The sequence below is a fragment of the Mercenaria mercenaria genome, chromosome 12 (assembly GCF_021730395.1).
Source record: "Mercenaria mercenaria strain notata chromosome 12, MADL_Memer_1, whole genome shotgun sequence".
NCBI lineage: Eukaryota > Metazoa > Mollusca > Bivalvia > Venerida > Veneridae > Mercenaria > Mercenaria mercenaria.
In genome coordinates this window covers 47,514,862-47,586,950 of record NC_069372.1, presented here as the reverse complement: position 1 = coordinate 47,586,950, position 72,089 = coordinate 47,514,862, and the positions used below count along the sequence as shown (strand labels likewise).

The following is a 72,089-nucleotide window of genomic DNA, read 5'->3' as shown; positions in this document are numbered from 1 at the left end:
TCCCACGTGATATTCAAGCTTATACGTGCGTTATTAAGAACGTGCAGGTCGAATTGAACTGTCCTGGGTCATTTTAGAACTCCAAATGTTTTACCCGAAATCCTTGTTCATGGACATATTTTATTTCAGAAAATTATTACATTTCTCGTTTTTATTACAAAAGTGGTTGCATAGGTTCAACCACATTTGTAATAACCAGATTTGTAATAAAATCGCAAACTTTTCTTTTCGGGAGATGTGTTTTCCCACGTGATATTCAAGCTTATGCATGCGTTATTAAGCACGTGCAGGTTGAATTGAACTCTCTTGGGTCATTTAAGTACTCCAAATGTATTACCTGAAATCTCTGTATAAATATTTGTCCTAAGACACTGAACTGGCATTTTTAAAGGTTCTAGCTTGATGGAAGATGTCGGAAAATAGTTATGAATCTGGTCCAGAAATTCTGATGTATATTTATCTTTTCAAACAAATTTTACATGCCAAAAGGCCTGTAAACAAAAGCCATTTTATATCAGCAGGTTTTAGGGGATTCTTTATGTAAGCTAATTCGTACCTATATATCACACATGCGCAAAATAATTTCTGTAGGTACTAATTCCTAAAAATTTCATAAATATCATCTACTTTTAATTCTTAATGACCCTAATCCCGTTGTAAACAGTTGTCGTCTTGGGGTATTCAAGATCATCTTTAGTGAAAGGTCGTTTTTGCATTAAGCCTATACTCTTACAGCTTACCTGACACATGGACATAGACACTAACACCAATGGCAAATATTGGACTTCAGCAGAATCATTTGATATAGGAAATAATCAAAAAACAAGCTTATTAAGATTTAACTAAATTTATTAGGTCTATATCCTTTAGACCCTTTAAAGACACATGCTCACAAATAAATCAAAATTACACAACAAGTATCGTATTATCGTAAGCAGGCATGAAATAAGGCACAATGCTACAAAATCAGGGTTCCAACATAGCCTTTAGTATTAATCATGTCAGTGTCTTTGACTTTAATGACCCCAACACCAAACGTCTTCCACGATTCACATGCTGAGTCAAAGCAGGCGACAGATGCAAATAGTTACAGACACACACACACACACGAACATTTACACACACGCATACGAACGCGCACACGCACACGCACAACATGGCTGGTAGAAATCTCCTAACAGAGTTGTGGGGGAAATCATTACTAGTGTAAAGTGTTATAGTAGAGATCCAATTTCAGTTTCCAGTCAATACCTTTGAAAGTTACTGATAAATTGAATTTTATATAAAACTGTACCATAAAGGTGGTCGATGCAAACGAAGCATAACTCTCTCTTCTATTAGGGGTTATGGAGATTGTTCTACTAGTGTAATCTTTGATATTAAAGAAGTATTTTAAGTTTCAAATCAATAGCTTTCAAAGTAACAGAGATGCCATAAACAATAACTTTAATCTAAAAATTCTAAGTATAACACTTTACACTAGTAATGATTTCCCCCACAACTCTGTTATGAGATTTTTTTTCTTTTTATATATTTATTTCTGCCAGGTTGTGCGTGTGCGTGTGTGCGTTCGTGTGCGTGTGTGTAAATGTTCGTGTGTATGTGTGTCTGTAACTATTTGCATCTGTCGCCTGATTTGACTCAGCACGTGAATCGTGGAAGACGTTAGGTGTTGGGGTCATTAGAGTCAAAGACACTGACTTGACTGATACTAAAAGCTATGTTGTAACCCTGATTTTGTAGCATTGTCCCTTACTTCATGCCTGCTTACGATACTACGATACTTGTTGTGTAATTTTGCGTTATTTGTGAGCATGTGTCTTTAAAGGGTCTAAAGGATATAGACCTAATAAATTTAGTTAAATCTTAATAAGCTTGTTTTTTGATTATTTCCTATATCAAATGATTGTGCTGAAGTCCAATATTTGCCATTGGTGTTAGTGTCTATGTCCATGTGTCAGGTAAGCTGTAAGAGTATAGGCTTAATTCAAAAACGACCTTTCACTAAAGATGATCTTGAATACCCCAAGACGACAACTGTTTACAACGGGATTAGGGTCATTAAGAATTAACAGTAGATGGTATTTATGAAATTTTGAGGAATTAGTACCTACAGAAATTATTTTGCGCATGTGTGATATATAAGTACGAATTAGCTTACATAAAGAATCTCCTAAAACCTGCTGATATGAAATGGCTTTTGTTTACAGGCCTTTTGGCATGTAAAATTTGTTTGAAAAGATAAATATACATCAGAATTTCTGGACCAGATTCATAACTATTTTCCGACATCTTCCTTCAAGCTAGAACCTTTAAAAATGCCAGTTCAGTGTCTTAGGACAAATATTTATACAGAGATTTCAGGTAATACATTTGGAGTACTTAAATGACCCAAGAGAGTTCAATTCAACCTGCACGTGCTTAATAACGCATGCATAAGCTTGAATATCACGTGGGAAAACACATCTCCCGAAAAGAAAAGTTTGCGATTTTATTACAAATCTGGTTATTACAAATTTGGTTGAACCTTTGCAACCACCTTTGTAATAAAAACGAGAAATGTAATAATTTTCTAAAGTAAAATATGTCCATGAACAAGGATTTCAGGTAAAACATTTGGAGCCTTAAATGACCCAGGACAGTTCAATTCGACCTGCACGTGCTTAATAACGCATGCATAAGCTTGAATATCACATGGGAAAACACATCTCCGGAAAAAAAAAGTTTGCGATTTTTATTACAAATCTGGTTATTACAAATGTGGTTGAACCTTTGCAACCACTTTTGTAATAAAAACGAGAAATGTAATAATTTTCTGAAATAAAATATGTCCATGAACAAGGATTTCAGGTAAAACATTTGGAGTCTTAAATGACCCATGACAGTTTAGTTCGACCTGCACGTGCTTAATAACGCATGCATAGCTAGAATATCACGTGGGAAAACACATCTCCCGAAAAGAAAAGTTTGCGTTTTTCATTACAAATCTGGTTATTACAACTGTGGTTGAACCTTTGCAAGCAATTTTGTAATAAAAATGAGAAATGTAATAATTTTCTGAAATAAAATATGTCCATGAACAAGGATTTCGGGTAAAACATTTGGAGTCTTATATGACCCAGGACAGTTTAATTCGACCTGCACGTGCTTCATAACGTATGCATAAGCTTGAATATCACGTGGGAAAACACATCTCTCGAAAAGAAAAAGTTTGCGTTTTTTATTACAAATCTGGTTATGAACCTTTGCAACCACTTTTGTAATAACAACGAGAAATGTAATAATTTTTTAAAGTAAAATATGTCCCTGAACAAGGATTTCAGGTAAAACATTTGGAGTCTTAAATGACCCAGGAGAGTTTAATTCGACCAGCACGTGCTTAATAACGCATGCATAAGCTTGAATATCCCGTGGGAAAACACATCTCCGGAAAAGAAAAGTTTGCGATTTTTATTACAAATCTGGTTATTATAAATGTGGTTGAACCTTTGCAACCACTTTTGTAATAAAAACGAGGAATGTAATAATTTTCTGAAATAAAATATGTCCATGAACAAGGATTTCGGGTAAAACATTTGGAGTCTTAAATGACCCAGGACAGTTTAGTTCGACCTGCACGTGCTTAATAACGCATGCATAAGCTTGAATATCACGTGGGAAAACACACCTCCCGAAAAAAAAGTTTGCGATTTTATTACAAATCTGGTTATTACAAATGTGGTTGAACCTTTGCAACCACTTTTGTAATAAAAACGAGAAATGTAATAATTTTCTGAAATAAAATATGTCCATGAACAAGGATTTCAGGTAAAACATTTAGAGTCTTAAATGACCCATGACAGTTTAGTTCGACCTGCACGTGCTTAATAACGCATGCATAGGCTTGAATATTACGTGGGAAAACACATCTCTCGAAAAAAAGTGTCTGCGATTTTTATTACAAATCTGGATATTACAAAGGTGGTTGAACCTTTGCAACCACTTTTGTAATATAAACGAGAAATGTAATAATTTTTTAAAGTAAAATATGTCCATGAACAGGGATTTCAGGAAAAACTTTTGGAGTCTTAAATGACTCAGGACAGTTTAATTCGACCTGCTCGTGCTTAATAACGCATGCATAAGCTTGAATATCCCGTGGGAAAACACATCTCCGGAAAAGAAAAGTTTGCGACTTTTATTACATATCTGGTTATTACAAATGTGGTTGAACCTTTGCAACCACTTTTGTAATAAAAACGAGAAATGTAATAATTTTTTAAAGTAAAATAGGTCCAGGAACAAGGATTTCAGGTAAAACATTTGGAGTCTTAAATGACCCATGACAGTTTAATTCGACCTGCACGTGCTTAATAACGCATGCATAGGCTTGAATATCACGTGGGAAAACACACCTCCGAAAAAAAAGTGTCTGCGATTTTTATTACAAATCTGGTTATTACAAATGTGGTTGAACCTTTGCAACCACTTTTGTAATAAAAACGAGAAATGTAATAATTTTCTGAAATAAAATATGTCCATGAACAAGGAATTCAGGTAAAACATTTGGAGTCTTAAATGACCCAGGACAGTTCAATTCGACCTGCACGTGCTTAATAACGCTTGCATAAGCTTGAATATCACGTGGGAAAACACATCTCTCGAAAAAAAGTGTTTGCGATTTTTATTACAAATCTGGTTATTACAAATGTGGTTGAACCTTTGCAACCACTTTTGTAATAAAAACAAGAAATGTTATAATTATTACAAATCTGGTTTTTATTACAAATGTGGCCCTAGCAGTAAATTCTTACGTGGAATTCATTTCAATGTGAAAATATTACTAAGATGTCATTCACAGGCTCGTCATTTGATTTTTTTCTGCACTGAACCAGTTACTGACACAAAGAAGAACACGTGCTCGGAGCATAATAATTTTAATAATAATAATAATAATAATAATAATAATAATAATAATAAATATGAGACATAATTATATGAAACAGGTCAGACATGTCATTTTTAATAAAATTTGCTCTATGACAGTCTGTTTAAACAAAGACTTCATAAAAAAATATAGAGTTAACAAAAGAATAGTAAACATACAGTATATCCCAATTTTAAACATTTTTTAAAATTATTTTAGACAGTTAAAAGTCGTGTATCAATATCAAATTATTTTATCATTTTATTTGATTTCTCCCATAGATGACTGACATGTGAGGTAATAAATTGTGAACTGCGACTCGCACACACTTTTTTATTAACTCCTATCAAAATCTGAAATCTCATAATTCTGCCTAGAAACATTTATTTTATCTGACGAACTTCCAATATTGGATTTGTAATGAATCTTGTTTTGTTTCTAATTCATATTACAAACGACATTTATTAATCGAAATCTGTCAATTTTATAGACATCGGCTTCAATAAATCGTAAGCTGGTCAATTCAAGGCGGTGTTGTGATATGATTGCATTTCGGCTATTTCCCTTAGGACTATGATATACTGCGACCCATTAGACCGTTCTGCGGTCCTCTGAATATTAGTCTGATACGGTGTGAGGGATTACAAGTCGAAGATCATTTTGTTGCAAATTATGGCAGAATTACAGATATGAATGTCTCTAAAATATTTGTCACACTGTCTTGTCGCAAGGCATTTTAAAACTTGAAGTTAAGCCTACGTATTGTTGACACTTTATTTCGACAAACAGATGCATAATCTAACGAAATGAATGGAAGTGTTTGGACAACGATTGAAAATAGTGCGATATTTTAATGAATAACACAGTCATTGCCATTTATATACCAGGTTGTCTACATGCAGAACATGTATATCATTCGAAACCTTTAAAATGCATCGGTATAGCCAATTTATCAAGATTCCCTTAAATGTCTCAGAGTTTATTAAAAACTTAATTGAAAATGTAATTGGAAAAGCGTTTTTCTTCCATGTTAATGCATGAAATTATATACTCCTAATATCTGAAAGTAGCAGAAGGTCATAAATTATATACGTACAAAACCCCCGGGAACAAAATGTGCAAAGTAAATTTCTGTCATATAATTGGTAAATTTTATTACCGCTTTTGATGTACAAGTAGGAAGAAGTTGGTGTAATTTAAAATACAAAATTACTGAACTATCCTTGGTCTGAAAGACTTATTTGGAACCCCTCTACTCCCAAGGGCCATTCTCAGTCAATAATCCTCATTTCATGTTATTTTCGTGTTCGTTAAACACAGTAATGAAGCTGTCGGTTATATCAAAGAGACAAATATGAAAACGAGTACTTTTCGTTTCGGTAAATCTCCCGGGGGATTATCTTTAACCAGAGCCTGACACTAATCCTCGCTTTATGTTCGATAAATGACAATATTAAGAGGGGTTCTATTCGAGATGATGTCCCAACACAATTATCTTGCTCTCATAATCTGTAATCACTGAGTTTGCGCCGCTTTCAGAGAGTTCGCCGCGAAGCTTTGATAGGTTATTTTGGATCAAGTTTGTATTGAATGAACGCATCGATCTCCTTTCATGTTGCGATGAGGCAGGTGCAATTTGATGTAAGATGGTAATTAAACAATTATGAACAGATTTTGGCCGTCATTGAAGCTGAAAGAAACTCTACATTGTCATATTTGGGGTGTCAGCTTCTATTAGTTTTAATAGATTATAACGGGATACAAAGGGCACTATAAAGTAAATGTAAAACAAGAGTGAAATGAAACAGATTCTATGAATATGAATTACCAGTACATGAATTTCCTTAGTTATAATCGAAACCATGGTAACATAGAATGCAACTAAGCAATGTAATGACAGACCCGTTGTGATAAGTCCTGCTCATGAGAGGTTGTACAACATCCCTCAAGCCCCCTAGCGCCTGCCTAACTAGAACTCTTATCATCAAATAATATTGAAAAAAAGTCAATGAACTAAACAAAACAACAGAAATAACAGTTACACAGCGTCCGTGTACGGGCAGACTTTCAAAGACAGTGTGTACGCGCCTTGGTGGAGAAAACAGCAATAATGCCAGCGTGAAGAAAGTGGGCGTTTCTATCACCTGTATTATGCAGATGCGCAATGGTTTTATCATCATTTAGCTACCTCACTGTATCATCATGTAGATACGCCCCGGTAATACCATCGTGTAGATACCTCACGGTATTGTCATGCAGATGCGAACCGGTTTTATCATCATTTAGATACCTCACTGTATCGTCATGTAGATACGCCCAGGTATTACCATCGTGTAGATACCTCACGGTATTGTCGTGCAGATGCACACCAGTTTTATCTCGACACCTTATTCCTGATGGAATTCATCGTCACGAGGGTATAAAAGAAGAGAAGCCTGTTTTTCTTTTAATGCTGAGCACCAAGCAAGAGAGCTACTGGTACCATTTTTCACGTCTTTGGTATGACGCGGCCGGGGATCGAACCCACGACCTCCCGCACTCAACGCGGACGCTCTACCACCAGGCTATCAAGGCGGTTAAACATATATGCTTGGCATACGGTATGAAAATTGCTGATCGTAAACAAAATTAAATGTAGTTAATATATATCTTTTTATCATTTGAAAACAATTAGCTAAAGTAACCAGTGTCCGTAATCATTGATGGTGGATGATGCGCAAACGAACAAAGTCGTATACACATGTCACGTCGATTCATAAATATGTGTCAGACTTTTCTTTTAGCTTTATTCTGTTCTGCTTGCTGCAGAAATAAAATTTTATTTCGCATATATTTCGTTCATCTTAAACGGCAACAATAATAAATCCATTGTGGTAGATTTCGTCTAGATTTATCAGCAAACACTTGACACCGAAATAGTATAACATTCTCCTCTGTCACAGATACCAGAACAAAATAACACCTAAATTTTCAATAGTTTAACAAGTCCTTTGTGTATTTTTACAGGGATTTTACGCCTACAAAAATTTATTCTACCCGTACCCTTCTCATTAGGTGAAATATTAGCCCACACCGAACAATAGGCGGTGCGTCATTTTGCAATATAAGTGACAACCGGTACTTTATGGCTTTGTTTTATGTCCCTATCTTGTAAAAATATGTATAAGTATGCAGTTACGGTACGAATACCCGCTGATTTAACCCTATTGTTAAACTAATTCTGACAATCGTAATGAGTGGGGGCCACCCGTGTTTTTGTCACAAAATACGGCCTAATACGCGTAAATTTCTCTCAATATTACGGACGTTAGCCGTAAACCACGAGCACAGTCTAAGTTTGACAATTTCACGCTGTCATCACCGTTCCGATTTCGGTATCGTTTCGATGGATAAGTTACCAACTATTTTTTGCAAACAAGATATGTTTATGCATCTGACTGTTTTAGTACAGGATGTGTGGCGATGTTGAGTTTAGGCAGCGAGAAACATAAACTGTATGTACAAAATTTGTGCCGGGCCAGATTATTTTCCTCAAAAAGAGTTTATCATTTTTATGTCACATTTCCTATCTGAAATGTGAATAATTTGGATAGTTCGGATCAACGAGAAAAGTTTGAACTAACGGCAGTTATCAATTCAAACAGAGGTGCAAAGAAATGCGCATTACAGCTACGTGTAAAAAAGAAACAGACAAAAACGTAACCAAAAGCTACCTATTCATAATATTGACAAGTTAAAAACTGATCGTCCGGCCTTATATTGGTCATAACCATCTGGATGGTTGCAATGTAGACGCACAAAAATATTTTTGGTATAATATAAGGGTGTAATAGACGCTTGCATGTTCACAAACGTTTATGGTAAGTGACCAACAATTCTTTTATATACTTCCATAATATTCTGACACGCTGTCCCAACGCATAGCGCATAGATTGACCCCCCCTCCCCCCTCCCCCCACTCCCTCTGATCCGTCATCACTCGTCAGGTACTCATAGGGACAGTAAAGTTTGTTTGTTTTTTTTTTTTTTTTTTTCCTTTTTTTTTTATAAAAAGAGTGTTCTGTTTCTCTTAAGTACCTCCTGGTAGCGCATAGTTTCATATTAAAAATACCCAATGCCCATCTTTCATGAAAATATTTCATCTTTAGGTACTTAATTCGAATGTAGAATATCCTCATCGAATAATTTAACTTTACTTAATATATAAATTGTGTACATAGAGTAACTTCATATTTAAATGCCATGCAGTAGCTTTCATTTGTTTAAAAATCCGATTTCCTTTTGTGGGATACAGATTTATACCGTGTTTAGCTATATACATGTTAAGTTTTTTCATTCATTTTATTGGCAAATCGGTAAAATACATTACCTTTGGCCATTTATTAATTATTTGACAAATATGGCCAAGATAATTAACATAAGTGTGTACTATTTCATACCGGTAATACAGAAAAACTTGCTAATTTCATGTTACTATAAACTATATGTTGTAACTATTCATATTTCAAATATGAATTTTGGATCTAGTGTACCTCTTAAATGCAAGTGTAAATCTTACATCCTTCTGGAAGAGAAAAACACACGGACATTGAAAGATACATGTATTTATTATACAGCTGAGAGATACACTGCCAAAAAGAATAATAACAGGTAACAGAATTTGTCTAACATAATTTACACAGTTTTCGTGCCAATTTAAGAAGTTTTAGTTTATGATGTGAAAGAAACAACCCCTAGAACCAACTTTGCGCAAAAAATACGATATAACTATCATTTAAATTACCAAAGTTAGTTACCTCGGAACTGTTTCCATGAAAAATTCCATTACATGCAGACGACAAAATCTAAGGACGGCATCTCCCCCTCATGTCTCCGAAGATGTCCGCAGCATTCCGTGTGAAGCGTTCTCGTAGACTGATCGTGACACCCAATCTAAAAGTTATTAACGAAATATAATGAAGTGGGCCTTTTTGATCAATAAGAGCGCCTGAGTTGGGCAGATAACGGAATGAGATGCCACAAGCAGGAACTATAGTTGACAGATCGGAACAAGTTTGTTAGTTTCGCGAATCTAAATCATTCTACGATATCAAAAGGTTTCCCCAATCTGAGAAATAGCGCTGCCAAAAACAAAACAAAAATACAATAGCCAGTTAGTTAATTTACTTTTTTGTACGTCTTGGATATATTGTAAAAAGTGATGTAATGAATGAGTCATTGATACTTTGGCGTAGAACATGAAATATATTTCTTACTCAGTTTCCATTTTTTGTCACTTGATAAGTATTTGTTTTAAAAAAAAATGTGGTTAAAAAAGTGCACAAGGGCCATGTTGACCTACTGGTCCGATTTAACCAATGATCAATTAATCTTGATGTCTAAATTTGATTATTAGCAACGGTGAAGATATATACGGAAACAAAACAGGATCACATTACTGACTAAGATATTGCTTCGTTTCTGTTCCTGTCAGAAATTGCCGCAGTATTTGATTTCATAAAATAATATTTCGTGTTCTGTTAACTTGCTTTTGGAAATTGTAATTTCATACATCAATTTATGTTGCGAACTATTCATTTGGCTTACACTTTAGATACCTATTGACTGTTCAAGACAGACTTCTTAGGAAACATCTTTTTATTTTCATATTTAGAAATAATTTTTTTCAATATATTTTCAATGCCAAATATAAACAAGACATCAAGATTTCAAACAATTGCAAACATTGTAGACTCAAAGTGAAAATAGAAATGTCAAAAATCACAAGATACATATATATTTCAAATTGAATATTCTTTTTGATACTATTAAACTACATATAGGACGCACAACGTAAAACATGTTTTGTGAAAAAAGATTCGCTGTCTACTAGAATTTATGACACGAAAGACTGTTTTTTTAATTGATAGGAATATAGCGCTAGCAATATTTTGGCTGGATATATATATTTCTCAATCATACATGTTTGTTAGAGCATGTTACATGCATGCTGGTACTGAAATTTCTTAGTTATTTGAAGACACTGCATTTGAAACCTCGACTTTTATGAGGATATTGCTACACACTTCTTTTGAAATGCTTCAGTTATTTTGGTAAGACTGTAAAACGTTTACTTAAAAGAGGGTTTTAAGCCACGCCAAATCTTTGGTGTTCAGTTCTTTTTTCAGTTTGACGCTACGGTTTCCAATTGTGTTTGACGACTCCATGAAAGGCAGTTTTAATTAAAAGCCAGCTGAGCTCACTGCCATGACATTTGTCGTCTGGTCTGTTCCGTCGGGTCATTAATGGCGTGTCTCTTGTTGCTCTGCTCCATGCAAAAGCAACGAGTACATGCGTAGATAATTCTTTAGGTTTTCTTTTTATATAGTTCTACACATGCATGTTTACGGATTGTGTCTTTTTACTGTTCGAGGGGTTTACATGACGGACTATCTTTTGTTTACACTGTCCTGTAACTCTGGAACATGGTGTGGGTTCAGATTGAGAAGTTACATGCAATAAGCAGGTTTAAACTTTCACTACAGACCGTTCCATGGCGGTGCCCAGCTGTGTTCCTATATGTGTTTGTTTTGTCCTTTTTGTCTATTTGATCTATTTTGTTTCTGTATTTTTGTATAAATGTATACTTTTTATACGTACATACAACGTACATACACTACTGAATGGTTTCATTTTAGGGAGGCTGAGTTCTTGCAATCTAACTATTCTGGATATTTATATGTGTTTTTAAAACGCAGCAACACCCCTAGAAATCAACTTCTGAGCAGTTTTCCATACACATGTATGGTATTCAGAGCAATAGTAATGAAACTATAATTACAGTGGCTGTTTGTTTTGTTTCATGGTTTAACGTCGTTTTTTCAACAGTGACGGCGTCCAGTATTCACTTGTTTTCTGCACGTGACAATCAGAGGTGGAAGACGAATGACTTCAGTCACACTGGCTACTGCCAAATAGTTATGGAGAAAATAGGCCACGTCCTTCCGATTCATAGTCATGTGCTCTACATGCCGAACTTATCGGGTGGGGTTAAGAGCTGCTTGTACAACGCACATATCCCTATGACTTGCCTGAGATAATTTTGTAAAAGATTTTTGATATCAATAACACGGTGCCCTTACACTATGACCAAATTATCCAAAAGATAAAGTTTTCTATCAGTCATGGAGAACCATCATAATGATGTTTGTGTTCAGTAATCTCTCTTTCATGGTTACTCTGTGACCTTTGACATGGTGACTCCATAGCAACTACTTTTACTAACTACATGCTGCCATCTATGATGTTTGAAGGCCGTTTAGACCCACTTTTTTCCAGTTCAATCTGAAGATCATTGTCACATTGACCTTTGACTTACTGACATAATTTTTGGAAACTACCATATAAAACATAAAGGTCGAGGACGCAATTATTCTCTAGTGACTGGTCGGAAACCAATTCAGCCGCAAGCGCAAATTCACTAGCTATGACATAGAGACTTTAGACATGATGTCCCCTAAACAATACCAAATACTCACCTTATAATGCTTGGTGGCCATTGTTCTAAGTCTTCTAGAGCAAATAACTGAAAACCAAATAGTCTCTCAACGAACCTACACAATATACCTCTGCGTATGAAACTTCACAGAAGGTAGGAAACAAAACACCTTCCATAAACCAGTAAGTACGTCGTGTCGATGTGGGTATGATTTTCAATAATCTGCCAATAAATTCCTATTGCTTGCAACCAATCATCGATGCCGTTTCTCCGCTAAAGACAAGTTTATTGAAGACAGTATGTTTGAAGTCAGTTGCCATGTGCGCATGTCTATTACTTATGGAGAATAAGACAGTACTCTACGTTTCACGAATAATGTTGAAATTGACGTTAAACCAATGTTTCTATTTAAAAAAGACCTTTTAACAGTTGCAGGCGGCAGCTGAAATAACGTTAACAATGGTGTTTAACCTATGATAAAGTAGGTTCACAGTTAAGTCTTAAATAATGTTATTTGAAAATGACATGAAGCCTAATATGGACCTGCTATTTGTTGTGTAATAAGTAACTCATATTCATTAAAAAGACATAGAGTTGCATATTTTGTCAAATGTCTACAATAAATAAAAACGATGTGCTTCCCGACTGGCCCGGTGAGGGAACCCTGAGGTCGAGATTCAGATGTTCGATCCTTGAGCTTGTTCTGCTCGCCTCTTTAGTTAATACTTATTTATTTTAGCTTTTTTTGAATCACTTTTGGAAAACCAGTACTGGTTTCATATTAGGCATGGCCGTAACCCCAGTTAGGTTCGAACCCACGACCTCAGTATCTGACAGGTGACTATAAATGAAGTCGCTCGCCTCCCACCTTTAATTCCCGAGGGAAAGTTTGCAGTGTACATGCAGAGCACTAGTTAGTAATGATACGGAATCCAGGAAATTGAACTGAATTATCTTTGCTAAATGGTGTTTGCCCCGCAGTTACGTAACTGAAATGCTGTTGAAAAACAGTGCTAAACCCAAATTCAAACAACATGTTGTTCCAGTACCAAAAAAGTACATGTGTTCTTGGAAATGGCTGTTCCTGTTGGATACATATCCTTCATTCTACAATACAGTGTGGTTTTCGCGGTTTCTGTAATGATACTAAAGGTGTAGTAGTGCTGGAACAGAATCCAGAAACGCAGGATAGGTAAACTTGTCATTTTTACTGAAGTACTGTTGAAAGAGGGAGTAAAGCCAGTCAACAAATATAGATTAGTCTGAAAGCCATATAAATGAACCAATCAGTGACAGAATTCCTGGATAATCGTGCATCTCTTCATCAAGGTTTTCATGCCCTGCTCGGGTCGACATGTAAGGAGAACATGCAACTGGCTTGCGAAAGGATGGTGGTTCTAATCAGGCGCTCTCTCATGTCTTATTCTGTACTAGGTAGGCCTCAAATACAGCATTTAGCCACAACTGTGTTTGCGTAAGGATTTTTGTAAATAAATGTAATACATATTTGTTTCAAATTTTATTCTCCTTTCTTCACCATATCAACAAAAACATCAAGGTTAACGTGCACAATCAACCAATCGGAAAAACAAAACATTCATAAAGAAGTAAATTTACAAAATCATTTTTGAACAACTGTTCCGTAGTTAACAGAATCAAACCATCTTTCATGAGTACATATATCTTTCATTTGATGTCGATAAAAATATGTCATTAATTTAGTTCTTAGAAAGTTGTGTTGTAAAACAAACAAAAAATTACATCAATAATTTATATTTTGTGAAAGAAAATTACAGGGTTGTTTTCTTGATCTTTGCTAAAGAAAAATGCATGAAAACTACCCTTTTGTTTTAACCGAAAGTTTGAATAATAAAAGAATCTGTGCAATTTAAAAAAACTGAACTCAAACAAAAACTAATACTAGCCCGATATGTGAGATCTTGTATATTATAAGTTTTGCAAAAGTATTTGTCACCTTTTGAATATATGAGCCGTGCCATGGGAAAACCAACATAGTGGGTTTGCGACCAGCATGGATCCAGACCAGCCTGCGCATTCGCGCAGTCTGATCAGGATCCATGCTGTTCGCTTTCAAAACCTATTGGAATTAGAGAAAATGTTAGCGAACAGCATGGATCCTGACCAGACTGCGCGTATGCGCAGCTGGTCTGGATCCATGCTGGTCGCAAACCCCCTATGTTGGTTTTCCCATGGCACGGCTCATATGACATTTATTTGAATATTTTCCAAAGATGCACAGATATTTAGTCACTGCGTTTAGGAAGTGTGTCATTTAAATTGTTACAATTATATTTTAACAACATCTTTCACATTTAAATACATTAGTACCAAACTCTAAGTGCCAAAATGGTTTTTAAGTTCCTAACTGTTAATATGACACGATAGGTTTGTGACCAAAATATCTGGTAGCAACACACAAAGTATTTATTTTTTACAGTATATTATCATGTTTTGACTTATTACAATGTGTGCTAAGACTGGCAAATACTTTTGCAAATTTGTGTGGGTGCATAAAGATATAAACAATAAAAAGATAAACAATTAAATTTCTTTGCATTAAAAATGTTGACCGAATTCATAGTGCTATTATTGAGTTAGCTACATTTATTCATTGCGTAAGCAATTTGTCTCCTTTAATTGTACATTATGTACATCTTGTACATATATCTTAGCACATTTTCAGTTTCATTCGCTACACAACATTCAGTTTGTCCATCAATACACATATAAATAACAGCAAAAAATACAAACATCTAAACATAAATATCTGGATATCCCTGATTCATTTTGTACGTGTGGAATGGACTCACATAACGAGTATTGGCAGTGGCACAAAGTTACATTATTACATCATTTTTGATTCACTTCCAGTTCAACACATTACGTCAACATATATAAATAAAGTGAGACATTTGCATTGAAATTGTCATATCGTATAACACACCACTATTTTTAACCATGACGGAAGCTGAAATCGGCAAATTACACATCTTATGGCCAGTATTTTTAAACATAGTCCTAAATCATATGCAAATTAAAATAGTTATGTGAATTAAAAATGACGTCATACTCAAGATGTGACGTCAATCATATTTTGTTGTTTTTTTCCGCCATTAAATTTTTTTGTGGCGACAGATGAATGGGCACCAAAAGAAACGAACTCCTTGGTCAACGTTAAACAAATAGTACATATAGAATAGGTATTACACGAACAACAAACCTTATTTTCTCGTTAAATCATCAAGTTTGATAAATCGTCACGTTAAAAGAACCATATTGACAATATTTTAAAGATTTCAAGCTTTTGTTGATTAGTGCAACTTAGTATTTTGAGCTAAAGTGCATATAAATTGTGTTTACTTGAAAGTCTGATTACACACAAAAATATGTAACCGTTTGAGTTCTGTGAACTGTGACGTCATAGTATATATCCTTATATGGCTATATTCAAATGTGACAGCTATGGTGATGCAAGTTTTAATAATGTATTAGGTGTTTATAATTTTACATATGCAGTAATGTGTAAATTATGATTTAAAAATTTACTTTATTAAATTTTATGTAAATGTATGAAAACTGCAGTATTGTTTTTGTCAATATGTATACCACCGTTTTACAAAATGGTTCATTTTAACGTGATGTCATTAATTACATCATATTGCCAATATCCCGATTTACCAGAATCTCTGACGTGTAAATAACAACAACCTATTTACAAATAAATAAACATAATATATACACAACGAACATTTTGCAAAATTGTACAAGCTGAAATTCATTCGGAAAATAAGACAGAGAAAAATCTTAAACATTAACAATGCAAATTGTAAATATATTAAATGTTTTAGCTGTAAAGAATAGGAGCCTACTGAAATTACATTTGCAACTGTTTATAGAGAATTTACTATACTGCATTGTTAATATATCTTTCGCATTGTTTTTTATTTGTTGTAATAAAATGCGAATTTTCTGGCAATCCAACAAATCTTGCACAAGACGAATATGTGCCGAGAATAGTTTATCATGAGATCAAATAAGATTTAAAGAATGATGTTTAAGATTTATATATTCAATGATAAAAATGATTTATAGACATAAAATCTAAAGTTATCCCCAATTTTCACCCGCATGCGGTTGAAATTGAGGTGCCAATGATCTGGGCGGAAGTGACGTCATTAAATACTGTTCATCTGGGTGCATGAGAGGCTCGGGAGAAGAAGATGGCGGCATCATATCTTGTGGTGAGAGGTACTGCCCTTCGTGCCCCATGGGACCTGAAAAAGGAGGGTTAATCAGTTGAGTTATATCTTTTCAGTTAAAGGCGTACGCTAGAATTCCCTGTATATGAGATGGGCCAAAATTTTCCCAATAACAGAATTTCTTCAAACTTTGGATATTGAAGGAGAATCATCTAAGAAACAAAAAAATGCAATAAAAATCATAGGTCACCAGATTCGAAAAAGAGTTATCAGCCCTTGAAAACGTCATTTTTGGGGGAAATGCTGTTTTCAAGGGCAGATAACTCTTTTTCGAATCTGGTGACCTATGATTTTTATTGCATTTTTTTTGTTTCTTAGATGATTCTCCTTCAATATCCAAAGTTTGAAGAAATTCTGTTATTGGGAAAATTTTCGCACCAAATTCTAGCATACGTCCTTAAGAAATGTATTTATTTCATATCCGAAAGAATATTTTATATCAGGATTCATATAAATTCCCAGGCACTAAAATAACTTTAGATTAAAAAATAAATCCTTATATTTCATTATGCATAACATGTGGGTTTAACTTTTAAGTGCACATGCACTAGATTCAACAATATATTTCATTTAGTCGATTTGATATGAATGGCTGATTATCTCCCAGATTATTTTTAAGAAATTGGACTAAAACATATTTTTTCAAGTTTTCCTTCATTTGAAATGAAGTATTATCCGAATGAAAATCAAGTAGCAAAAATTATCTCTCGACAAAATATGTTGGTTTTAATAATAAACCGAGAAAATAAATGTATGCAAAGCTATATATGTACCATTCAAAATGGAAGCAAACAATCTTAAAGTCTATAGATTAGCATTTGAAAACGTAACATAAACTAATTATATGTACCTCCAGGATGCATCTGATGTTCCATACCGAGGGGCGGTGTCCCACGGCCCTGCGGAGGCAAAAGTGTCATACCAGGTGGCATCTCGGGACCCTGGCCAGGGAAGAAGTCACCAAAACCCGGACCTGGGTAGCCGGGGTAGAAATCTTGGCCATTTTCTGAAACAATGAAAAAAATGTCACTGTCTTATTTTGCCAAATTATAAAATTTCTTGCCAAAGATGTGACTGATATTGTCTTTTCAAGTCAATTTTCAAAATCATTATATAGTCAACATTGCAAACTACAAACTGAAGAGCAGCAAAATGTATAATATAGAATATTTGAATCTACTTCACAATCTTTTACGTTAACGGTTAATTAGTGTAATGTGACGTAACGTTGAAATGCAACACGTTTGTGTGATATTTTTCAACAATAAAAACAAGAGATCACAGAGTGATCTTGGCGCCCACCAATGTGCCATTTTTGAGTGTTCCAAATTTCAAGACTTACTGACTAGCTCAAGGTCAAATTTCATTTCCGTACACAACACTGTGCATGTGGTCCAAATTCGAAAGCTGTAGCTAGAGAAATGTGAAAGTAGGTCACTAGATCAATCTTAAGGTCAAAGTTTAATTCGGTACACAAAACTATGCAAGTGGTCCAAATCTGAAGGCTGTAGCTTGAGAAATGTGAAAGTAGGTCACTAAGTCAAAATCAAGGTCAAATTTCACTTCAGAAACAAATCTATGCATGTAGTCCAAAATTGAAGCCTGTACCTTCAAAAATGTGAAAGTAGGTCACTAGGTCAATGTCAAGGTCAAAGTTTGTTTCGGTACACAATCCTATTCATGTGGTCTAAATTTGAAGCCTGTAGCTACAGAAATGTGAAAGTAGGTCACTAGGTCAATCTTAAGGTCAAAGTTCATTTCGGTACACAAAACTACGCAAGTGGTCCAAATTTGAAGGCTGTAGCTTGAGAAATGTGAAAGTAGGTCACTAGGTCAAAATCAAGGTCAAATTTTATTTTGGAATACAGAACTATGCATGTGGTCCAAATTTGAAGCATGTACCTTCAAAAATGTGAAAGAAGGTCACTAGGTCAATGTAAAGGTTAAAGTTTGTTTCGGTACATAAAACCATGCATGTGGTCCAAATTTGAAGGCTGTAGCTTGAGAAATGTGAAAGTAGGTCACTAAGTCAAAATCAAGGTCAAATTTCGTTTCGGAACACGAAATTATGCATGTGGTCCAAATTTGAAGCCTGTACCTTCAAAAATGTGAAAGTAGGTCACTAGGTCAATGTCAAGGTCAAAGTTTAATTCAGTGCACAAAACTATGCATGTGGTCCAAAATTTGAAGGTTGTAGCTACAGAAATGTGAAAGTAGGTCACTAGGTCAAAATCAAGGTCAACTTATGTCAAGGTTCATCTTGCCACTCAAAACCATACATGTAGTCCAAATTTGAATGTTGTAGGTTATTGACAAGAAGTTTTTAAAAGCTTTTCCCTATATAAGTCTATATGAACCATGTGACCCCAGGGCGGGGCCATATTTGACCCTAGGGGGATAATTTTAACTAACTTGGTAGAGAACCACCAGGCGATGCTACATTACAATATCAAAGCCCTAGGCTTTGTGGTTTGGACAAGAAGATTTTCAAAGTTTTTCCCTATATAAGTCTATGTAAACCATGTGACCCCCGGGGCGGGGCCATATTTGACCCTAGGGGGATAATTTGAACAATCTTAGTAGAAGACCACTAGATGATGTCACTTACAAAATATCAAAGCCCTATGCCCTGTGGTTTTGGACAAGAGGTTTTTCAAAGTTTTTCCCTATATAAGTCTATATAAACCATGTGACCCCCGGGGCGGGGCCATATTAGACCCCAGGGAAATAATTTCAACCATCTTGGAAGAGGACCACTAGATGATGCTTCATACCAAATATCAAAGCCCTAGGCTCTGTGGTTTTGGGCAAGAAGATTTTCAAAGTTTTTCCCTATATAAATCTATGTAAATTATAGAAATAAACAAAGGGCCATAACTTACTAAAAATTTGTTGAACCAGTCTGATTTTCAGGGGGACACAACTAGGGTACCAATACATCATTCTGACAAAGTTTGGTCAAAATCCCCCTGGTAGTTTCTGAGGAGATGCGATAACGAGAAATTGTTAACGGAAGGACGGACGGACGGACGGACGGACGGAAGGACGCCGGACCACGGACGCAGAGTGATTTGAATAGCCCACCATCTGATGATGGTGGGCTAATAACACATCTCTGAATGTTTAGTAGCTCTAAAGGTAAGATTCGTTCAGTTATGGAATTTGAAAATAATAATAGTTTTATCAATTTTCTCACACCACAGTCTGTAAAACGCATTCTCAGTTAAGAGTATATCAAAATTCAGTATGTCAAAAGTAGCTTTAGCCCAAGTTTGAGTTAAAGCCATTACATAATTTTGGTATCAAACTAATGTAATTCAACAGTTTACGTTACGTCGTTTCAAGTACAGAAGACGTTAGTCGAATTAACTTAGTATATAGAAAATAAAGAAAGAATGAATTTTGATGTTTCAGCAAGAAAAGCTAAGATTTGATAAATTTGAGCCGTGCCATGAGAAAACCAACATAGTGGGTATGCGACCAGCATGGATCCAGACCAGCCTGCGCATCCGAGCAGTCTGGTCAGGATCCATGCTGTTCGCTTTTAAAGCCTATTGGAATTGGAGAAACTGTTAGCGAACAGCATGGAGCCTGACCAGACTGCGCGGATGCGCAGGCTGGTCTGGATCCATGCTGGTCGCAAACCCACTATGTTGATTTTCTCATGGCACGGCTCATCTGCGTCTTTCCACAATGAATTTATTGAACTCGTTGAACAAAAATTAAAAAATGTTCGCATTTTATGCAACTTGCATAAAATTCAGTATGATAAGACATCCATGTAATATCCATGTAAGTATTTTTACAATACTCATATATTTGCACACCAGCTTCGCTAAACTTATGCCCAATAGAGAATATATCATTGCTCAATTATAAACGTGCTGTTCCAGTCATATAAAACCAGACAATTTCTTCATCAATCTTTTGATAGATTTCGCTGTTTACACCTTCATGTGCAAGGGAAGAACGTTCTGGAAGGGGTCGGCAAAAACCTAACTAATTTTTTTTTGTTTCTTTGGCATTAATACCCATATGGAAAAAAAGTTAGTTGTAACTTTGGCTTATTTCAACTACATTGTCCTACATTCACCTATTTAAACATATTTATTTATATATACATATATCCATTTGTTCAGGACTATAGATCTACATAAAACAGTTATTATCGAAATGATAAAAAGCAACACACAATTTTAAGAATATATTAAATGGTCTTAGCATTTCCAGGAAAAGCACCCTGTCACAACTGTGTCTAGGCTTTAAAGCAGGTTTCCAAAGCTTTTTATGCACATATGACTGTTTGATTTATGCTCCTTTTTTCAATTATTTTCAATTTCAGTAAAATGTCTGAAATGTTCGCTTGTGAAAAGAACAGTCCCCCATATTGAAATGGAATCATAAATTCTTTTCTTTGGAAATAATGTATTATTTTTTTGTAAGTTAACATCCTTTCCGCTACCGTAACGTAGTAAAACGTATTAGCGTCTGATGGCCCTTTCACGCTTCCGTTGAATCAACATTTATTACACGAAATTTATTTTGGAAAATACTTCTGAAATGTCTACGTCTGCAGCTCTCAAATACGGAAATATTTTACATCCGAGGCCAATAATGACACTTTCAAACAACATCAAAAAGGACTTTTCGAACGATTTGACGAAGTCTTTGCTATTACAGACCCCTGTGGGATTTGTGTTTTTCCGAGTTCAAATAGTTTTTCGTAGAAGAAAAGCTGACATGTCGTGCTAAAGAATCGTTAAAAAGTGCTGAAAATTAATTCCCCATTAAAAAAGAAGTCCACGCGCATACATTTAAACGGGATGACCCCTGCGCCTGATCCCTGACTATAGACCAATGCAAATGCGAGTTCAAGTATAGCCTGTTTACTTTCATTTACTTTACTTCCGGAAAAAGCTGAAGGTCGTCTGACGTCATTTTCTGTGTTCAAAACACATGCCTGGCGAGATTGCATAAAAGCTGTATAATTAGATATATATTTTCCAAAGAAATACACGTCTTGCGATTAGGTACATTTAAACGTAAAAAGGATGTAAAATAAAACCAAAATATCTAGCTTCAAATTCCAACGAAATGCCTCCTGTAAATGTTTGTGAAGAAATCGCCTACGGTGAAAATATGTTCCAAGTCTATCCCGCAGACGGGCCTCAAATTTCAATTATTTTCTGGAAATTGAAAACGCCAGAGTATTTCGCAGAAGATCGTGAGTTATTTCTCTAGATAATTACGGCTAGCCATTCCGGCCCTTGGCTAACTGTAACATAGCACGCTAATCTCTGAGGGTTTACTTAATTTCCTGACTTAAATAGTGAGAAAAGAATAGAGTTTCAAAAAAGCATTCTTAGAAAGTAATTAAAACAGGTTTTTCTATTTATTTGTAAGAAATGTCGACTGAAACGAAGATGTGTATACAAGAACAGACATAGATATGAACAGGTACAGGTTTTTGGTCAGATATATTTACAAATCTCAATTAATGGAGGGATAGAAATAAGAAATCACGACGTTTAAAAAAGGGAATTATTTCGAGTTGAAAATAGAAAATCAACTCCTATATTGTAAGCATGAGACGGCTAAATTTGCTCATTTTCAAGTAAAGTTTATTTAAATGACTTCAGTTTGAATTTTAATTGGATGCAAATATGTTTCAAACGTGTATGGTATATACCTTCGTTATTGTTAGCATTGATATTTTAAGAAACAGGTTGAGGCAAAAAATTAACAGACGAGTCTTTCTCACACAGAAAGAAAAAGAGTAAAAAAGAACAAATATGCTAATGAAGCTCGTTTCAATCATTGAAAACAAAGATCAAAGCGATAAGACAATGATGTTTGCATCAAAAGAAATTTTGACAGGCGCGCAGTATGAAAAATGATATGAGTCGATATAGGTTTGATAATTCAAATCTACGTTAAAGACTGCTTTAATGTATTTTAAATGATGTTTTCTACAATTCAATGGTTAACTAGGCATTTGATAAGAATTTACACTGCATTTCTTTTTGAAGTAGAGATTCGTTTGTGTGGTCTACAGTAGAAGCCTCGGTTTCGCCTGCCTTTGGTGTCGTCTGCTGTAATATTGTTTGATCATATGCAAATTTTTGAATGCAGTATTATAACAGTGTATGGATTTCAAAGTGACTTTTTGATTCGTTTTTATTTCGTATTGTTACGAATGATAAATGTTTCTTCCCAATTCAGGTCACTGACTTTTCAGTACCTGGTAAATAAGCCATAACGAAACTTGTAATAACTGTTAACATTTTTCAAACTTCTTTTCCAAACTTTCTTTCTTAAAACTGTAAATTGGTACAATACTGATTCCAAAACTCTATACTATAAACTGTGTATCTGTGTTTCTCAATACCCGCCATAGGTTATCCACAAGGGCGACTCTTTAAAGAATGTGAGTCTACAAGATGTTTAGTACATGTATTTGTCTTTGCTATATAACTTTCCTTTGTAGTTTCTTTTATTATGTTGCACATAGTATATATGTTGTTAATAGTTGGTTAAAAGGCTCGCATGCGATTATGTTGTATTATTTCATCTCTTATTGACTAAGTCTTACCGTCTTCAGTAACTAACTGACGGACGGACGGACGGACGGACTTCACTTACTTACTTCGTTTCTTATTTACGAACGATGCCCCATTTCAATAGGCTTTCTCTTGTTCTTTCATATACACTGACATGGCGCCTCAATATATGAAATGACCCATCAGAAAGCCAAGTAGAAATTAAAGATGGTTGGGTGTGAAAATGAACTAATGAACCGTGAGTTTGTAGTCCAGAGACTTACCACTGGTCAAGTGCTTCCTTCTCTGCTAAAACAATATTTCACGTGGAACTACTCACCATTAAAGTACCCGTATCCTTGCCCCATCATTTCAACGTCATCTACGTCACCTCGGAGACCACGCATACGCCGTGGATTTCTGAAAAAATGTCGTCTAGCACCGAGCGCGCTCAGCTGTTTCATTCGGCGTTCTTTGGACCGCCTGTTTTGGAACCAAACCTGAAAATATTAAAATATAAAATAATAGATATGAAAAAATAAGGAGCAATCATTCAAAACTTCCCTTACAAATGAATTTTAAATTGACATTTAAAATTTCCGAGATCGTAATCTCGTCTCAAAGGAGTAAGAAATCACATTTTCATACCCCGTCTGCTGCAAACGCAAAAACTATTGCGTAAGAATTGTCATCAAATAATTGCAGCAATTAAACCCCGGTGTATTATAAACAGAAAATAATTTGAAATATTATTTTCAGCTTACAATGTCTTCTAAAAGGATGTTTTATAATTGATGTTTCCATTTATGCAAATTTAATTGCTTCATCAGTTTCTTTCTCAGTGTTTTTTAATAGCTTGAGATCACATCTATGTATATCAGACGATTTACGTAACGCAGTGAAAATCTAATGAGACATTATAAATTGATTAATAAGATAATACTGTAATAAAATAATTAATTCAATCCCCAAATGCAAAATAAATGCGGTTGACAAATGGTGTGTATTACGTGGAAGCATGAAAAGTAGACAATTTGACTCTGATTTTCTGTTTCTTCTAATATACGAACGACTTGCAAACAATCGCCTGGAGTAAAGTTCACTTTCTGTATATATTTGTTTCAAAGTTAGCAATTTAATTGTTTCTATAAAAATAAAATTGTCTAAAATTGCACTTAATACGTTACTACGGCGAGGCAATCAGTCAAAATTTACACCAAAAGACATTTATTGGGAAATGGACGCTGCCGAGATTAGCCGAATTAGCAGACGCTATTACCGTCTGCTTCGTTTCTGACATTTGTGGTATATAAATAGCGCTGCACATACGGTGTTTATTATATATAATTTGTCCCATTTTGCTGATTAATATACGTTATAGTTTCTTACAAGATAACATGATCTTCAAAAGTCCATAAACGTCGTTAATAAAGTTTTCAAACGAAATATGGGTGGCATAGTTTTTTTTTTTTTTTTTTTGGTTTCGCACTAGAATTTATGACTGATAATCTTTTAAGTCTGTAATCTTTAGAGACTATCTTTGTAAAACAATCAGATTGCGTTATATACCGATTATCGCCGTTTTTTAAAATATAAAAATATTTGTGCTTGCATGCGTTCGTGCGTGCGTGGGTGCGTGCGTGGAGATGGGAAGGGGTAGAGGTTTCTTTGTGGAAGCTACTGAAAGGTCGGAAAAATATTCAAACAATATATTATACAAATATATCAAGACTCATCATTATTTCATTCGCTCTGTGACATGTGTGTCTTCTTTATAATACATTCAACTATTCAATATCATATACATGAAAATGCTGAATTTGAGATTGAAGGCCTTCAGCACTTTCTATATACAACTTCTGCATCGACTCATATACAACCATTATAGAAGGAAATGAATTGAAAAGCTTGTATACGAAATATATTTGATCAAATTTCATAGTTTCTAGGTTTGTTTCAGTATTGCACACACCCTGGGCACACCGTTTTATTAACATCTGGTAGTTCATGTCAAGACCAATTATTTTTACGGGCACTTTGACCGAGTCTGACACCCTAGCGCCTTGAAACACGCATTTTGCGCACGCTTTACGGGCATTTCAATCAGAACCAGTCTACAGTTGGTTGCATTGATCTGTAATGAGCGCCTGATTGAATGTCAGGTATGATTAGAGAAAGAACAATCAGAAACCCCGTCAAGGAAATATGCGGGTATTCTCTGTACAGACTTTCCACAGCGCGTGACCACGGATATTGGTTCCACGTGCACTGCAAATACACTGTCTTATTTTGTTTTCTTCAAAAAACGCATGCAGATCGAAGAACATTAATCGTTTATCTATAAGACAACTTTCTGAATTTAGGAGATGTAATCGGCAATCATGAAAATCATTAAAAGATAAAAACGCGTAACGATTTGAAAAAAAAGTTTTTTCTGTAAAAATTCTTGAATTATTTTCCATAACATCTCATTCATCGCTACTATTTAGACTGTAAAGGACTTTATTACATACTCGTTTCTATTCCCCGTTAAGTTACACTGTTACCAGAAATGTAAATATTTTTCCATACACTGACGCCTGAATTTCATATCGGGTGCATGATGTAATTCAGTGTGTGTTGTTGCGCTATTTTTTTTTTCTATTTAGTTCAGTATTGTCAATCTTATTTAGACTATTGAACAAATTCATGATATTTACATTATATCTATACGTGTAGATGCGTATGTAATATAAAGGTTATTATCTTTGCATCGGGAAATATGCACTCGTTCTTCAGCGGAAGAATATTGCGCTCCTAAAGTCGCGCAATATTTCCGCTGAAGAACTCGTGCATTTTTCCCGATACAAAGCTAATATGTAATAACCTAATATGAATTAAGGCACCGCCTAGAATGGGGATTTATCTTTTATATATCCACTTGCAACGAAATATTCAACAATCAAAAGAACTTGAGTGAAATTTCGCTCTAACAGTTTACATTTAGTGTCATCATACCTCTTTCAGCGAATATCATTCTTTGCAAAATTTACGGGAAGCCGTGACGATGACGTCATTCACCGCGTTCTCGCACTGACTTTAGGATTTTTTGTTTGTTTTTGCACTCCAAGCAGAAACTTGACGGCCTTTGACACTTCCTTACTGTTTTAAAAGTGTTTTTTTTTCAGTTGCATATACAGTTTTCATTACGAAAATGAAGTAAAAGAACCATGTTGGCGCGGTTTACGAATTTCTGTGACTAATTCGGGGTGCTCGGATGTTCATGCAGACAACCAGTCTGCGACGTGTACGTAAACCGGAACCGGAAAACATCGAAAAAACTTACCTCAGTATATGCAAACAACAAAGACGAATAATTATATACGGACATTACCGTCTCGGGGATTTTCATCCCCTATAAATATTTGAACTCTAGATCTCCCATCTTCAAGAATGAATGTCTCTTACTGTTTCGCATCCGTATCCCATATCTAAGACCTGACATTAATTTATAAGCATTCATTTGACTCAAAATATTTTTCTCACAGAATAATTACCAAAAAACTTTAGTGTTTCCATTGCCGAGTGGTTAAGCCTTCAAATTGCATGACCCTTACCGCCATGAGTTCGAAATGGACCTGCTTTGATCGTCATTTGAGGAAGCCATCAGAATGACGGTGACTCAACGCATGTGTCCTTCCGCAATGCTCAAAGGCTCACACAAAGTCTTCATCCAGCATTAAAAGTAGGAAACCCGTCACATGACCTTGACTGTGTCGGTATGACTTTTAGAGAGAAAAAAATCTCACAAAGCATTCAGATAATTACTGCAGTTTATTTACTAATTGTATGTACAGCAAATGCTTTCAAATGAATTCTGACTGGCCCGTCACAAGCCGTCACATACCGTACAATTACGGTATTGTTTGGTCATGCATTTATAAAAGAAAACTGCAATGCGACCCTAATAAATCTGTCAACTGGAATTTTCTTTCGCATAAGGCTGAAATCTGAACTTGCTGAGAAAATAGGGTGTGGGTTACTTTTTGATAGCAGATCAAACCCAGGATCAAAGGTTTTATCAAAGTGTCTGTAATTTTGTCGTAATTACTTATTGTCCGTTCAATTTATGTCTTCTTTTGTTTTTCGTGCCATAAATAACAACAGAACACTATGACAAATTTGTTTTTAGATGTTTTTTTTCAGTGAATGTCAATTATGGATTGAGAAACTGAAAATAAATCTCTACATTAAAAAGGGTTTAGACTAACAAATAGTCAAATATATCTTTTGTAGTCATCAAATGAAATATGACAAGTTGAAAGTCCGCAACGAATTCAGTATAAAGGTCTTGAGGTACATCTAAGATTGGTCTTCATGTTACAACATAACAAACCGCGACCGCGACATCTCGGAGTGACTTCTAACCCCACAGGGACTTGTTACATAAACACTTATATTGAAAAATACACCATATAAAGACGTCCACAGTACAATACAGTAAAAATTTTGTTATTTTCACCTGTACGCAAAAATAATAAAATTTCGGTTTATATACAGATGTTACGAAGAAACGTTCATTTTAATGTCTCTAAATTCGTTTATGAGGTCTAAGCTGCGACATAATGTTGTTTTATTAAACGCTTTAAAAGTTCAAAACTTGGGGCAATATATTTTGACCACAATGATATCCATAGTCAATGCCAAAAGATTCCGACACTCGCAGATATTAAAAATGCCTCTGATTTCTAATGCCTCTATTCAGTATTTGAATATCTTAATTTTAAGACATTCACAAACAATTTTTTTATTGGCTACGCATGTCAATTATATGCGAGAGGTTAAAAATTAAAGATTAAAAATTTTCTTCCGCTATTCAATCTGTGTACTGTACAGTATCCCCTTATGACAATAAGTCACTCAAAAAAAAATCCAAACCATAATTTTCTGAGTCGCTCTAAGTTGTAAGACACCAATGATTTTGATATTTTATATACGCTTTAAATATTGACAAACGGACAACAAGTCATTTAGATAATTTTAGACTTTAATTTTCTGAGACGTTCTTGATTTTAAGACACTGATTTAAGTTTTTTTTATTGTTTTGAGGTGTTCTAACAGTTCCTGTTTTTAAGATTTTCACGAGCGTGAAATGCTCATGGCTATAGAGCGCGTACGACGATAAATAGGTCTAACCAAGAATTTCGAACTTGCTGGCCGTGCTTACTTGCTTTAAACAACGCCGAAAACAATGACAAGAACTGGCAGTGCCGAAAACTAATAACGGCAAAAAAGCACTGACGAAAACCAGGAGCCATACAAACTAGACGCTACAAGATTATTTGACTAAAACTTCTTATCCTCCAGGAAATCATCAAAAGACACTTCAATATACATGATTTAGCTTTCAGCGAGATAGTATAAAATACAGGTATAAAAGCAGCCTTATGTAATGTACACCAGTTTCGACAATTATGAAAATATAAAAAAAACATTTCATGCCGGATCACCATAAACCACTCATAAAAGATTATCTACCTGAAAACAACGCTGGCGGTCTGTAGCTTCAAAATTTCATAGTTTAAGGTGGTATGTAACTTTTGAAAGTAAATATACGATAACCATTTATTAAGGTATAAAAGACCAAATAACACAAATACAACTAGTTGATATTGTGCTTTCACAACTCAAAACAGCAGCTACGCAATTTGGTACCAAACTTTCGATTGAATAATGCGGAAACAGTTCTAATTACATTTTTGAACTTAAACTATTAAACATTTTACAATGATAAAAGTATCATACAGCATTAAGAAAATTGTCTCCCTTGTCTGAACGCTTGATATTTGTCATATGTTTTCACGAATGTACACACTGCTGTAAAATAAGGTTCATAACATAACTTTATCACATGAAATAACTTATTAATTAACAAGGCAGTCTGAAAGACAGCTAAATCCCCCGCCACTGCTATGGATAGTGAAAGGGTAAAACCTTTGATTTTAGCTGTGACCTTGACCTTGAACTGACATGGCTGACTCATGAATTCTGCACAACGTCTTGATGAGGTGATCATTTGACCAAAGTTTCATGAAAATCCTTCAAGGGGTTTAGGAGATACAGAGCTGAAACCTTTGACCTTCAGTTGTGACCTTGACCTTGAGTTGACATGGCTGACTCATGAGTTGTTGATGAGGTGATCATTTGACCCAAGTTTGATGAAAATCCTTCAAGGGGTTAAGGAGATACAGAGTGGACACCAAATGGAAGACTCAAACCTTCGACCCTTAGTTGTGACCTTGACCTTGAGCTGGCATGGTTGACTCATAATTTCTGCACATCGTTCTGATGAGGTAATCATTTGACCCAAGTTTTATAAAATTCCTTCAAGGGGTTTAGGGGATATAGAGCGGACACGAAATGGAAGGCTCAAACCTTTGACCTTCAGTTGTGACCTTGACCTTGAGCCGACATGGCTGACTCATAAGTTCTGCATATCGCCTTGATGAGGAGATCGTTTGACCCAAGTTTGATGAAAATCCTTCAATGGGTTTAGGAGATATAGAGCGGACACAAAATGGAAGGTTCAAACCTTTGACCCTATGTTGTGACCTTGACCTTGAGCCGGCATGACTGACTCATGGGTTCTGCACATTGTCTTGATGAGATGATCATTTGACCTAAGTTTTATAAAATTCCTTCAAGGGGTTTAAGAGATATAGAGCGGACACAAAATGGCAGACTCAAACCTTTGACCTCGAGTTGTGACCTTGACCTTGAACCGACAAGGCTGACTCATGGGTTCTGCACATCGTCTTGATGAGGTGATTATTTGACCCAAGTTTCATGAAAATCCTTCGAGGGGTGTAGGAGATAAGGACCGGACACGATTTTGTTTCGGGCGGAAGGACGGACGGAAAGACGGACGGAAGGACAGACGTTCTAACGAAACGGTATTTATGTGACACCCCCCTATTGTTCTAACAGTCACATAAAAAGATAAAGGTCACATAAACAGAAGGGAATGAATGACATCAAAGAGAAAGTACCGTTATGAGGTCACTTAACCATCATTTCGCGGGCACGGACGGACGGAAGGACGGACGCAGACCATTCCTATAATCCCTCCGCCACGGCGGGGGATTAACAAGACAAAACAGAGCAAAACTAAGAAAGGCAGTGTGCAAATATTTCATGTAAAAGGCACCTTTATTGTCCAAATACGTCGTGAAAATAGTTCTGTTTTTCTCTTCCATTCTGAAACGAACTTCAAACTTGTATCAAGATGTCGCACATATGGTGGCTGATTTCTGCCATCTCGTTCTGGCGTGTTGGCGTGTTTGCAGGGCGCCAGAACGCCAGGACGCCAGGACGACAACTATAAGCGCCAAGACGACAAACAAGGCATTTGTCGTTCTGGCGGGGGCGCCAACACGCTAAATTGGGAAGTTGTCGTCCTGGCGTTCTGGCGTCTTAGCGCGTTTGCAGGGCGCCAAGACGCCAACACGCCAGGACGACAATTATACGCGCCAAGACGATAAAATCCATATTTGTCGTTTTGGCGCGTTCATATGTCGTCTTGGCGTGTTGGCGCGTCGGCGTTTGCAGGGCGCCAACACGCCAGGACGACAATAATATGCGCCAAGACGACAAAATCCGTATTTGTCGTTTTGGCGCGTTCATTTGTCGTCTTGGCGTGTTGGCGCGTTGGCGGGGGCGCCAAGACGCCAACACGCCAAGACGACAAATGATGGCACCAAGACGACAAAATCCATATTTGTCGTTTTGGCGCGTTCATTTGTCGTCTTGGCGTGTTGGCGCGTTGGCGGGGGCGGGGGCGCCAAGACGCCAACACGCCAAGACGACAAATGAACGCGCCAAAACGACAAATATGAATTTTGTCGTCTTGGCGCGTATAATTGTCGTCCTGGCGTGTTGGCTCTTGGCGCCCCGCAAACGCCAACGCGCCAACACGCCAAGACGACATATGAACGCGCCAAAACGACAAATATGGATTTTGTCGTCTTGGCGCGTATAATTGTCGTCCTGGCGTGTTGGCGTCTTGGCGCTCTGCAAACGCGCCAACACGCCAGAACGAGATGGCAGAAATCAGCCACCATACGCACACACGCGTTATCTTTTTTATAATCATATGAAAGTAAGGCGGAACCTATTATTAAAACCAATGATTATTTAAATCAACGTGTTAGAATATAAAATTAAACTGCTTCTGACATGCACTTGTCCACTGCAAGGCATTGTACCATATATCGTACACTCATCTGCCACTCGTATAAGAAAATGAAAAAAAGAACACCATTTTCAGCATATTTCATTTTTAATTGAGAATTATTGATTTCATGCTAATTTTGACACGAACTATCAAGAATAAACAATCATAATGATAAATGAAGCGGTTGTAACATATTGCTGTAACTTGATATGACAGTGAATTAATATGAAGAACATTATTTCGACATTGAAAGTAAAAATAAATAAGTTAGCTGAGAAACAAGAACAAAGAACACATTTATAAAATGCAGCCTCTCCGAAAAGAACCAATTCAGTGTATGGAAGGATGAGTAAATGAATGAAATTGAGACAAAAAAGTAAAACATTAAGACAAAAGGAACATAACAAAAAATAAAGGAACGCAGTGGAGCATCGGCTCAAAATGCTCACTAATGTATCATAGTAATTCAGTACCAAGTGGTGCTTCGTACATGCCCTGTAGAAAGCACCACTTGGTAATGGATCTCTATGATACACTAGTACACAGAATAACATGATATCACTTTTATATCTAAATACATATGCATTTTATTTCACAATATTATACATAATATGTTTATGTACGACTGTATGAAGTTTCATGAAAATCGACATTGCACTAAAATTTCTATTCGCGAAAATGTTATCAAAACTGTGACTATCCCATAGAATCCAATAATGAAAGCTTGTGTGATGACAAACGTTTTCAAATCAGTCTAGCACACGACACTGCCAAATTTTCTTAGTAAATCCTGAAGTTTCAAACGTCGGGATATAATCAAATTCTACAGTGTAGACATTTTTTTATCCGAACGTGCAGAACTACCTTAAGCTACATAAAACGCCGATTTTCCCATCAAGAAAACGAAATCACGTGGGAATTACCAAATATCATTATGGGTCCACTACCTTAAAAGGTAATTTGTAAAATGAAGTTTGAAATAGAATCAATTTAGTTATTAATAAGCTAAAATCATAGTCTTCAATGTAATATATCTATGTAACATATTATAATGTTCTTCAAGGGTAAGTCTATATCATTTCTTATAAAGAAAACAATTGCTGCTATTGAACACTGCTATAATTATCGCATTGTCGCGTGTTAGCAGGGCGAGACTTTAATGTGGCATGAGCAGGATTCCGTAATCACTTCATTTATAATTATGTCTAAGTTTCAAACATTTCCTTTACGGTAATGGCAGAAAAATTAAAGACCGTAAAAATTAAAAAATACAGAATACAACATCAGTCCAGTGACAACCAAGCTTTAAACTTCACCTTCAATCGAAACAATTGCAGTGCATTTTTTGTTCTCCTGTGCCTGGTTTTTAAACAAATATTTGATTGTGTTCAACACATTAAAATGATAGAAAATAAACCAAGCTCCCCAAAATCTTATTCAGCGGCACACGCCATTATTTGCTAGTAAAACAGATCTGCTGGAAAACCGATCAGAAGTCCTGAAATTCTGAGGTAATGACAATTTGATGTTGATTATGTCAAGCCTGAAATATGTTAGTTTGATATCAGTTATCTCCATCCGAAGTCCCAAAAGGATCGTGGGTTCAATCTGATATGACCAAAATTATTCCGCGATGAATCAAAAACTTTTGTTCTCTGGTGATCCTTCGAGATTTTGCGAGATCCTCATTTGCATATCGCGACGCTACACGTCTGAGAGACTTAGCTTCTTCTTGATTTTTTTGTGAGTTTAAGACCCTGTATCTTGCCAGCGGGATAAATTTATGCGACAATCATTGCGATGGTGAAGAATTTTCTCCAATTTAGGACGTTTGTATCCGTACGGTTTACACGTTCTGTGGTATCATTTCCAAATGGATGTAACATTTCTTTTAACTCCTAAAGTTTATTTATAACTAATTAAAATACTCATTTAAGCGAAAATCATGGCAATGATGTGTTTTGAAGAATAATGTCATTTAGTTTAGGTATTAATATGTCTGTTTCTTATTGCGTGTAACTGCTTCTTACTTCAAATTGCTAATTTATTTAAGATTTTCTTGGTATATTCAAATCTCTTCTTTTACACGCCAATGTGTTCAATTTGTTACAGACATATTTATTATGTGTTTTTAAAGATTGAGTATTTTGCTACACCGTGATCGTATAAACTTCAAACTGTATTACTTATTCAGATCAGTTAAAAAAAACCTGATACAAATTAGGTAATGTGCTTCAATTAATTTGAATAGCTGAAAAGCCTATTTTATAGGATATCGAACAGTTGATTTGTATTTTCACTTGCTGGTGGTGAAACTGTGACGTTAAATTATTTTGGTGACTGCATGATTTTAATACGAAATTTTGAATTAACATTTAAACATCTACAACGTTTTCGAATGGAGTCGGAAAACAAAATAATCGCCTTATCTTAAGATACTGTAAAGAACACATGTAATGTACACATTTGTAGCAAAAACAACAACAAAATATGTCTGGATAATATTAGATTAAAATAAACTTCATCTAGATCATTATACTAAGTGCAATAGAAAAATATAGGAGCGCTTGGTTATTCCGGCATTCAGCTTATGTATGGTATTTGATGGTATGTACACAGAAAAAAAATTACAATGACTTGGTGATCCCGGAATACAGCTTATTTATGGTATCACACAAAAGATGAAACATGTTTCAGCATAGAAAATATTGTGGCCTCGGTCCGCCTGTTGCAGTGTAACAAACGGACATCTCAGACCGATGTGGATTAGGTAAATAAAAGGCACACCCGGAACCATGCTAGTACGGACGATACAAATAAAGACGATCGCAAAAGCGCATCCATGTTTGATTTGCTACGATAATTGAGTTTTTGATACTGGTTATTGGTTGTCGTAAAAGGTGGAACGGAGTCAGCTTGCGTGTATTTTCGAACTATTATATTCCGCTGTATAGAAGTTAATAGATTTGGCCCCAGATGCACATCGCAATATTTTTTTTAAACATTTACCGACGTCTATGAAATCAAAAGCATTCAAATAGTATTTGCTAAAACGAAATGTAAAGCAGTTGTACTTTAGATGACATTGTCATGAGTTACATCTCCTACATATTTTTATGAATACCATGTTGATGTATGAATAAATATGATATAGAACTCAATGTGCCACTTTGTTTACTTTATTTTTACGATAACTAGAAATAGAAATGTGTTCATTTCGTAAAAAAGAAAGTAGATCTGTTAAATTCATTCTTCTGATTTCCACATTTAATTCTGTATTTTAACAGTACCAGACATTCGTGTTGACCATCTCCTAAAAAAAGTCTTTAAATAGGTTGTCTGACAGGTAGGATGAATCATAATCATTTCTGCATTTGTGATAAATTCAAAATCTCGATTGCTTATTTCCCTTTATTTCAAAGTTATATCAAACTTTGTACTATTGGCTTATATGCAGGTACCCGTAGATTTAAGACAGTCATTTGGGTACTCCGATACATTTCGACCATTGTGCCGATCGATTTAGAAATCCTGGGAAAAAGCTACTGCAATGAAAAGGGCAGTCTGTTTTGATCTGTAGAAAAACTGTCCTCTATGAACTTGTGTCACAAACAGTGCAAACATGTAATTTTGCTGCCTGTCAAACGTGCAATCAATACATATGTTCTCGACCCGTGTTTTCAAAGAAAATCAGAAAAAAAGATTGTTCCGCGACTGTATGTATTTTCTGCGGCTCGGTGCCACCCAAATAGAGGCGCTTGTTTTCTGGGAATGCGAATAATTTCATAAATAGCAGTTTAATCATTGCGGTAATTCATCTAGATAGCATGAACATGGGTTTAATCTTTAAATCCCAGGTTATTCCATGTAAAAGGAAGGACCAGTTTTTATAGCGCCCCCTGTAGAGAGAACATCGCTTTATCACGGGAACGCCGTGCTTGAGTGCAGTATGATGTCTTTGAATAGATTGTAGAGAAATGAATAAAATGCATTAGATTTTATGTTATCGATTGATATCAGAGGATCATAAACTGTTTGTCTTAGACGTAAAATTGTTTTACGATTTTTAACAAAGTAAGTTTTTTGAGAACTGAAATTTTATTTTTGTTTTAGAGTCTACTTTTACCAGACAAATAAAGATATTATTGTTTATCCTATGAAACTCATTTCCGAGTGTTTTTTTTTTCAAAACTTTTGTAAAATTTGTGTTACAAGAACTCTTTTAAATGTCTACTATACATTCAGTTTCTTCAAAAACTGCTACGTTTTACTTTTTGCTAATGAAGTAAACCCATCCATGTGTAAGTCACCCAAGGGTTATGATATTTTAGGACACACCTGTATATTATCGCTGATGGAAAGTAATCAGTATACTAGTTTTGGATATGACAAAGTATTTTAAAACTATTTTTTTACTGTTTTTAGTCAAAATATATATATTTTTTTAAATATTTTGAACTAGAGTCATTTTCGTTTAGTGGCTGGTTTATATTAAAGAGTTTTGTATTTATAGAATCTGCCTTGTTTAACAGAATAAAATGATTTATCGACAAAATTATACATGAAAAGAAAAAATACTTGAACACATATGGTGATATATGACATTGAAATTGGGACAGCGGCAGATGTAGCAAGTTATACACATGTATCTTGACTGAACTTTACCGTTTAGATAATTATACTTTTAAGTATTTCCATTATTTTTATCGCAGTTTTTTAAGTATAAGTCTTAAAAGCTTATTTTTATCATTGTTGTGTTTTGTTGTTTTTATTTTTTCGGGATGGGGGATGAAGGGGACAGGAGGGGAGATATAAAGGTTTTTTTTCTGAAGTATTTAGGTCGTGGCAGTCAATTAACCTGCCCGGTGTTACTAGTATTAACCATCGGTTCTCTTCAAGTAGCTGACAACTTCCTCCCACTCACAAAAAAACTGACATCCTCTCATGAGAAACTGACAACTTCCTCCCATGAATCAGACTCTTTCGTCACGGTGAACATACACCTTGAACACATATTAAAAACACGACCGCCTCACTGGAAGTCATGTGCTTTACCTACTGAACTTAATCACCAGTACAGGTTAAATGTCTTCTAGAACGCTGATGCACACAAACTATACAAGCATGTGTCAATATGAAATGTGCATAATTTCTTTTAAAATTTCACCTCTAACTGCAACTAAAATGTTCAGTAAGTATTTAGTTTACTGTTCGTGAATTTTAATGAGATAAATGTGCGAACACGCTTTTAAAATGGGGTATTTTTTAATAACAAAATGTACTTTCCATTAGTGTTTTCTGTGCATCAATTAATTGTAAATTTATGCGTACACTATGCGGTTGTGCAAATGCATACGACAATCTTGTGCCTGGGTAACTGTTGTGATAAAGTGTGTTTAGTTAAGTTTATACTAATTTATTTCAGACGACTGTAAAAAAATGAAGTTATACGAATGGCTTCTGTGTTTGCTTTCTGGAGAGACCTGACTCCGAGATTAGAAAAAAACTTGAGTATGGAGACCAGTCTCGAAATGATGTCCTCTCATTGGTCAATTTCATGTTTGAGCTCAGAATCAACCAATTTTGAGACTGATCTCTTAAACTCAGTTTTATAACCTTGAACTCAGAATTCGTGCCATATTCATGAGCAGGCGCCTCCGTTGCCTCTTGAGAGGTATGAACCCGCGACTTTTGAGTTGAGCGGTCGGCACTAGACTGGCCCCCGTCTCTATGTTTGTTCTGTCAAATTTCTCATATATATAAGTTTCTTCATTACAGTGAAAGTAACTCATACTCAAGCAGGTTCTTTCTATATTGACATTTTTATTGCCCCTGTCTCGGAACATTTAGCCATCAGATAAAATGTGCTATTTTAGAGGCTTAAAATTTACTTATAAAAGGTTTGTAGTATTCAAAAAATAGCCATGCAGCCAGGGAGCCAGGCTAGGCCGGCACATTATCCCATAAGTCGTAGACCCCTTAAACGAATTAAGACACTTATATAATAACAACAGAAAATAAATTTCATTTGATTGCTCATCTTCTACTTAAATCATATACATTATCATACGGGTCATTTATATTAAACTGTTTATTATAATCCAAGATCGAGTATTTTCAAGTGTCTTGCATATCAATGAAAAAGATAGCGATGATGATAATGATGATGACTTCAAAACTGATAAAGATTTATTACTTCATTAGACCAGGCCGCAATAAAAAAAAAGTGAAAAAAAATAACAGTTTTAGGAAGCCTTAAAAGTTAACATAAATTTAAAGCAGAGTTTTAAGATAAATAGCTTTTTAACAATGCCAAGAGAAACTCTCAGCATGGCAGAACAATCTATCAAGTTTGAAACGCACAGGAAAAGCCGCACAATCCCGAATCCTGCGGGTCAACTGATCCATTTTGATTGATCAGAATATTTGCGCATGCGCCACAGGGTCCAAAAGAACAGCTATTTGTAAAACTTGCTCTTTGAAAAATGATCCTGCTTTGAAAATTTGTATAAAATAAGCCATTGCTCATTTCTCAAATGATCATGGGGGCCGTATAAACGGTGACAATGACCGTCGAATATATACGGGATGGGTCGAAAATGTATGAATTATTGTAATAACGTTGCGGGACACCACAGGTATATGACCGTACCGTTCGACGTTATATTGTTAAACTATCTTTGAAATAGAAATCGAAAGCGTTTTCTTTTTCCTTTTTGTTGAATAGATGAATGCAAAGATATCAATAAATTTTTATTTTAAAAAGATTACCGTTACAAATGTCCGATACTGTTATATTGTAACATATTTTAAAGAATGTATTCTTTTCTTTCAATAAAAGTTATAAAATAAATTGACCATCTAGATAAACCTTTTATTGTATTAAAAAGCCTATGTCGCTTTCTATCTCATAACTTTGCACAGTTCGTTGGTGTTCCGCAGTAAATTTTTACTTTTGCCATAAATATATACTTAATATCTTATCGCGCTTGTTTGGGTGTCAAGACACCGAAATTTATTGTCATTCGTACAAAGCAAGTGATTTTATTTCCAGATTTACATTTTTAACACGTCATAGAAAATTCTACAGGTCATTAATTGTAAAAATAAATCAAGAATTAACCATATACAGTTACGCACAATTTTACTTTTATTGATATGATACCAAAATGATACCCCAGTTTTATGACTGTCTAAGCAAAGTTAATATTTATTTGCTTTAAGAATATTTTACTACTATGTATATAAAAAATAGGCAAAACAAAAACTTCCCTTTAAACACATTCGTAGAATGATATAAATATAGCCAGACCTTTACTGAAAGCTTTGGGGAAAAAAACAATATATATAAATAGTCTTAACATTTACAGGAAATCATTTTGTAACTAAGCTTTTGTTAATATCATACTCATTAAAAAAAGATCGCTCTAAATTTTCGTAGGAAGGTATATACTAAATATATAAAGGCAAGAGACCACTGTCAATATTCCTGATTAGAAAAGTTTATTTAAAATAATATGTGGTTATAATATCACAATTTTACATTTTCCACTCAAGATTAATAAAATTATGTCTAAATGGCAATTTTCATCAACTACTTTTTCATCTTTTCAAATAAAATAGGTAATTCTTCTTCTTCTCCTCCTCTTTCTTTTTCTACTTCTCATTAATATAATTATCATCATCATCATCATCATCATTATCATTATTATTATTAGTTAAAAGAAAATGGATATTATTAATAATAATCGAATCCAGAAAATATGGATTATTGTCAAATACCATGTTTTCTCTAAATCCCCTGTATTTACTTATGTAGCTTGTTTTCGATAACTATACAATGTTTAATGCGTATACACATGATTTTTTTTTTTACTTTTGTATCAGCCACGTGGTGCTTGTCCGTGATATTTTACCTTTTTTTAGCATCTACCACTTTTAAAGTATTCAACGTCAAATATTTTACATTGATTTCTTTCAACCTTATCAAAGTTTCCTTGATCCCTCTAATTACTTGGAATATTTTCCCCTTTAATCTCCAAATTTATGTATCACCGGACTAATTCGTGTTAAAATTCCGTAAACATCTAAGTGATACGAACAGCCGGGATTTTTTTCACATTCAACCTAGCGGGTAATTCAATCCACGTAACTGTACAGTTTTTCTCATTCGTTTGTTCAGCTGTCCGTCCGTCCGGCCGCCCACAAACTTGCTCATCTTGTCTACCCATCATTTATCTTTACACTAGCCGGACCATTCACTACTTAACATGTGTTTTTGAAATCGTACGAACAAAAAGCATACATATATCTGTCATAGGTGATCTACGCATCCATTGGTTTGATATTGCCTATCTATTAAATCAAAATGGTATAGATGGAAAATGGCAATAATACCGAAACAACTGATTAATGTGTGTTTAAACCAATAACTGGATTATCAGAGATGACAGATCTAAGGTACAAACTCAGCCATGCCTTCCCATAATACACTTGTACTGGTTTTACCACAACACCGGCTAACGACCTCCTTAACTGTCTAAAGGAGTCTAGAATATTAAGAATTTCATTCTATTAACGCATGATTTAGATAAGGTTACTTTAAAGAAGCAAAAGCGTGTCAATACCACGATTAAGTTTGTTTTCTTTTGATCTACCACCAGACAGACATTTAATCATACAGTGACATGATGCCAGTTGTATCACTTAAGGAGGATTATTAATCGTTCCGCATATTCTGTTGTAAAAGTTCCATCTGAATATGAGCAAAAGCGTGCCAACCGTCGGACCTCAAAGCGGTGCTATTAAAGTGTAATGATTCTTAGAAAGGAGACCTGTCGCGTATATGTGAATATGCGCGTATCTTTGTGTTGTTTAATCTTTTAAAGAGAACAATCACTTCAAGAAAGTGTAGAATTTCATTACAGAAATGATAAGAATTATGTAGAAACAGTCCGTATGCTGAATCAGAAGAGCTTAAGAACTGTATTTCGAGGCCACCGGTTCGGGTATCGACCTTATGATGTCCAGCCTTGGGCCTTGATTGTATAAACTCTGATATCTTGTTTAACTTGCCGAATTTCAATAAAGCAAAGGAAGGCGGAAAATAACTGGGGGTTAAGCGACCCGGTAGCTCAGTCAGTTGAGTAAACGGCACACCGAGGCCCTGAACTCTAGTCCCAGTCTGGCTACATGATTTTTTATTATCTAGTGACAAGTTTAACTTATAACTGTAATACATCTTTGCAATTCCATGCAAATCGGACTTCCCTTCGATCGGCAGAAACGTTGTGGGGGCACTGGCACATATTTTAGCGACGTTAATCGGTATTTTTAAATCTCTTAACTGGATTTTCTACACTTCATTCAATTATTCAAAGCGGGTCTGGATTTCATACGTTATCAGCCATTCTGTTTTCATAGCATTTACCGACGAACGCAATGTACGGAATATACATTTCCTACATAAATAAACTTCAGTGTATACAAAATTTGATAACGTTTCAGCACTCGCATGATTTACAAAGTAGAGTTTGATTTTAACCAGTAGCGCAACATCCTGGCACTCTCCAGGAAGTCTTGAAATCCAGAACTACTTTTTTGGGAACTACTTTTTGAAGTCCAAGAGTCTCGTGAAAGGGCACTTGTGTTTGATTAGTCTATGATTAAGTGGATAAATTTAAATGTCGGAAAACATAATCTGATTAAGTACTTTGTCTTAAGTGTAATATGTTTCGTTGTGTATAGTAACATGCACTTCTCTAGTTAATACCGTTTTCACATTCCCCAGATCACGATTACACGTACTGTATAGGAACCACTGTCTAGGTAGTTGTCTAGGCAAGTAAAGTCTGGGTCTTTCTGGGCGTACAAATTTTTCAAGACTTACAAAAAATGACAAACAGGACTTTCAAAGCTTACACACTATACTTGTTCGTGCTTACAAGTGTTTAAGGGTTTGCAAAGTTCTTAAATTCTACAAACAAACATCATACATCAAATATGTCTCCGGTTAAGAAAATTAGGCTATAGGTTTATAAAGTGCGTTCAGTCTTTTTTGTATAAGCAAACATTTTCAAAAAAGCAGGTAAATATACACAAAATCAGATGATAATATGCATAATAGTGGATGTGAATAGCTCTAAATTGTTGGCGATGGACATGTAATAGCAGTCGACAATTTCCGTAAGGTTACGTATTTTCGTTTACAATTTCGGCATTCTTCGGCCGTGGCTCATACAAGGGACGTCTGCGGAGATTTTCGACCGGAAATGTTGCCAGTTGTCATTATGACTGTGATCTGACTGCCCATTCTCAAAATAAATGCTCATCATAGGAAGTTAGGCCATTAACCTAACTCGAATTCTCCTACTTTAGAAAATAAAACCAAGTGCCTGTGTTACTTCCATACTTTCTTTCATGCAACGTGCTTTTCTGTTCTTATATTCTTCATTTATTTTACACATATCCCTTCTTAGAAAAAAGTGAAAAAAATTAACTTATTTTAGGAGTGAACCTATGCTCTTAAGAATGTGCGTTTATGAAGAATGAAAATTACCAGATATTTTCTGTTTACTTTTATTCAAAATGCATTACAATTATTACTGTAAAGAAGAGAAAGTTCCCTTATATATAAAATTGCAATTGCAAATTGCAGTGTCGTCCTTAACAAAAGTTAGGGCTCATTCATGCAAAATGACTGGCAAAACTTTTATCTTCAAATAATCTGTAAAGATGAAAAAATGCTTTACATCACAATGACATGTTTAAAGTACAAAATAACTCGAACTTTACAACATCATCCCAGTGGTTTTTGAAAAAAAAAGCGGATCAAATTTTAATCTCTATTCATAAGACGTTTGATACTTTTTCATAACTTTATGAAAAGAAAGCTACGGGTGGCTCTCATGAGCTTTGTCGTTTAAGATACGGGGCACCAATAGGGTACTTTATTTATGCAGTACATATCGACTTCAACTATATAGTATCAAGTTACTTTAGCAATTCTGTTCGAAATATTTTCCTGGGGTCGGATAGGCGGTACCTGTTTAATAGCAAAAGAAATGAGCAACAGCAATTAATTTTCAGAAGAACAATTCACAATAAAATAGTTCCCAATAATATAGTTCCCATATTTCTTTTAACAGTATAACCTCAGTTTATGACACTGTCGAAGACAGATACCTCTCTACAAGGGCATGCAATTCCTTTCCAATGTCATAAAATTTTCAGTAAATGCATTTCTCCAGATCAAAATTCTCTATGAAATAGTCTTCCTACGCGTACACATGTTCGCCCTAGAAATGTTACTCTGTATATAGTTCACAACTGGTTGGTGTGTGTGCTTTTAACGTATCAAGTTTCAACGTTTAATCATGTTACAAAATACGCAAAGAATAGTCATTATACTATCTCAAGACTTCTTTAAGCGTCTTATTTTCTCTTGTCAGACAAATTAAAGGGAGGTAATAAAGTAATAGTAATATTGAAAAGGGAGGTAATTATCAATACTAAAATCTAATTGAAATAACTATTCTGATGTTAAGATATTTAAACTATTTCTGCTGTCTTTTTCCTTAATATTTAATGTTTGAGGCACATTAGAATTTTTTCTTTAGGAATAGTTGAAAATCACCATACTACTTCACAAATGTGCATGTATACATTGAATGATTTTACGTATGGGTGTAATCCTTTATCAGTGATAAGACATACAGAAATGGTGCAGTTTATTTTCCTATACTCATTTTTAAATCTTGATTTGATTTGGTTCCAACATGCTTTCTTCTAACAAAGCTTAGCCTACGCATTTTTCTGATATTTAATATAATACTGGGTAACTAAATACCTAGGCTAGTTTCTCATTCAATGTAATATTTCACATCCTAGTTTAGAATTCATTGTTGTTTCGTTTACTTAAACAGCTAATTATCAAATTTATTATTGGTTGATATGTTTTGCCTTTCTTTTATATGGACTGCATATGATTACTGTCGTTGAATGTCCTATTACAAATCACTGTCTTCTACCAAATGGATTAAGGTTTCTGTTCGCAATAGTCTTTTCCCCCATTTTATTCAACGTTTCTGTGCATGGCAGCAGTGTGTTATACCCAGTATACAAACTGTTTACTTGCTTTTGTACTTAAAAGTCCGATCTAATGTTTTAATGCTAAATAATCATTAGATAATAGTGTTCTTCAAGTATGGAATGTGCTTAATTAAATGGTCAGTAAAACATTTTGTTAAATAGTACAAGACTTACATAGAAATAGTCATAAAGGGAGATAACCAGAATCAGTATAATCAGCGATCCTGTCCATTTTTTTTATCAAATATTCAGCAATCCTTGAATGTGTAGGCTGTTTGAATATTTCAATGCTTGAATTCAATTCTAAAACATAAAATCTTGTGCATACCTAAAGCTCAAAACATTTTATATCATGAAAAAATAGAACAAGAAAGATATATACTTGTATGTATCACACAGACTTAACATAAAATAAACGCTGAACATGCGAAAACATTAAAACAGATTATAAAAGAAAAAAATGTTATTTCACAAAAATAATATTATATAGAGGATTTTTTTGTTTGTTTATTTTTAAAAAATAAAAAAGTAACCGTTTCCCCCAGATTACGCCTTTAGACTGTTGTTGTGCTATAATATAATAAAACTAGCGGGTGGGCGCACAAATTTTCTCGCAATGCAGATCTCTTCCGCTCACGTTTTGAGATGGTATAAAAGAAATCATGTCAACTAAAAGAGCTAACGTGCATATAAATGAGCACACTGGTACGGTCGAAATCCCCGTATGAAAAGAGAATTATTATTTCGGTATGTACGCGATTCTTTTTATTGTTCGACCACTTGGACGAAAAAATTTCTATTCAGAACGGGGCAGAGTCTGCTTAAATTATTAACTGTCGAAGTCATTGAAACGAAGTCTGAATAGTTTATGAACTGCCATTCAAGCGGAGTTGTTTTTGTGTTAAGGTCACGAGGGTGAAATGGCGAAATCTTGAAGGTGGACCTCGGACATATTGACCGTGAAAATAAACAAGGTATTCCGAGTGCCGGATGTCGCCGTGTCGTCTGCTTCATGTGGCCGGTTTTTGCCAGGAGATTATGTTTCATTGGTATTTTTACATTTTATTTTTTGTTTAGATAACTGGAAAAATATACTGTACATAATATATAACTGAAAACATTTTTTTTTAATTAAGCTATTTTCAAATCTGCATATTTTACACACCAAAACACATTTAAGTTTGAACAGATATTTACTCAAATTATATCATATCAAGCGAAACGTTTTTATCCTCGAAAATCCCTCTGGAATCGTAGACGCATTCATTTCATTTCATTTTTTCATTTATTTATTTATTTAGTCAGCAAGCTGAATGTACTTTCTACCTTCAAAGCCCTGGCCTTTTCAACATACTAAGTGCTACAACATAATCCTTTCTGCATGGTCTACCCTCGAAAGCATAAAACTCAAACCAAAGGTATTAGATGTGAACTTTATAGCAAGAAAGATTAATAATTAAAACAAAGTTCAATAAAATACTGGAAGGGAATGTCACATACACAAGATGTTCCCAGGGAATATGTCCAACTTGCGATCTTTAAATGTTATTGTTAATCAATATTGTCATTATTTCTTGTTGACATGCTTTCCTATATTTTGCTCTATATTATTAAGGTGGATGAAAATTTTAATCTGAATCTTAACCCTTACCCCGCTAAATTTCTATAATGAACTTGACCATCTTTCAATTTGGGCAGTACCATTAACTGTGTCAAAAGGTGTGCTTACCAAAACTACTGACTGCATGGATGGCGAACAGTGAACATCTTGATCAGACTGCATGGATGTACAGGCTGGTCATGATCTACATTGGTCGCAAAGGCAGAATCAATAGTGTCCGGCATGATAAGGGTTAAATTCGTAAAGAAATTATCTTCATTTGAATTGCCAAAGGTTGACCAAGTTTGGCTGCAATACAACTTGCTCGAATGATTTGATTTGAAAGCCATAAACAAATTTTGATATTAAGATTTTTATGTATTCCTTCTTACCCACGTTGCTTTTATTTCTCTTGTACCATTATCCGTACTATCAGAGAGCCCGGTGAATATAAAAGTAAAACAAGACCTCCTGTATTTCACTTGTGATGAGAATATATGTGAAGCAGTATGTGCATTCGTTAATAAATTAAAAGTCTGAATTCTTACCTGAATCACGCGCATGTTCAGTCCCGTTTCCGCTGCAAGTTGCTCCCGGATATGACGTGTTGGTTTTGGCGTCGCGTTGAATGACGCTTTCAAAACCTCTAACTGTTTGGCTTTGATAGTTGTTCTAGGGCCTCTCCGTTTATTCCCAGACTTGGTTTTGTCGTCGCCATCTTTATTGTTATTAGTGTCATTATTTTCTTGACTAGAACAGTTGCTTCCCGGATTCTGGTCTGGTATTTGAGAGTCCTGTCCAGCGGGACTCAAACACGAATCAGATAACTGGTCTCTGTGGTCATCTCTGAGTCCCATATTATCCGAAATGAGGTGACAATCCGATAAGCTGTTAGTATCTGACTTAGAATCTGTAGACATTTTTGAAATTGAAAGATTTAATCCTATATTAGAACCTACAAAATGACTCGATTGTTCTGAGGTTTGTATATTAAGAGATTGACTAATATCATTAATTTGTCCATTCAAAGTACCACGCTCGGAATTTGGGAGGTATAGGTCTTGTTCATTCGATTGTTGTTCGTCTTGTGTTCCATACTCACTATCATGAACGGACTGGTCTAAAACATTTTCAAAATCGCCATCATCTTCTACATCTGAACCTTTGAAAATAAGAAAACGAGATTTTAGGCAGTTTGAATGTTGTTTTTCTTTTACTTCTGCTGTAAGAAGAATAAAAACAGATACGATCGTAAAACAAAGAAAAAAGGCATAAAACTATTACAGGTTGAGGTGCAAGAAATCTATCTTAGGATATCTGATTTATACTCTTAATTGATGTCCAATTTCTCTTAACGAAAAGCTCTGGAATCAAGAAAGGAAAAATAAAAAAGATGCAGTGATTTAGACTAGTTGACCACATTAACAGGATTTTATTTCCATTTTAAAATAAAGCAGCTGTCCAAATAGAAAATATGCATAATGGCATGATTAGAAAATCACTACTTGTAATATTGCACATGACCTTGTACTATGCAGTGCCATAAAGGGAGGTAATCAAAAACAAAGGGATATCAATAGCGCTTCCGTCTCACGGAACGAAATATTCAAACCTTTGACAAATATATAGAAAACAACTATTGGAAGTAATTTCTAACAAAATACAATGCAATATTTTTTCGCACCACAAGGATGTGGCAGCCACATAATATAAACAAAGTCATTATGGGCCTTTAAGACATTACAGTAGGTACCGAGGACCTCATGTATCGTATGGCGTAATATTTTTGCCATTTGGACTCCTAGCACTTTCTATATATTTGATATGGACTGAACCCATTAAGATACGATTTATCAATATTTGGTCTTAATTAAAGAAACAGGGGCTAAAGAGGTCACTGTGTTATTTATATTTGTCTTGCATGTTTACGTCAGATCCTATGCAACTAACTGATAGACAATCTTGTTTACTCTCTAATGCAATTGTTGTTTATTGAATATCCGTGTTCAAATATTTACTCAAAATCAACTATAAGTGTTTGCTCGTTATTGACGATAAAGTGTTGAAACATTGAAACAAACAATTAACAGCCTCAACAGTTGAATTTCGATCCACCTTTGTTCTCATCGTTTAATCACTTCAACGCAGCGATCAATTGCTATTAACCAAGAATTTCTATTGTCCACGAGGGGTATTTAAACAATTAATGACATTGCTGCAGTGTTTTGCACAACATGTACGTCTATCAATGATATACTTTTTCAATCAATGAGTCTGGCGTACGTTTTGTGGAAGCGTACTATGAATCAGATACGTTGTCTACTATACGAGCGACACATTATATTTTATTAGGTATTGGCCGCGACATGATTTATTATAACATTTAGAATCCGTCCTCTCTTTAGATGTACAAAATACAATTAAAATGAAGGTAGCTGCATGTTGCTATGGTTGATCCATGGAGAAAAATAAAACGATATAGCTCTACCATCATCTGTAGATTGTGTTCAACCTGAATATAGTTGTACTAAAATTTTATAATGATGACGGTGATGATGATGATGACGATGACGACGACGCTGATGATGATGATAATAATAACGATAACGATAACGATAACGATAACGATAATGATAATGATAATGATAATGATAATGATAATGATAATGATGGTGGTGGTGGTGGTGGTGGTGATTATGAAGAAGAAGAAGAAGAAGAAGAAGAAGATGTTGATGATGATGATGATTATGATGATAATAATTATGATAATAATAATAAGAAGAAGAAGAATGATAATAGTTATAACAAAACTGATAATGAAGATAATAACAACAACTTGATAAAACATTAACCTGTCTGCTAAGTACAGTAGCCATTTCTGGAATACTGTGACGTCATTATTTTGTCCTGATTCGGTCATTATCGTTATGGCAGTTTCTTTTATTTCACTGTAAGTTTTCAGTCGACGATAAAATGTGTGTAATTAACATTGAATTAGGTTTTAACATACATTTATACAAACTAAGTATGATTATTCTTGTTCGGAAATATAACTTTAAATGGCAAAAGTACCAAAATTGACGCTATTTCTAAAGAAATAAGGGTTAAAATACACCTGAATTGTCAACACCTATTGTCTAATTATCATAGTGTTCATGTAAACGAAAGTTTTCTTTGACGACATATGTTATGAGTTTGGGAAACTGGTATTCAAACTCCATTTATTATAACTTACGGTATCAGAAGTTTTTTTAGTATGTATGTATTTTAGCAAAGAAAGCAGTTCAAACGAATTTCAATCTTCAAACCTACTGGTATTTTCCAATCGAAACACTATTACTGTAGTCTGTAGGTGGGTATAATTGCAATACTATGGTGTATTTTTATATAACAGATATAAAAAAACCCGAGCCCTGACTCAGTGGTGACTGAAACTATATTGAATTACGTAACATTCCTGCTGTACTGCTGAGAAATATTGACACATTGCCTTTGTCAACAATCTTCCTTCCTTACTTATGTTTTTCGAGTAAAACAATGCATTCCTCCATTCATTCCTCCATTCATACCGATAGCAATCCAAACAAAACCACATTCTTAGTATGTCGTCTTAAAGCGACTCTCTCGCATAAAGCTTGCATTTTTGGTTCACATTGTTGAAGTATCATATAAGCTATAAAAACGAAATGTTAAATAGGAAGTTGTTTTAAATTCAAAAGAAATAAACAGAAAATATTGTAACAAATCATGAAACGTTATATTCTGATAGCTATTGGCTTTTTGTAATGAGCCGTTTTGTTCATTAAATATAAATACCTAAATATTACAGTATACGAACAGGGAAAAATATCATAAAATGTTGCTTAAATATGATTGCCATCTTATAGATATTTTATGTCTGCTGCCAAGTTATACGAATACTATATACTATATATAAAAAGAATACGTACACTTGTCTGAAAATTGATAAAACAGCAAAGATAGCTGTCGGCATCTCTAATTTAGTGAAATCACGAAATCCAACAGGGCAGATGATTACGTCATTCAACCTGTTAATAGTGGCGGAAGTCATTGACCTCGATACGAAAATTTTCATGATTTTGTTATGAAACTACGTTTGTTATGCTAAAGTTTGGAAATATCGCTGTGGCTCGAAGCTCCAAATATAAATCAATTAACATGACTTTATCTAACAAATTCTTCCATCTGTGATCTAGACGCTTTAAAGCAACAGTAACAAATCGTGTCTAGCGTTCCAAAACAAACAAAACTGCCTCTTCATACATCAACACTAAATTCGCCGAAGATTAATTTGTTTCGTATTCAATGGCGGATCTCGGAGTAAATCACACAGATAAAGTGTTTCCTGATCGTTCCCTAAACGTTTCGATCGCCAGTGGTATGAAAATTATGATTAATGACCCTCTAAGAACAATTAATTGGCGTTTTTGCACATTCTCCTAATACTTAAAGTGTGCGCAATTTATCATGAATGTAAATAGCGCTGACATTCCGAGAGCTACTGGATTGTCGTCTGCTTACAAATAAAAAAGGCAAACGGTGACAGTAACAAGATGACACTGTCAAATCCGGTTCATTTATTCATTTGTATGTTTTATTGAGTGGATAGAATGTACATGCAGCGTTGCTCATAATTTGATGACGTCACACTCACCTTTTCCGGATTTTATATGTATCTAAATAGAATTTAACGCATTGATGGAACAGCAAGGAAGTTAGAAAGAAAACAATGCAATAGCTTCTTGACATTTTTGGCAGGGACGTCATTAGCAATTGCTCTGTATTGTATAAAACTGCAATGGGTCGTGCTCATTGTTCTGTTATGTGTACATTGCAAAGACTTGTGTTGGAACATTGTTCTGTGTTGAATAAACTAGAGAGAGCAATAAACTGTCTCTTTCCTCCGGAAATATTGTTCTACATACAGTATAAGAAGGAATATAAAAGAACGGTGTAAAGGTTTAGAGTTCTGAACCCATCTTCCTGCCAAAATCATAGACCTTAAAGGTTTCCACAGATTGTTTGCACTGACAGTAACTGTATAAATAAAGGAAGAACAATTGAATGGCAATGTTGCCTTGACATTATACGTACTTTTATTAAGCAAGAACACTACAACTGCATCTGGACAGTGTTCTTTACTTTATGGCTTTTCGATATTGTTTTTATTCTTATTTTTAAAGTGTGAGTAAGAAAGAACTATGCAATGGCATCTGGGTATGTAATGACTTCTGGAAGTTGTTCCTTACAACACGAACAAATTTTGCAATTTTTAATAGCTTCTGGTCAATGCGATGGACTGCATCAGTAAGAAAGTAAGGAAGAAAAAAATATGCATCTGCTCCTGGACATTGACGTACGTAAGATAAGCAAGAAAGAACAAGTAAAAAGCTCCTGTCTTCTTTACTGTAAGAGAAATAGAGAATAACACAACAACCTCTAGACATTGTCTTGTATTGTATAAGTCAACTTGAACATTGTAAACGCTGCTGGACATTGCTCTGTATTGTAACAATCAAATGGAACATTGTTAATGCTGCTGGACGTTGCTCTGTATTGTAACAATCAAATGGAACATTGTTAATGCTGCTGGACGTTGCTCTGTATTGTAACAATCAAATGGAATATTGTAAATGCTGCTGGAAGTTTCTCTAGGTTGCTCTGTATTGTAACAATCAAATGGAACATTGTAAATGCTGCTGGACATTGCTATCAAATGGAACATTGTAAATGCTGCTGGACATTGCTCTGTATTGTAACAATCAAATGGAACATTATAAATGCTGCTGGACATTGCTCTGTATTGTAACAATCAAATGGAATATTATAAATGCTGCTGGACATTGCTCTGTATTGTAACAATCAAATGGAACATTGTAAGTGCTGCTGGACATTGCTCTGTATTGTAACAATCAAATAGAACATTGTAAATGCTGCTGGACATTGCTCTAGGTTGCTCTGTATTGTAACAATCAAATGGAACATTGTAAATGCTGCTGGAAGTTGCTCTAGGTTGCTCTGTATTGTAACAATCAAATGGAACATTGTAAACTCTGCTGGACATTGCTATCAAATGGAACATTGTAAATGCTGCTGGACATTGCTCTGTATTGTAACAATCAAATGGAACATTGTAAATGCTGCTGGACATTGCTCTGTATTGTAACAGTCAAATGGAACATTGTAAATGATGCTGGACGTTGCTCTAGGTTGCTCTGTATCGTAACAATCAAATGGAACATTGTAAATGCTTCTAGCCGTTGTTCTGTATTGTATAAGTCAGTTAGAACACTGTAAATGCCTTTGGGTATTGTTCTGTACTATAACATCGTAAATGCCTTTGTACATTGTTCTGTATTAGTATTCTGGATATTGTTCTGTATTGTATAAATCATTTAGAACACTGTAAATGCCTCTGGATATTGTTCTGTATTGTATTAGTCAATTAGAATTCTATAATTGTTTCTGGACATTGTTCTGTATTGTATAAGTCAATAAGAACAATGTAAATGCCTTTGTACCTTGTTCTGTATTGTATAAGTCAATTATAACATCGTAAATGCATGCCTCTGGACATTGATCTGTATTGTATATCGTAAATGCTTTTGTACATTGTTCTGTCTTGTATAAGTCAATTAGAACATCGTAAATGCCTTTATACATTGTTCTGTATTGTATAAGTCAATTAGAACATCGTTAGTGCCTCTGGATATTGCTCTGTAATGAATAAATCAACTGTCTGGATATTGTATTGTATAAGTCAATTAGAACATCGTAAATGTTTCTTGACATTTTTCTGTATTGTCAACAATTTATCAGATTTTGAATTAATAGAAGTAAAACAGAATGACGCAATGGCGCCTGAATATGAACTGTTCTGTATAGTGTAAGTGTAAAGGAGTATTGAAACAATGTGAAAGATTCTTGACATTGTTCTGTACTGTATAAGAAGTACAACGTGAAAGATTCTAGACATTGCCCAAAAGATTCTAGACAATAAGTAAGCAACATAAAATGTGAAAGATTCTGGACATTGCTCTGTGCTGTACAAGTATTGAAAACAGTTCAAATCAAAGTCCTGTGGACTTTGGTCTGTTTAACATAAGTAAGTAAACAGTGTAAGGCTTTTGGACTGTGTTCTTTTACATGTATAACAAAGTTAATATTCTATGTAAGTAAGGAAAACGGTGCACATAATTTTTGGACTTTGTTCTGTTTTATACAAGTAAGTAAAAACAAAGTAAAGGCTTTTGGACTTTGTTGTCAATTAAGTAAGGGAGGATGAACAATGGAAAGGCTTCTGGACTTTTTTCTGTTTTATATAAGTAAGGAAAAAGAATCGAAAGGTTCTTGGACTTTGTTCTACATTTAGCAAGTGAGAATGAACAATGGAAAGACGGTTGAACTACATATAATACAAAGGTTTTTACATTGTGTAAGTATAGAAAAAACAAACAATGGTTCATTGTCACTGTTTTACATTGCTTCTGTAAGCTATAAATAAAAAGAATTAAGCAGTTATCATAGACCATCCAAAACTTTGGTATACCTTAAGAACATAAAGATGCAAGATAGCTTTATACAAGACAAAACAGAGACGCTTAAATTGATCGACAGACGAAATAACGGCGCCATTGCAGGTCAAGCGTTTAGTGAAACGGAACATATACAAGAAAAACTTGGTTGCTAAAACGCTCATAAAAAGCTTAGAAGATGTTCATAAATTTGCAGAATTCTTGTTAGTGACAGGAACTATTTTTTCGCGGCAAAAAGTGATGTATTATGACATACGGTAGTGAACAAACAGTTGCTCGCTCGTTAGCAAAAGTTACAGCAAGTTGTGATGAAATATAACTAGGGCGGCATGAAAAATTCTTACAACTCAATTCTTGGTGCCAGTAGGGTCTTGGGTGTCAGTAATAGTCATTTCACAAGTCAAGAACTATTTAATCATTTGAACGAGAATTCTTTCGAGATCAGACTTGGCTAATGTATTGACTTAAGAATAATATGAATTATGTCTGTCCCTCGGAAGCACCAAGAACCAGTCTGAAATCTGTGGATAAGCCAGTATGGCGTCCATTAGCGATGATTTATGTTATTTTTCTGGAATGTTGTAGTAACTATGAATAACATAAAGGTGATATCTAGTCCAGTTCTTCGTTTTGCTTACAGCAAAGTGTTTAGATAGGAAACATTGGTTGTTGTTGTTTTTATGCAATTGCTGGAAGCTGGTCATGATTCTAGTTTGTTTTTTGTACGAAATGCACTATAGGCTTACATATTTGCATTGTTTGTGACATACCATTTTTACACAATGGTATTTATCTGCCATTTCGAGTGTACATATTACATAGTATACAGATTCAGAAGAATATCACTAACACTTTATGTTTTTAACAAGCTTACTTCAAGTAGAAAGAATTTGACACGAGTTGCCTTCACGGATGCGTTTGTTTTTCAGCGTTTTACAATATTTTTATCAAATTTTCCTCCACTTTGATCGCATGATTTCACACTGTTTCGGACAAATTCCTGTTTTCCCCATTCTTGTTGTGGAAATTACTTTATTGTTCGTTATTGGATTACATTCCCACGACCATGGAACAATCGGAGACGACTATTCCGCGAAAGCGCTCGGATCTATTGCAATATTCGCCCCCAAATCACATTAGCCCGCCGCAAATCGTATCATGACGTAGATAATCGTGTTATCCCTATTTGAAACAGCGTTAATATGTTTAGGGGCTCAGCCTGGTGCATAAAACGTTATATTTGTTGGTAGAGTAATCAGATAAGTGCCGAAACAAACGCATTTATGTGAGAAACGTTTAAACTTCATAAAACTGACGATTTTAGATGAATCGGATGCAGTGCTTGAACCAAAGGAATAATATATTAAATATTATTCATCACAACATGTTGTAGTTATACATATATGAAGAATATGGCAACTAAGACATGACCCGAAGATTTCTCTGCAGAAGAACATTCAACTGCAACAGACGTTAATTAGCAGTATGACTTATATTTTATCTTTCATAAAAAAGCTTTTCTTGACTTCCATTAATTCGCAGTATGCCATTTTGTATCCTTAAAATAACACACTTTTCCTGACTGTCGTTAATCCGCTGTATGTTATCTATTTTATTCTTAATAAATACACTTCTTTTCTTACTGTCGTTTATTTATAGAATACCATATATTTTTACATACACTACATCCTTAATACATTATCATTGACTGTCGTTATTTCGCAGTATACCCAAAGTTTTAACCATTCGCTACATCGTACGTTTTCCCTGACTGTCGTTATTTCGCAAAGTTTACCAACATGTATTAACCGTTCGCTACGTCCTACGTTTCCCTTGACTGTCGTTATTTCGCAGTATACCAAAATGTTTTAACCATTCGCTACGTCATACTTTTCCCTTGACTGTCGTTATTTCGCAGTATACCAAAATGTTTTAACCATTCGCTACATCCTACGTTTCCCTTGACTGTCGTTACTTCGCAGTATACCAAAATGTTTTAACCATTCGCTACATCCTACGTTTCCCTTGACTGTCGTTATTTCGCAGTATACCAAATGTTTTTACCATTTGCTACCTCCTACGTTTTTCTTGACTGTCGTTACTTCGCAGTATACCAAATGTTTTAACCATTCACTACGTCCTACGTTTCCCTTGACTGTCGTTATTTCGCAGTATACCAAAATGTTTTAACCGTTCGCTACGTCCTACGTTTCCCTTGACTCGTTACTTCGCAGTATACCAAAATGTTTTAACCATTCGCTATGTCATACGTTTCCCTTGACTGTCGTTACTTCGCAGTATACCAAAATTTTTTAACCATTCGCTACATCCTACGTTTCCCTTGACTGTCGTTACTTCGCAGTATACCAAAATGTTTTAACCATTCTCTACATCCTACGTTTCTCTTGACTGTCGTTATTTCACAGTATACCAAATGTTTTAACCATTTGCTACGTCCCTACTATCTTTTCCTTGATTCTTCATGCTTAATACGTTGTTTTTGATTGACGCTAATTTGTAGAATGCCGTATATTTTAACCATATATTTCTTCAGTGCTTTATACGCTTTTCTTGACTGTCGTTGTTTCGCAGTATACATTTTAACAATAAACACTTTTCTTGACTGTCTTTGATTTGCAATACGCCATTCATTTTACACTGATAGCTAAATACGCTTTTCTGTACAGTATGCCATATGTTTTAACCATATTTGATTTTTTTCTTGACTGTCGTTTCGCTTTTTCGAAATGTGCCATCTATTTTTACCATATTTAACTTGGTTCATAATAAAAAAATGCCCTTAAAAACGAAAATATTCATAAAATGGCACATATTTGCATTTAGTTAGACAGCATGAAATTATTACGTCGCTTTGTATTCAAAACTTTTGACATGTTTCTTTATTTTGTGTATCTATTCGATCTATTTTTCCGCGGATGAATATTTTAGCATGATTATGAGCTTTTTCAGAACACGTTGGATTTTACCTTCTTTAGAACAGATTTTCCTGGCTCGTCTTTAATCCTCATGAATAGGAAATGCTTGGTTCTGGGGCATTTTGTAGGACATTTCTGCAAATTTCTAATGCCGCGAGATTATCCGAGATTTAGCGGAATTCATCCCCATTTGCATATAATCGAAGTCCTCTGACAAAAATGGTGAAGTTACAAGGTCAGTATACTGTTGAGACGTCTTAAAGCAGTTGTGTAATTGTTTGTGTTTCTTCTTTTAAAAACTTAAATATTCTTTCAAACAAATGAATGACAAGATTTTACATTTGTAGAATCAGCATAATTCCTTAGGACGCAAGATGAATCCTTAAACTGAAAATGAATACTTGGTCTTTAATGTAATGTTCCATAAGCGTGTGGCAGTAGTTCGCTGGATATACCTCCGCTGTCCGCACGAAATATCTGATAAATATAAATTTACTTCAGTGATGACTGTAAAGAGGAACTTGGAAACAAAAGTGAAAGTAGTTCCGCTTGTTTTCTTAAAGTTACAATGATGCTCTCGTATACTATCCATCCCTTTTTGATAACATATAGATTGTTATTCAGATTAAAGATAGAAAAACGTATGAAAATTATGAAAGGGACTACTTTTTTGCAGTCCAGCATAGATGTACTTCATCTGACAAAAAAAGAGAGTATAGAAACATAACAGTTACAATGGTTTACTCTTGATATTTTATAAATACTCAGGGGATCCTTGATAGATATACCAGCATGCATTTCCCTAGGCAGACGGAGACTGATACCCAATAAATCAATTTATTTTTATCTTGATATTCATTCGGCATATCTCCGATTTCTCCGCTCATTTAATTTTCAAAATGGCGTGGCCAGATTTCTATGTTGTTCTACGCGATAACTGGGTGTTAAACTACGTGTCGACACATATTCAATTAAGCACGCATTATGATAGTTATCATGATATGTTGAGCTACGAGTCTTGGAATTTGATGAAGGGAGGCGTCATCGGGTGCCTCTACTGATGTTCATAACGCACCTTAATTTTATATACAAGATGCCTATGGTAATGCGCTTTTGCCATTCTTGTGCGAAACGATAATAAAACAGTACATCATACGTTCAACAATTTGTTTATTTCTTGCCATTTTTGTGTAATTTGACAGTAGGTCACTTTTTATTTACTTTATTAAGCGGAAACTGTTTGAACCGGTAATCCTGAACATCGAAAATGTTCACAGTTTCAGGAATTTCCTCCTTTTTCCATTACAAAAATATCCTTGTTAACAGGAACCTCCTCTCCCTGGTAACAAGCATGGTTTCCATATGTACTTGTTCAATATTTCAGTACGAAGTTATCCAAAATAAGTAGACAACTATCCTTCAGCTTGGCACGTACCATTTAGCTTTGCCATTGTCATATAATTTCATGTTTAAACATATACTTTTTTATTCATTTATTTGATAACATCTACCCACACTGAGGCTCTCTTTTTTTGAGAACATTTTTATTATATCAATCATCGGGGAGCAGTCATTAATTTTACCTGACAATATTTCAAGAAATATTCTAAGATCGCGCTGATAAAAATGACTGAAAATTAAGTTGTTTTTTTTAAATGAATCTAAATTATTTTCTCTGTCCTAGATGTATTCAGAATTTAAAATAATAAAAGTTTATCTGTTTGACATAAATTAATTGTCGTTTCGTCTCATGCGGATCTTTTCTTGCCTTTAATCTATTCGAAGGAGAGTCATGTTTCCATTGATCCAGCCGTTAGTTTAGCAACACCGCATTATCTAACGGTTATCAACAAAATTAGCATATGCTCATTCATCAAACGTAATACGGTAATCTATATTTTGCAATACTCGTTGAATGTAATAATGCTTTTTTCTTGTGTGAATGTCTTATCTCAGCTCAATGGTGGGTCCCCCTTGCGATGCAAGCCGGTGCGCTGTGAGAAATAAGATGCCGTGAAGATAACAAAATGGTATATGTATCAAAAGCAAAGATAGTGTTACATAATAGTGTATCATGATACGTATGATTAATTGCACTTGCACATTTTCCCTGCATGTTGAACAGGTCGCATAAAAGACAAGTAATATAAATCTTTTTTATCAGCATCTGATTTCACATCAGCTATGCTCACTCTTCAACTCCTGCCCATTTGTTACAAGCTTTAACTAATTATGCCATTGTCATTAGTATCACTTTATGTTGTCATCAAGTCCAATCGCTTGTTTTCAGCTATTATATCATATTTATATTTCATTTTTTTTAGAATTTGATTGATAACTAGTGGCATTTAGTTACTTCCTTTTTTACATAAGTACACTGATAAATCCACCAAGCTTGAGAACTTGGGTTGATGGGTGTGGGGATGACCGAGGATATGGGAGGGAAGAGGGAGGCAGAAAAAAAGATATATGAGGGACAGTGCATTACATTGTTTTATGCATCTGTGATATATTTCTACCATTAGATAAAATAAAATTCTACATATATCCACATTTTTCCAATATACCCTGTCACGTAATTACACTGAGATCTATTGTAAAGGTTTTATATGGTGTCACATCATGTTATGACGTAACGTCATTTTTCCCAAGGTATGTTTTCATATGACAAAGTTTATGATTGTACTTACCAGAGAGCTTGCTCGCCAAATAATCCTCTTTACAGATGAATTTATTTTCGTCAAGAATATATAACTCCTCCCCGGTTGAAAGTTCTTTGCGACACATCATGCACGTAAAACATTTAAGATGGAACACTTTGTTTCGCGCCCGACGCACGAGATCGCTAGGTGATATACCTTGAAGACAGCCGGCACATTTGGTCCCAAATCTCCTGGAAAGAAAACAAGAAAATTTAAATGTTTATACTAGTATATATATTTTTTCTCATTCATTTTTTTTGGCTAAATCGGACTGGTATCACAACATTAGAATTACCTTATTGTTAAAGAATACATTGTTTTGTATTTTCTGGGCCTCCAAATATGGAATTGATGTATTTAAAAGGGTTGTCACATAACAAAGACAAAGACAAAGCCTATAAATCATTGTTGTAAAACAGAATAAACAATTACATGGCATATATACATGTATATGATGCTGCAATTAATTTTGACCAGTAATCTGGGAATGCAACAGAAGTACGCTGAAATGGCTGCCAAAGAGTTGTCATAAGCGTGATTCTGTTATGATTTACATTTTTACTAAATAAGATTTTAGACATTGCTAACTACTATTTATTTCAGTGCAACACCACGTTTTTCGATGAAGAAAGACATGCACTTAAAAGTCTTAAAAGACATGGCGCTTTCTTCCAGCTGAATTTATAGTACAATATATTCCAATGAAATGTAATGAGTTAATCAAGTCGAAAAAAAATGTGATAAAAAATTCAAGAATTTAGTCGCACCTCTACAATTCAATCCAAAAAAAAAATGACTTAAATTCTACTGATTCATGATCATTTATGTATTCATTATTTACACATGCTGTTGACTATCTTAAAACTCAGACATTAAATATATATATATGGAGAAAACGTCACAAATTAAAAGTATAAACTTGCCGATCGTCAAGAAATCGATACCCATATCGATTGACCTTATCGGTAAATCATACTATATAGTATTGTTTCTTGGAGCGATATATGTGAAAAGACAACTTTAGAACACTAAAGTCTTGTATATAAGACCTCAGATCATTTTTACATATGTCTTTAATTTGAAATGAGGAAGATGTCGTTATCTTCATCAGAAACCTTTCTTACTCTTATGATAATTACATTATTTTCGATCTACATTTTTGCTTTAAAATTAGAAAAAAGTGAACACACATCAACGCAAAAAATGTATTATAAGCATTTTGAGGCAGAACTATTACATTGTCAACAGTTTAATATGAAGTTGACTGCACTAATATTTATTTCTTTCCTTATCATTTTTTTTCTTTAAAAAAGTGAAGTACATTTTTAACAAGTTTGTTCCATTTTTATTCACCATGAAGTTTAATATTTAATAAGACTTCTTTTTCTTCTCATTCAAACTAGCATAGTAAATTAGGCGTGAAGAGATAATTGGAGGAAAATATATTAAAGTTATACCCTAGTGGCGCCGCGAGGCCCAGGTGAGAGCATTGGAACCGCCGACGGATGACAACCTCCAAGAAATATGCATAAAAGTAAACTTTGTCTTATTTTTTTTCAAGGTTAATTGTGTCTTTGATCGGGTAACGCGACAATAGAAGTTAGTTGTTTTGTATACAACATTAACAAGAAGGAAATACATAATGTAAGTTTTATGGACTTGGATGACCTAACAGAAAGAATTCTTAAAGAGTCATTGACACAATATCATTAAAATTTCTGTTAAAGGAAGTAGAAATCATAAATCAGCTTCTGTTAGAGTCAGATCCTCCTTATATTTATTCATCATTTTTTTAGGTCATTAACAGTAAATCGCTTTTAAACATACTTAACAGTCTATACTTGTCAAGACCTCAGACAGTCTATACTTGCCAAGACCTCAGACAGTCTATACTTGTCCAGACCTCACTGAGTCGTGCTTAGTTCTACATTCAAGGTAGTGGACCAGAAAAGACAATCGGCAAATTCCGTGCAATTTACGTATTCTAGTATATGCCATATACTTTGGACCTACCAGAAAGTTGCTTTTCCGTAACAACCGGAGAATGCCGAAATCGAACGGAAGTTGCCGATTGTCGATACAGGTCACTGTCATTATCCTAATTTCAGGGGAAATGACGTCATTATGGTAGGTGCTCGTTTTAGGTTTTAATTAATTTTAAATCTCACCTTAAAATATTTAAAAAAAACATCCACTTTAAGTTTTACAGTATTATTATACAGCAGTTGTTACCATATAAGAATGGTTTAGATAATTGTATTTACATAATAAAATATAGAATTTTACTTGGAAATCTCAATTCAAATTCTTTTTACTGTCATTTTGCATAATACATAACGCCATAACGCGAGAAAAATGCTAAAGATTGTTTTAAATGTCCTACCGAAAACCTGGGGAAAAATAAATGAAACATTTCTAACGAATTTTCACTTTAAATGAAATAAAATCCTTTTCTAAAGAAGGATGAAGCAAAGGGATATAGTATCATGAACACAAAAAAGCAACATCAACAACAACAACAACCGGTCATTATATATTATTGTATCACTATGTTAGTATACTATGTTTTTATTTGGTAATTAATGACAGACAAAGATTTTGTAAGTAGTCCTTTTATTTCGAGGATAAAACGTTTGCTTATAAATATAACACCAATTCAATAAATGCCATTTTAACAGCTGAATATTTGATGTATAATATTTGAATTAAGGTAGTAAAAGAGCTACTTTACCCATTTCTCAACACACCCCTTCTGAGATATAAAATGAGTACAAAAGAAAAAAAAGAAAAACAAAATAATAACTTAGTAAAAATTTAAAAAATTGTTATGTGCAACAAAAATATATTGCACTGAAAATTCTGATCAACAAAAAATCAAATATATGAATTTGATTTATTTCAATGTCTTTACCAAACCGGTGTTTAAATTAACTAGCCTTATCAACGATACATATCAAATAAAATATTCATGTGGTTCAGACGCAAGATATGTTCTGAACTAGCGATAAAAGATAAAATTTTCTAGCAACTGTACATATATGAAATGCGTGCTTCCCATGAAAGCCACTATCGTCCCTGTAATCTTTAACGATACTTTGTTTAAGAAATGCATTAATTATTTAAAATTAACGAAGGCCCAACGTTAAGACTTGTCGCTGACTAGAGAGAAAAAATCGATTCACACCACGGACCTTTTGATAAATGTTTTATCAATTAAGTGAGTTGTGCGGGCTTTTAATGAGTCCTTTCGTGTTATTTAGTTTCATTTGGGTCCATTCGAGATCATTGAGAAGCTCGGTGACAAATTTGTACACTTGATAATGAAGAGAAAACAAACGTTTTAAGGACCCCATGATTTATCTAATTTGTTTGGGAAAAAATGACAATGTCTCGTATTGTGACAGTTTATGGCAGAAAAAATGTCCCCAAAGAAAGTAGCGAATAAAGTTAACAAAGAGTTTTTTTTAACTTCCCTATTTTAACCTTAAAACAGAGACTGTGTTAAACTTACCATTACTCGGTGAGAGCTCTAATGTATGTTAAATGTTTCTTAGAACCCAAAAGAATTAATTATTCTACTTGCAAATGTTTACTCGTGTGCATATGTTTATTTATTGATATTAAATTTTGTTTGTTGATTTTCTGCAAAACGCACTTTATAATGAATGTTTCATTAGCTCCCAAGAAATACATACTTCTAATTGCAAACCGGACAAAAAACCAAATGGAGTGGGTGTTAAATGTGGCTAAATTAAAATCAATAAATCAATTTCATTTGTTGATTCTTTGCAATACAAATTTCATACATAGCAAGATATTAATTGATCATACATTGTTTAGTATAATAAGCAGATAATGTTCTGTAATTATTTGCTGTTAACCTCTAATATTTATATGACATGTGTCACTGCTGAATATGTGTTGACATGTAGGTTTACGTTTGTAAAACAAAAGTAATACAAAAAATAAAGTTTAAAGAAACATTGAAATCTGGTTATATACATGAAGATTTAGAAATCTATGTTAAAACAGGTAAAATATATGTAACCAAAAATATATTTTAAGAGCCATGTTTCAAAACAGCAAAAATATGTATATTTCTTACACTGTTTTAATTATACTGTACAGAACTGCTATGAGTATGTGAGTAATAATAATAATAATAATAATAATAATAATAATAATAATAATAATAATAGCAGTAGTTAGTAGTAGTAATCATATTTCTGCTGCTAATGTCAGATGATTGAAATGACGAAATGACGATATGAAACAACAACATCAGTAATAATAATGACGAGGATTATGATGACGATGGTGATGATGATGTTTTTAAAAAACAAGTTATAAATAACGATTTCTCTTACTTACATGAAAAAGTCATTTCTACAATACAGTTTTCCATCTCTTGAAAAACATTTATCCGTCAGCGTTAGGTTGCAATCTGAACACTGCACGCAGCGCACGTGCCAAGCTCGGTCCAGCACGTTAAGGAGGAACCGGTCCAATATTGGCCTGTCGCAGCCCGCACAGGTCTGCATTTCCGACTTTTCGTCCCCGACCGCCAGTTTGACGATTTTTATTGTTAAAAATCCTTTCACAATTGGGCAAACTTGTGAATACGTTTTATTTATCTATAATGCCGAAACGAACTTATTTCTATTTCAACATTATTTTTGTCCAACATCTATTCTCACATGTTGGTCTTCGATCGACATATCATACAGAAAATCTCACAGCACAGGAGGTTATCTGTTTCCAGTATTTTTCTATATCTTTTTCATCTTTTTGCTTCTTTTAACGTGTATATTTTAAAAGTAATTAACTCGCATTGTAGTTTCACTGCACCCTCGATGATCTTCGTGTACTTTCTATTTCCTTTGATCAGCGGACCAAAGCACTCTGTCTGATGTCCAAAGTATACGTAAAATACTGGTCACTATTTCCTCCTCTTTAGAATAAACACACAAACGAAAACAGCAATTTTCCTATCTGCATACATTTTATTGAGAATATGCATCTCTCGCACAAGAATTTTCCTAGCTGGCCTTGATCATGAAATGATTTTTTCCTTGTGGGCGGCCGTAGGCAAATTAGTAGGCGGAGCAAAATTGGGAGGAATGGCCAATAATGTTATAGGCAGCGATCCTCTAAGTTATTCGAATTTTCAATACATTGCCTTGCATGTTTGAAAAAATAACAACACTGATATGTTTCAAGTTTTTCTTAAGAATACGATATTTAATTCAGTTTATACGTTCAAATGTTGTACAATATTTTACTGGCTTTAAATAAAAACTAAAAAAGTATTGTATTGTGTGAATTTGGACAGTGCTATTCATTTTCCGCCATTGTTTTAGAATGAATTATCGAAAAGCCACTATTTAATATATGATAGATATATAGTATAGGTTTCAGTAAAATACTTTCAGTGATCGTTGATGCAATTTTTTGTTCTCTTTTACTAAAGTGTGTATTATTTACTCCATATTTTCACATTTTCATTGAAAAGAAAACATATTTTATCTTAATAAAAGCGTTTTATTTTCAATCTGCCTTTTTGCAAGAATAAAACAGTTCATGTATATCTTGTGAATCAATGATAATACAAACAATACTCGAAAGAGACGAAGAATACAAACAAATATGATTAACAATGATATTGTAAATACATTATTAATAATAAATAATTATAAATGATATTTAGATCTATGTCTTTGGCAATATTTTAAAGATTGTTGTTTTTTTTAAATAACAACATCCCACCATCACAATGGTAAACAATGAGCTTTTGGTTTGTAGCTTAAAATCATTTTGCAGTCAGATTTGATCTTATTAATGTAACGTTAGCATTAGAAGAAAATACATGTTCCAGTCTGTCCATTCTTATTTCAAATTTCACATTCGCAAATAATTACGACACCGTGCATTTATCGTAAATCAGCCATTAAAATAACACCCTATGGACATCGGCACACCGTTATTATAACAATAAAATAATTTTGACAAAAGGGTCAAAGCACTCGGCTATTTTCTTGAGGCTATAAAATAATTTTAATTTTATAACTGTTTATTTATTTATACATTATGGAAACATTAGGAAAAATAAACAATTTTGATTCACCTTTTAAAGTGTACGAAGCAACAGAACTTCGTTAATCTTTTAAATATCGAACGTTTATCTAATAGAATCAGCAAGACAATGTTGTAGAGTACTAGAAGGAGTTTAAAAAGATTGGAACAATTTTCAAAAGTTACTTTATAGATCTAAACCTAAATATCAACTAATTAACCTAAACCATAACTAATTAAGCCGAAGGATGTTCAAACACAGACCTTTAAAAACAACAACAACAACAACAAAATATTCTCTGAATGTCTTGTCGACGGAATCGGAGAGGATGGGGGAAAGCATGTACATGTAGTTGTCTGATTTTGTCCTTCATTTCAAAAGTATTTCATGCATTTTAATTTTTTTATTCTTTTATTTTCCAAATTACTGTTTCTGTACTTTACAGGTTTATTTTGCAAAAATGTTCATAATCCTAATAAGTTGATATCAAATTATGTTGTTACAAAACACAAGTTTACTTATTTCACTTCTATGAACAAGGGATCTCAATGATTCTGGACCAGCGAAAATGATTTTCGTTTTTACCACTCATCCTATACCATCAGACTTCTCATCACGGATTTGTTAGGCTAAAGTCAAATCTTGAAAAAAAAATTGAATTAACTGATGATGTCAGTATCATAAAAACATTAATATAGGGAGTTTTTTTTTTAAACGATTCCTTATACAAAAATTAGTTTAAACATATCTATTTCGACAATTACATTACAATTACATTTTACAAGTAGGAACATATATAACAAGTACGAAAGGGATTAGAACGAAAGAGAACTCGTCGGTTTATATCCAGGTTACCGGTTAATAGTCAATGAAACAAAACTACAATATGGGAGGAAATGAGAGACTCATATTTGGAAAATAGACACATAAATTGAAGGATAAGAAAATGATATGTTGGCATGGGGATTTATTTTTGGTTATATCATTTTCCACCATTTAAATGAGATATGAAGTAGAATTCAAGTTAAGTAAATTCCCGGTCAGTAATTTATGCTATTAACCGTTCTAAAGTTGAACATAGATTTGTCTGCTGTGCTAAAGTTAAAAAAGAAACGAGAATTGTTTTTTTTTAAATTCATTTCTGAGGTCATGTAATAAAACAATTGGCTTTCTGTTCAAAAATATACACTCATTGAAATGCTTGCCGTTTTATAGTCAAAACTATTGCCCGAAGTCAGAATGACCGATGGTAAATAGTTTTGACTTTTGACCAGTCATACAGCACAAACTATCTACCTATCATTTTATTTTATGAATCATGTAATAACGCTATTATCTCTCGCTCCTTTGGATCTCGGGCAAATAGTTTTGACTATTACCCGGCAAACCATTCAATAAGTGTGTATGTTGTAATCAAAATGCTCACCTAAAATGGATAGTTTTATGGAAAGTTCCTTGTTTAACCGCATACATGAATTGATGCACATGCAAAATCAACGTAGCAACATCTAATTTATGTCAGCATCAGTTAACTACTATTGACCGGCAAGTCATTTGATAAGTTATTTATTGCTTGATGTAAGAAATTTTCACATGTATCTTTTTTCTCGCAAGTAATTAAAGACCGGTCAAATGGCAAAGTTATGGAAATGTGATTTGTAATAAAGATCTATATAAGAAATTCGTATAAACAGAAGTGCAGAAATGTAACGAGTGTTTGACCTGTCATTTACCTTTCCTGTTAAATAGAAAAATATGTTACATTTTAAAATAAATCACAGAAGAATATTTAATGCCCTCTGGATAATTGAATGATGCAATATTATTGTTGCATGAAATAAAACAAACACGTGACTTTTTTATCCAAAATTATCCGAAAGTTGTCATATCCTTTTGATTACTTTCTGCTGAAATACTAGCATGGTGGTTTAAAACAAAAAGCATAAATTTCGCTTTATCATATCAGCAATAATAATCAAAAGTGTTTTAGCAATCGGATAGGAGTAGTATATTTTTCAAAATAAATTAAGCCTTGCAGGGGAAAAAGTAATGGAAGCTCCCGATAGGTTGTTATTAAAAGTTTGAACAGTTTTGTGTGATAATTAAAACAAAAATGCATTTTATACGATATCGAAACCTCTGCCATCCATTCTTCATTTTATTTCACCTTAAATGTGCACGATGTCGTAAACCTGCAGAGTTTCGGATATATCAGGAAAATCAAAAGCAATAAAAGCAAAATCAACGTAATAAAAACAAAAGCATAAAGTTCATTTTACGACATTGTTTTACAACATTATTTTACGACAATATTAGCTCACACGATAGCCTAGAGGGCTTCAAGCTGTCTTTTGGTGGTCGTCGCAAGCATAGAACACGTATTTTCTATTCTGTGTAGTCACTTACTTTATTTAAATGTAAATCTTATCCGCATTTTAAATGTAAATCATATCCCCTTTCATATCGAAAAAGAAAAAAAACAACATTAAAGATACAGAGGAAATATTTATTTTAGCTCTTTGCGACTGTCATATCATTTTGTCTATAATGAAAACAAAATATGTAGTTTGGTTGAGTTTTTGGGCTTGGGGTAGGGAATGGGGGAATGTAGAACATATTTAAGATTCGGCATTTAGGAGCTTTTGGTACGATCTACTTCTCTAAAAGTTATGTCAATAAAAAAGAACCCAATTAGTTGTCCTGTCAAAGAAATTACAAAATGTATGTTTACGGTTGCCTTTACTCATTTATCGTTTTGTTTATGAATGATAGAATCAATTTACATTTGTCAAAAATAGATCATTTTAGTACATTTATGGGACTCAATCAGAAAACTCGTACAATGTATATACTTTTCTTAAAACGTCTATATACCGACATCTGTATGTAATGACATGACCATGGATAAATTTTAAAACCTCCACTCCAAACTGCCAGTCAGCAAATGTGATCACCACTAATTAGTAGTTTGGTCGAAATTAATGAACATACGACTTTGTGGTTTTATAGTCTTTATAAATCTTTAACCCTTACCTTGCTAAATTTCTATAATGAACTTGTCCTTCTTCCAAATTGGACACTACCATTAACTTTTAAAAGGGGCTTACCGAAAAGATACTGACTGAATAGTGAACAGTGCAGATCATGATCAGACTGCATGGATGTGCAGGCTGATCATGTTCTACACTGGTCGCAAAGGCAGAATCAATCGTGTCCATCATGGTAAGGGCTAATAGAGAAAAAAATCAACCACTTTTGTTGTTTATACAATATTTTTCCGACATTTCTGTATTAACATTATCTTTTTAGTTTGAACTAAATCTGAAAATACCTTAAACTATGTAAATATTAAAAAGGATATTGACAGTAACCTGCTATATCTATTATCTAAGCTGTCCCTTTGACCTTTGAACCATATAAAATAGAGCGATTCTTCTGTCTTTGATTCGTCGTCTCTAAATGCTTCTTTTATCGCTTTTCTTTCACACGAAGAAAAAGCAAATACCTTTAACGAAAATGTTTTCTTATCATGGATATGTGAAATTTCAATAAAGAATACATGCATTACCATTTTAACATCTAAAATATCAGTAGATATCTATCTCTTTGTGCGCATAGTCTCTGAGATTTTGATTTTCTTCAGTTGACTTCTTAATACATTTAACACGGGAATGCTAACCAAAAAAGAAAAAAAGAAAGGAAATATCTATGATGTATGCTGAATGACAAACCAGTATGAATGAAATCGATATCTTAAAGTATTTAAAGTATGAAAAAATGTACGGCTATCTATTTTTTTCTATTTTGCTTTAAACTTTTACTGCTTAATCAACGCAGTGGAAATCTTTCTTAGACTTAAAGTCTAAATCTTTCTATTTACAGATTGCAAGAGGTTTATCAATACATACTGAATAGAATACACTTATATCTTTAATTCTAATTTAATTTATAATTACTAACATACTAACGTACAGTAAAACCTGCCTTAGAGGTAACCCGTATTAAGCAGTCACCTGCCTTAAGCGACCTATCAGCCAATATCTCATATTGATTGTTTTTTGTTCTAATTTCAACCGGGTTTAAGCAATAACCTGTTTTAATACAGATTTGGTTTTACAGTCTAAATTTGCAGAAAATATTTACATTTTGATGCGTGATCATTTAGAATACATACCGTGAAACTTGTGAAAATTGGAATGACCGATATTTTTTTCTTGTGGGGAAGAAGATGCTTTCCTTTGTAGCCAGTTGTTTTCTCTTAGAACACGTTACCCTTCGTGAAGAGGTGTTTGTTCTTTTAGAGGTGAAGTTATACATGAAGGTCTCGCTGTCTGAAGTTATACATGTGAAGGTGTCATTATCAGATGGTATACATGAAGGTGTCGTTATCAAAGGTTATGCCTGAAGGTGTTATCAAAGGTAATGCATGAAGGTGTCATTATCAAAGGTTATGTCTGAAGATGTCGTTTTCAAAGGTTATACATGAAGGTGTCTTTATCAAAGGTTATGCTTGATGGTGTCGTTATCAAAGGTTATACATGAAGGTGTCGTTATCAAAGGTTATGCCTGAAGGTGTCTTTATCAAAGGTTATGCATGATGGTGTCGTTATCAAAGGTTATGTCTGAAGATGTCGTTTTCAAAGGTTATACATGAAGGTGTCTTTATCAAAGGTTATGCATGATGGTGTCGTTATCAAAGGTTATACATGAAGGTGTCGTTATCAAAGGTTATACCTGTAGGTGTCGTTATCAAAGGTTATACCTGTAGGTGTCGTTATCAAAGGTTATGCATGATGGTGTCGTTATCAAAGGTTATGCCTGAAGATGTCGTTATCAAAGGTTATGCATGAAGATGTCGTTATCAAAGGTTATGCCTGAAGGTGTCGTTATCAAAGGTTATGCCTGTAGGTGTCGTTATCAAAGGTTATACCTGTAGGTGTCGTTATCAAAGGTTATGCCTGTAGGTGTCGTTATCAAAGGTTATGCCTGTAGGTGTCGTTATCAAAGGTTATATATGAAGGTGTCGTTATCAAAGGTTATATATGAAGGTGTCGTTATCAAAGGTTATATATGAAGGTGTCGTTATCAAAGGTTATATATGAAGGTGTCGTTATCAAAGGTTATATATGAAGGTGTCGTTATCAAAGGTTATATATGTAGGTGTCGTTATCGAAGGTTATGCCTGTAGGTGTCGTTATCAAAGGTTATGCCTGTAGGTGTCGTTATCAAAGGTTATGCCTGAAGGTGTCGTTATCAAAGGTTTTGCCTGAAGATGTCGTTATCAAAGGTTATGCCTGAAGGTGTCGTTATCAAAGGTTATACCTGTAGGTGTCGTTATCAAAGGTTATACCTGAAGGTGTCATTATCAAAGGTTATACCTGAAGATGTCGTTATCAAAGGTTATACCTGAAGGTGTCATTATCAAAGGTTATACCTGTAGGTGTCGTTATCAAAGGTTATATATGAAGGTGTCGTTATCAAAGGTTATATATGAAGGTGTCGTTATCAAAGGTTATATATGAAGGTGTCATTATCAAAGGTTATGCCTGAAGGTGTCGTGTCGTTATCAAAGGTTATACCTGTAGGTGTCGTTATCAAAGGTTATACCTGTAGGTGTCGTTATCAAAGGTTATGCATGATGGTGTCGTTATCAAAGGTTATGCCTGAAGATGTCGTTATCAAAGGTTATGCCTGAAGGTGTCGTTATCAAAGGTTTTGCCTGAAGATGTCGTTATCAAAGGTTATACATGAAGGTGTCATTATCAAAGGTTATGCCTGAAGGTGTCGTTATCAAAGGTTATACCTGTAGGTGTCGTTATCAAAGGTTATGCCTGAAGATGTCGTTATCAAAGGTTATGCCTGTAGGTGTCGTTATCAAAGGTTATGCCTGTAGGTGTCGTTATCGAAGGTTATGCCTGAAGATGTCGTTATCAAAAGTTATGCCTGTAGGTGTCGTTATCAAAGGTTATGCCTGAAGGTGTCGTTATCAAAGGTTATGCCTGTAGGTGTCGTTATCAAAGGTTATGCCTGTAGGTGTCGTTATCAAAGGTTATGCCTGAAGGTGTCGTTATCAAAGGTTATGCCTGTAGGTGTCGTTATCAAAGGTTATGCCTGAAGGTGTCGTTATCAAAGGTTATGCCTGTAGGTGTCGTTATCAAAGGTTATACCTGTAGGTGTTGTTATCAAAGGTTATGCCTGAAGGTGTCGTTATCAAAGGTTATGCCTGTAGGTGTCGTTATCAAAGGTTATACCTGAAGGTGTCGTTATCAAAGGTTATGCCTGAAGATGTCGTTATCAAAGGTTATACCTGTAGGTGTCGTTATCAAAGGTTATGCCTGAAGGTGTCGTTATCAAAGGTTATGCCTGTAGGTGTCTTTATCAAAGGTTTTGCCTGAAGATGTCGTTTTCAAAGGTTATACATGAAGGTGTCATTATCAAAGGCTATGTCTGAAGGTGTCGTTATCAAAGGTTATACCTGTAGGTGTCGTTATCAAAGGTTATGCCTGAAGGTGTCGTTATCAAAGGTTATACCTGTAGGTGTCGTTATCAAAGGTTATACCTGTAGGTGTCGTTATCAAAGGTTATGCCTGAAGGTGTCGTTATCAAAGGTTTTGCCTGAAGATGTCGTTTTCAAAGGTTATACATGAAGGTGTCATTATCAAAGGCTATGTCTGAAGGTGTCGTTATCAAAGGTTACGCCTGTAGGTGTCGTTATCAAAGGTTTTGCCTGAAGATGTCGTTTTCAAAGGTTATACATGAAGGTGTCATTATCAAAGGCTATGTCTGAAGGTGTCGTTATCAAAGGTTATACCTGTAGGTGTCGTTATCAAAGGTTATGCCTGAAGGTGTCGTTATCAAAGGTTTTGCCTGAAGATGTCGTTTTCAAAGGTTATACATGAAGGTGTCATTATCAAAGGCTATGTCTGAAGGTGTCGTTATCAAAGGTTATGCCTGTAGGTGTCGTTATCAAAGGTTTTGCCTGAAGATGTCGTTTTCAAAGGTTATACATGAAGGTGACTTTATCAAAGGTTATGCCTGAAGGTGTCGTTATCAAAGGTTATGCCTGTAGATGTCGTTATCAAAGGTTATGCCTGAAGGTGTCGTTATCAAAGGTTTTGCCTGAAGATGTCGTTTTCAAAGGTTATACATGAAGGTGACTTTATCAAAGGTTATGCCTGAAGGTGTCGTTATCAAAGGTTATACCTGTAGGTGTCGTTATCAAAGGTTATGCCTGAAGGTGTCGTTATCAAAGGTTATATATGAAGGTGTCGTTATCAAAGGTTATACCTGAAGGTGTCGTTATCAAAGGTTATACCTGAAGGTGTCGTTATCAAAGGTTATGCCTGAAGATGTCGTTATCAAAGGTTATACCTGTAGGTGTCGTTTTCAAAGGTTATACATGAAGGTGTCATTATCAAAGGCTATGTCTGAAGGTGTCGTTATCAAAGGTTATACATGAAGATGTCTTTATCAAAGGTTATGCCTGAAGGTGTCGTTATCGGAGGTTATACACAAAGGTGCCGTTATCGAAGGTTATGCCTGAAGGTGTCGTTATCGGAGGTTATACACAAAGGTGCCGTTATCGAAGGTTATGCCTGAAGGTGTCGTTATCGGACGTTAAACATGAAGGTGTCATTATTAGAAATTGATCATGAAGGTGTCGTTATCGGAGGTTATACATGAAGATGTCTTTATCAAAGGTTATGCCTGAAGATGTC

General features: G+C 34.5%; 1 protein-coding gene across 1 annotated transcript; it reads right to left on the bottom strand.

Moving 5' to 3' along the window:
• Window positions 1-13,889: 13,889 nt before the first annotated feature.
• LOC123534021 (LIM/homeobox protein Lhx1-like) lies at window positions 13,890-63,331 on the bottom strand. Its single transcript, XM_045316053.2, has 6 exons — window positions 62,670-63,331; window positions 58,287-58,489; window positions 45,653-46,266; window positions 23,543-23,702; window positions 17,514-17,669; window positions 13,890-16,678 (listed from the first exon to the last, which is right to left on the bottom strand). The coding sequence occupies exons 1-6, from the start codon at window positions 62,837-62,839 to the stop codon at window positions 16,512-16,514; spliced, it is 1,470 nt and encodes a 489-aa protein (XP_045171988.1). The 5' UTR covers window positions 62,840-63,331; the 3' UTR covers window positions 13,890-16,511.
• Between the last annotated feature and the right edge of the window lie 8,758 nt (window positions 63,332-72,089).

What these genes read in the sequence shown, in the direction of transcription:
- LOC123534021 (XM_045316053.2), bottom strand. Translation starts at nt 62,839, where the DNA reads ATGCAGACCTGTGCGGGCTGCGACAGGCCAATATTGGACCGGTTCCTC. An exon ending in TGTAGAAATGACTTTTTCAT is followed by an intron (nt 58,490 to 62,669) that starts GTAAGTAAGAGA and finishes TTTTCTTTCCAG; the next exon opens with GAGATTTGGGACCAAATGTG. An exon ending in TGAACATGCGCGTGATTCAG is followed by an intron (nt 23,703 to 45,652) that starts GTAAGAATTCAG and finishes TAATATTTTCAG; the next exon opens with GTTTGGTTCCAAAACAGGCG.